Raw genomic sequence first — 72,089 nt, 5'->3', positions numbered from 1 at the left:
TCTCTTTTCTCATGGTTAAAATGAATATGGTGATAGAGAGATTAGGGTTTGGTTAGATGGGTTATACATATAGGATAGGTGCTATTAAGACGATACGGGCCTAGCCTAGTTAGATTAATTAAAACCCGAGTCACATAATTACCCGAGTCACAAATACACTACACGACCCAGCTGGTAACTCGGCCTAATATAATATCATATTAAAATACCGGGTATTACAGTCTACCCTCCTTAAAAGAAACTTCGTCCCGAAGTTTACCCTCTCTACCAACCAACGCAAACGAATTATGAAACGCATATACAAAAGTGTGTAAGGCACCCACCAAATTGAATATTAAACGCAGTATTACATTCCACCCTCCTTAAAATAAACTTCGTCCCCGAAGTTTAACCATAACAGAAACACATCATGTAACACTCCAACATAACCCACACAACGCATAACCAATATAGCCAAACTGAGAAATCACACATGAAAGTATAAAGATTTTACAATCATACCCTCCTTAAACATGGTTACGTCCCCGTAACCTTCATTATTATAACAAAAGTTCTCAAACTACTGCTAACAACTGAAAGAGGATAAAAGATTCACAACTCACGTTCAAGTTAACTAATCCCTACTAAAGACAATCAATATACAAGCTCTCTCAAGGAAGCTACAGTTACTGCTGCTACAGCACATCGCCACGGATCGGAGCAAAAGCCATGTTGAATAACTTAAGACATTTCAGTATTAATCTAAACACTCTTCATATCAATCAATACATGCAATAACATTCACAAGATCTGCTTGTCAATCTAATTTATACATTACTACTCAGGTTATAAAGATGAAGATGCTTAGGTGCTCACATATGGTTCATGTCAAATAGCATATTTTCCAAGAAATATTGGTCGAATGACGAATGACGAATGCACATTGATTGGCAAATTTTACAAGCTTATTGGTCGAGTCAGTCAAGCGAGTAAAACAATGATATTGGAAAGTTAACATACAATACTATCATACATAAAATTTCATTCTTGGTGCTAAATATATTTAAACCGCACCCAACACCATGACATAAAAGATTAAATGTATTTAACTACACCAATTTTACAAATATTCATTACATATCATGCTAATATCAACATACCATGTTAACACACAACTCACTTAAATCACCACATTACATTTCCAGTTTTGACATTCGTAACTAACCACAACCCACTAATTCACTACATGAACGAACAACATGACTAAATTAACCCACTATTTGTGACTCCGTTCTAGCTTCATTCCCAGGACTAGCAAATATCATGAAACCATACAACCGGACACTCGGCCGGAAATCTCATTCAATTTATACTCACACGACAAAATTTAACTTCATTTTCAAAACATTTACTTTCATCTTTGGACGGTGAATAACTTTCTTAACATAAATCTTATAACAGAGCCGTCCATAGAATCCATTTGACTCAAAATCAGATAAACTTAACTCAATTCCTTCAAACAATATAAGCTTAGGTGTCGACTCATATTTCGTAATTTACCGGTTCATCTTATTCATTTCAGTCCTATCTTTACTAATGAACGACTATTACCTCAACATCGGGATTTTAGTTGCACTTCTTGACTCGATTATATTCACGGCTAACACGACTACAACCTTTAATCGGAGACCTTTTAGATAGTACACATTCCCTGGTGACGTCTCGAAAAGCATACGATTCGTACCATGATGTAAAGCAAGTAACTACAAATTAACCGTGTTCAATCAAAATTTTACCTCTTTATTACAGATCTATTTATCACGGGTTGCATGGTCACACAAAAGTATAAGTACCAACTCAATCACATGTTAAATTTTAAAACGATTTATCACGTCATAAGAACTAGACAAGAGTCTAACCATATAGTCAATATAAGAAGATTATTAGTTTAGATCGGAGGCACATTATAAAATTCCTGTTAAACTCCTTACGGAACCATCGATTGTAAGTCATGAGTAATTAATTTAATAATGTAGAAGTCAAACAACTGAAATTACAATTGAGTATTAATGGTTATATGATTCACAATAACAACAAAATTACTTCCATATCACACATATGTTTAACATTTTAGCAACCATACCATTCAATTGTATCCATCAACTCAAGTATAATTCATTTTCAAAGAAAATAAAAGATATCGCATAAACAACTTAAACATGTACATATACCATCATATAACTTGTAAAACATTATCTATGACAAAAGATTAGCAAGGTGAACTAGTTCTCTGGTTTGCACGGTTTGAACAAATAGGCAACTCGCGGCTCAATTAAACGTAATTATAACGACTATCATTTAAACATACGCATAACATGTGAATCATCAAAGGGTTATCTCATTATAATTCATAGCGACGGTTCGAGAATATATTTCAAATATCGTAACTATATCGTAACTATATCAAACTATATTTCAAATATCGTGACAATTGCAACAATCACCTTAGCATTTCATGACAATACAACTATGAACATATCCAATAAGGAGCAACAACACTATTTTATTATCATATCATAAGTTTAGGTTCAACTGAAATAAATTAATGCAATGAAAGTAATAAGTATAACTATAGGCACACAGACTCACATAAAAGACATTAGAACTCAGATGACATCCTACATGTGTGAACATTTAGACATACTCATTACTACCATCCATGTGTAAACATTTGAACATAATTATTATAAATATTCATGCAAGTATATTAGAACAATCAAGTTAACATTTAACGCCACCAACTTTACCAAGATATGACAATATAGTTTTATATTTATATATATCCGACCACTATACAAATATGATGAACACACCAGAGATATTATAACATGCCAAGCATAAAATATGCAAACAACTGGACTCGTATAAAATATTTCACCCTCGATTAAGAATCAAATTAAGCTATTCAATTTCACTCATACTATCATGCCAACAATGTTATAAACTAAACTTTAATTTTATTTTATCACTAGTTAAGATACATAACCAATGAATATGTTTGCTACTATCATCATATAAGGACACTATAATTTCACATTAATAAGGCTCATGAAATAATCGAACAACTGCATGAAAACTCAACATAGCATTCACATTTTAAAAGTTATGATTCACGTTGTAACTTCCAAAAAAATCACGAATAAATAACCGTTCAACGAAAACTTGAGTTATATTACTTTTTATAACATACAGAGAGTTAATAATTCGTGAGAAAAAGAATGAGGTCCAAAGCTCAAGAATTCAATTTTTAAAGGATTTTACAACTCGTTGGTCCAAACAAGTATGTGACAAAGAATTGGTCCGAAACTTGGGTCAGTTTGCAAAACTTACCATTTAAAATAGAGACATCAAAAATTTTCGTGGCTTATCAATTTGAAAACATATGCGAATCTTCTGAACGATGGAGTTGGAATTATGCAAAAATTATTAATACAATTTAAATGAGGATTTTTACAAAATCGTTGGTCGAAACATCACTGCACAGGAACTTCCTGACCACAGCCCACTAAAATATTTATTACTCCTAATCCATATATCCTATAAGCATGAAACCAACGCCAAATGAACACTAACTCACGAGGTATCTCTCATAAAATTTTCATCCATAGGCAATAAACAGAAAAGAAATGGCAGTAAGGTCAATTAAAGAGTATAATCAAACAAAACGAGTTTCAGCACTAGGTCATTCTTTACTATGTTACAAGCTCTTATGAACATACTATGTATACTAACCCATCCCAACTTAAATCTCACACTTTGTACTTACGTAAACATCTATCCCATAGAATCCCTTCGCATCTCGATCTACTCCTTACATCTAAATCACGATTACTATGACTAGAAACAAGCAATTCAATAGTGTTTCTGATTACTATCACAATACTATACTAGCATGGCTTCGGGATCACATAACCGCATATCACTAGACATAATAACAATATCAACACGTCATTCACATCCATCCAGATAAATATCATCAATTCGCAATTATTTTCACGCTCACGATTACCACAATCCAACACTTCATTGATTATCAATCTGAACACGAAAATTTATTTCTCATCTCCACAACATCATATGATCACGTCATCATTCATACAAAATACTTACCGTGATGTTGTCCTGCAGAATGGTTAGAATATATGGGTCTCAAGGTATACATCAACTCAATTATATCCAAGGTTTTCCTTCTAACTACCCCCATTCACTCAATTTTCTCTCGGGTTACCTGGTTCAAAACTGAGAGGGCAAAAGAGCACGTATTAAGGCCGCCTTCTTAACCGTACTGTGAGCTCCTAACAGTTTATTCCCAGGGGTTCATTTTATTTAGACACATCCTACATTCATTGGGTTCATTGGTTTAGGCCTGAGGATCGTTCTCTCTGATACCACTTTGTAACACCCCGATTTATGAAGGAGCCTTTAGCAAGACATTCCCTAATAAACCGGACTGTTACCATCTCGGTTTCCCGAGGTAGTGAATAACAAATTAAACTCCAAGGCAAAATATATAATTACTTTAACTTAATTATTACAAAACCTCTTTTACATCAAATTACAAGGAACTAACATAATTGAAAGTGAAAGTCTTCTAAATGATGATCTAGCTACTAAGTCTTCTGATCCAGTGTCTCACGCCCATCAAGCTCCCAGCCTATCTCATAAACCTGTCAAGCCTGCTCCCCAATATTTGGATCGTCACAGGTGTTCACGAATACACAGGGTCAACCACGAGGTTGAGTAGGGAATACAATGAAACAACAAAATATGATATGCATGCTCCTCCGTCACCACCATCTCCATCTCAACTCATATCTCATAACCCGGAACACCCACCATACCGGTCCCAGTGACTATATATCGACCGTAGCCGATCTGCCATTTCCTTGTTGAGGACACCAGGGCAAGTCTGCAGAACCCGCGCCTGGGCCTTATCACAACATCATCTTCACCACACCACATCACCACAACATCCTCCATCTCCAATGCATATGAATGCTCAAAAGAAATTATTGCAACACAATATATATATCTTTGAACTGATCAATCATAAAATCATGCCGGTTACCAAATGTTGTGATAACATACTCAATACGATCAATTCAGTCAATCACCTTCCAGTATATGAATCATAACGTAAATCAACAGCCACGAAGCAAGTCAACGTTCACAGTTTGGTCATACGAAACACAAACAAGTCAACACAATTCAACATCAACGATAATAAGTCAAGTGTATTTTCCTACCTTTTCGCAATCCAAGCACACACAAGCAATCACTTATGATCCTTCACTTATCCATCACCAACATAACATAATTATGTATAATTACCATCTACTCAGTCAATTAATCATGCACATAACCTAGACTCATCATAACTTAATAGGAATATCAATTTAAAGAACAAACACGACTTTTCCTGATTTTCCTGCTCATGGCAGACTCGGTATAAAATGAATAACTAATTCCAGAAAATTAGAATTGATGCAAGGCCAATTGAATTGGAACCCCATGAGTCTTAGCTACAATTTATAGCTAACGTGTTTTTCTCAAATTCCAAACTTATCAAGGGTTTTCAGACTGATTTCCAAAAACTGACAGAAACCGTCGCATATAAAGTATTGATTCATAAAACGAGTTTGACAAATGATTCTTAAGTAAACCCAACGCCTAACTCATCTAAACTCTTTAAATTAAATATATGAAAAAGACCCAGTACCAAATCAATATCTAAATTATGTTTTAGAAGTAATATTTCAGCCTCTACTGATTTGCGGACTTTTTAGATAGACGTTGACAAATAATTTCTTCAGGAAAAACTACACGGTTAAATGTTACCAATTTTCACAGGCATAAACTAGGCTTGGAATAAATATGAGTCTCTTCTTTAACTTTGTGCATCCCACGGCTTTAAGACAGCTAAAACACTCAAATAACACAGACCAACGAATCTGTAAATTGCTGTAACTATTCCATTCATTTATCTCATACAATTTATAATCAAAAACCCCCAAACCAATTCTAGGGTTACGAAAATTATCCCAATACTACTATAATTATGCTAATAATTGAATAAAGAGGTAATAGGATAGTCTACTTACGAAATAGGATGAGAATAGGCTGAGAAATCGCCTCGCAATTCCTCACGCGGCTCCCTTCACACATGGCTCCCTCTTCTCTCTTTTCTCTCTTTTCTCATGGTTAAAATGAATATGGTGATAGGGAGATTAGGGTTTGGTTAGATGGGTTATACATATAGGATAGGTGCTATTAAGACGATACGGGCCTAGCCTAGTTAGATTAATTAAAACCCGAGTCACATAATTACCCGAGTCACAAATACACTACACGACCCAGCTGGTAACTCGGCCTAATATAATATCATATTAAAATACCAGGTATTACAGTGTAGATCGTTGTATCGTTGTTGTTGTGTTGTGATTGCGATCGTGGGACGGTATGTAGACGATTGTGGTTGTGACTGTGATTGTTTGTCTGTGGTTCTCGAGATGCGTTCTCGGCTGAGTGGAGTCACTTGCAGGAGTGGCTTCACGCCCTAGTTTCGCCCTTCGTGGAACCCGCCACGGAAGGGGATGTGCACATTAATGGGACAGGGTTATCGCTCGGTATGATGAGCGGGGCTTAGGTGGGAACGGCTGCGGTCCCCCATTGGCAGGGCTGGTCCAGTGGACAGTCGGTGACGGAGATGGAGTGGAGTACCTGATTGTGATTGTTTGTGTTGTGTTGTTTTGGTAGTTGTGGTTAACTTGGTTGTGTCTTATCTCAGTACTGACCTTGTGTGGTTGTCTTGTTTGTTTATGTGTCTGCCGTGATCCCCTATGGTGAGCAGTCTGTCTTAGCAGGTGTTGATGTGGTTGCTAGCTGGAGTCCGGGCAGGGATGAGTCGCCACGAGATTTAATAATTATAGCAAGTAGTCTTTGAGTTGTATCTTTTGTATCGTTAGTTGGATAAATGGCTTGTAAAGTGATTTAATAGTTCTTCTATCGACACTTGATTATTACTGTCCTCGGGCAACCGAGATGGTAACGCCTTTATATGCTAAGGAAGGCCTAGTTAAGGCTCCTCTGTATATGGGGGTGTTACAAAGTGGTATCAGAGCGACGATTTTGGAACCTGTAACAAATGAAAATAATGAACGTAGTGAGTCTAATAAAATGAACCTGGTGTATGTGTAATGGGAGCCCCGCCGATGCTAGATTTTGGGTGAGTAAGCGCCCTCATTTCAAAATCTTGGCCCCGTGACACTTAAGCCAGTCACATGGTATGGGAATGTGGAGTCCGTGTGTGTATGTGTGATATGTATGTTAACTGAGTCGGAGTTGCCTCTGGTTAACTCGTTGCTAGAGTTAATAAGTGTGATAGTGGCATTTGGGCCGTGTCAAGTAATCTTTGGTGGCATTCGTAAAGTTCTTGGCGTGATTAGTAAGCTTACACAATAGTTATAAGATACGTGATAAAAGTTACGTAGTAGAGATGCGTGAGAATGTGAAAGTGAATGTCGGGACAGGAAAAGTGAAAGTGTTGGTACTGAGCCCTCTTACTCCACACCGAGCTTCTACCCACCATAGTACTCGCCCTACCCCACAGTTCATGATCCTAGGATGTAGGTGAGTGAGTGACTTGACTGAGCGGATCTCAACTACATTGGTACTCCGGAACATGCATGAGATGGCTCATAACCAGGGTATAAGGACAGCGTTGGCACATCCCGTTTGGCGGAGGGGACCTGGAGTGGACACATGAGTTATCCACAGATACAGAGTTAACCCCAGTTTTTGGAGGCCACATGAGGAGACCGAGTTTGGCTGCCTCGCGAGACCGTGGGGAGCCAACTACGGCTGTCAGCTAGGTGGTGGAGGCTACTTAACTGGGGCTTTTCAAGGAGCAGGTACATCAGGAGCTGATACATCCGGTGCGGGTGGTGGTGAGGAGATGGAAGAGGGTTCAGATGTGTGATTCGTTGTATTGCTGGATTTGTTTTCGGTTTGATGATGGATATTTATCATTCCTTATCGTACTCTTTACTTTCGGATGATTGTAATTGGCCATAAGGCCGCTATTTATTTTCGCTTACTATGTTTGAGACCTCGTCGACACAAACTTTTAGTTGGAAATGGAGTATGTGACATTGTGCAGGTATGATCATTGACAAACTTGTGCCTAATGTCGAAAATTTACCCCCTGCCCATGAAAAATCGACCGAGTGTAACAGCATACTCGGCCGAGTAGTTCTTACTCGACCGAGTACACTAGTAAACTCGGTCGAGTACCCGGATTATGCACCCTACGTTGCTGAAAATCGTTATAGCCTTAAATGGTCAACTCTTTGGTCTTGTGGATGCTTCAATATTTTGTTGGTGTCTCCGAACCTTATTATAAGGTAACTTGTGCATGTAATCATGACATATAGGGAAGTTTAAAGTGTGACGGTAAAGGTAATATGTGGTGTCATTGTGTTCGTAGTAGTAGTAGTAGCCCCTCTTTAATCAATGAAAATGACGTTACATACTTCTTGTAGTTCATTAAGTGTGTTGTGTGTATCATTTCCTTGTCTAGCATTCATAAAGTGATTGTTTACGTATGTGTAGGGGTGTGTGTTTGATTTGCACCAGGGTATATGTTCCATAATTATTGTTCTGCTTTCGGTTGACCTTGGTTATTTGGGTGCAACGAACTTCGGGGACGAAGTTCCTTTTAAGGGGGGTAGATAACATCGCGATATAAAAGTTTATATAAACCAAAGTTCCTTTGTGCTTCATCTTCTTTTCTATGTTTCATTGTCGTTCATTTAACTTCATTAGCGAGTTGTCACGAAATTAATTCATGTAATCGGGTAGTGGTGACACCTTGTGGCCTTGTACATCTTAAGTGTCTTATTTGTGAAATGATGTGCCTTTTCTTATTTTTACGTCATCGCGGTTAGGAAGTATGGTTGAACTTCGAGGATGAATTTCCTTTCAAGGGGGGAAGACTGTAATACCCACTATGTTTAAGGACCCTTTTGACCGACCCTTTGACTACGGAAGACCCTAGGAGGGGATAGGTGAGAGGATAAGTGAAGAGAAGTGACTTATGCGGTTGGTTGCTTGATCTAGTAGAGAATACTCGGCCGAGTAGTGGGAACAATCGAACGAGTAGGGCTTACTCGGCCGAGTATAAGAGTACTTGACCAAGTATAGCCGCTGTTGACGCGTTATTATAAAACGCAAGTTCGCAAGTCTTATTTCATTTCCGACGGTTCCATTTCACTCTAACCCTAATTTATCCCTCTCTCACCTATCACCCACCTTTTTCCGACACTCTCATCTAGCCTAGACACTTACCATGGAACGGGAAAAGGTACATATGAAAAAGGCGTGTGAGGATTTCGCCGTTGTCGTCGCCGGTCCGTGTCACTAGGTAAGTTGTTGTTTTGTTGTCTTTTTCACTAGGTTCTTGGGGTTGTCTTATAATAGGATATGGTTACCGTTTGTTGGATACGTCTCGGATTTTTGCTTGGCTAATTGTGGATGTATTTTCATGGTTTGGCGATAAGGTGGGGTTTCCCTACTCAGTTCCTGTTTAATTGATTTGAGATTATGTTGTATTTTTTACGATTGTTTGTCTGCTGATCATTGTTGGAGAGTTGGTGTGGTGTTGGTGTTGTGATGATTGTGGTCGAGTTACTTGCGGGAGTGGCTTCACACCCTAGTTCGCCTCCGTGGAACCTGCCACGGGAGGGGATGTGCACATTAAGGGACATGGATATTGCCCGTTGATGAGCGAGGCTTAGGTGGGGATTGGCTGCGGTCCCCCACTAGTAGCGAGGATTACCTGTTGCGATGGGTAATCTGGTAAGGCTACAGAATTCGGTGTGTAGTCGGTTACTGTGTGAGATCGGGAGACCGGAGGTGGATGATGATCAGCTGGTTGCCTTTTTGTACTTGTCTTGCTTTGGTTATTTTGTAACTGACCCCGTGTTGTGTTTTCAAAATTGTGGTGATCCATTAGGTGATGGTGAGTAGTTGGTTTAGCAGGTATAGTTGGTCTGTTTGCTGAATCGAGTCACCAAGCTACCGGAGTAGGTGTCTTGACGCATGAGCCTAGTAGTTGTCGTAGTTATCACTTTGTATCTCGTTACGTTGTTTTGGGTTGTAAAAGCTTAATGTATTATAACATAAATGTTCTTCTATTATTTATTTGATCTACTACCTCGGGTAACCGAGATAGTAACACGTCATACACTGGGATGGCCCTTGGTAAGGCATCTTGGTGTACGGGGGTGTTACATAATGTCCTCGATCGAATGGTGCCTTTTTGATAGTGTTCGATCGAGTACCTAAGTTCACTCGATCGAGAGGTTTTTGTTAGATGTTGTCTGATCGAGTGTTTCTAATATGCTCAATCTAGTAACTAGGTGTTTAGACGCGGGATTTTAATATCTTAGGTTTAATAAAATATATCTCCTATAAATAGGAGAGACGTAATTAGGTTTAGGCATCTTTTTTTCATTCAACTTTTCCTCTACTCTTGGTACTGTTCAAAGTTACTTTTGGCTTCTCACTTTCCAGATCTAGACTTTTGTAATTCCTTCTTCCCTTTTACTCCAGTATTATTTCTCTTCCTTTTCGTCTCTATACTATGCGTTTTATTGCTTTTTCTTTCTCTTTTGCTTCACCCATTATTATGGTTAGCTAATTCTTTAATGCTAGGATTAGGGGAACCATGGTAGTAAAACGATGATGCGATAGTTGGTTTAGGAGATTTAATGTGAGAATTGTTTCATAGCAATATAACTGTAATTGTTAAATTGAATGTACGCAATTGAATCAATTAATCTGGTTAAATTCAGACCTAGATCGAGAGATTGGAATGAACAGACCTATAATGAACAACAGATAACACTAGTGAGGGAGAAAGCTAAGCTAGTAGTATTTTAGGGCGGATAGCGGACCGAAAGGACCTCTCCTTTACCCTTCTCACATTAGACCGACCGACCTACTTTTAACTGATTTGTATAGTATCATGGTGAACCGATATCCTGGCATGCTTTTCTCTACTTGATTAATCTCTTTTTTCATCCTTGCATTAATTCAGTTCTTAGCTAGAAATCAACTCAAACCCCCCGTTTCGTGACTTTAGACAGACCAAATAACGAGCAGATAATGACCACCTCCCTGTGGATATGATAGCCGACTTACCTCTGCTGCATTAGTAGAGGCAGTTGGTTTTATTTTTGATAGGGTTGCGACATCCGTGTCAAAAGCATTCTTGGCCAAGTACTACCCATCATCCAAGATCGCCATGCTTTGAAACGAGAACCACACTTTCCAACAAGAGGATGGAGAATCCTTGGGTGAGGCATGGGATCGATATCAAGAACATATCGCTAGTTGTCCTCACCATGGGATTTCACCGTGGTATGTCACCCAAACCTTCTTCCAAACCTTGTTGCTAATAACTAAAGAAATGGTAAATGCCTCCATGGGAGGGGGATTCGACCATTTGGGTGATGAAGAAGCCAGGACACTAATCAGAAAGATGGTGGACTCAGAGGCCAACTACGGATCAACGGGCAATGTGCTTAAGAGGAATGGGCGATATCCCAAGGAAACCACTTCTAATGCAAATGCCGAGACAAAATGCCAAGCTTGACCTTCTCACCAAGAAGTTTGAGAAAATGACAAGAAACCAAGTCCATCAAGATAGTGGATCCCAAGAGAAAAAGGATGGAAATAAATAGTGGAAGGGAAAGCCCACCAATGACACCATCGACAAGGATGAGTGACGCAAAGAAAGAGAAGAAAGCAAGTGAAGAATCATCAAGTGGGGAAATACAAGTGGAAAAGGAACTTGATGGTTTAGTTGAGGATCTACCCTATGAGGAAGAAGTGGGTGAAGATGCTACCGAATAAGTGCTCTTGCAGCCCACCACAAAGGTAACAAAGAAATCAAACCCTCCAAAGGCACTCTCCAATTCTCAACTTGTCACCCATATTCCTTACCCCTTAAGAGCAATAAAGAGTAGGGAAAACTTCAAGTATGCCAAGTTTTGTGACATGCTAGGGAAACTTGAAGTAACCCTACCCTTTACCGATGTGATTTTGAACATGCCAACTTACACAAAATTTTTAAAGGATATCTTGGCTAAGAAAAGAGTCTTGGGTGACCAAGAAATTGTGGCGATTGAAGAAGCATGTAGTGCTAATCTTCTTAACATAATGCCCACTAAACTTGGTGACCCGGGAAGGTTTTCAATTCCTTGTGTAGTTCGTGGTGTCCCTATATCAAGAGCTCTTTGTGACTTGGGAGCAAGTGTGAGTGTTATTCCTTTAAAAGTTGCAAAGAAAATTGGCATTCATAGTCTTGCTCCTACTACCATGACCCTCCAACAAGCGGATAGGTCCGTCAAGCGCCCTTTGGGGGTGCTAGAGCACATACCCGTCAAGATTGGAAAGTACTTAATCCCGGCCGATTTGTGTGTCCTTGATATCCCGGAGGATAGCTGTTGAGTTTATCGATCCGGTACTTAAGAGGGGGAGGGGGTGAATTAAGTACCCTTTTTAAAATTAAAGCGAAATTGGACAGTCTCGGTGACTGTTCAAACAATCAAAGTTGTGCTATATAGTTCGTTTGAGTAAATACGTGAACCAAAAAGAAAAACAACTAAAATCAAGAGCAAACGAAATAAAAGAAAGAAAGAGACACGCGATTTTTAACGTGGTTCGACCTACTCTCTAAAGGCCTACGTCCACCCTCTCTCTTATTAATATTTCCTTTATAACCAAACTTGAATACAAAGAAAAGCCCCACGATCAACCCCGATCGTGCGACTCGAGTACAACCCCCTACCCCAAAAATACTCTCTCACAAAAGAGAAAATTACAACACAAATTATCTCCTTATATGGTTCAACAATTGGAACGATGGAGACAAAATATTCATATAAGTATAAGAACTTGTGTACTCAAGAACGATCTTATAAAACACGACGTAAAAAATATTTTGCAAACTCAGAAGAGAAAAACAAAGACATGTTTAAAAACAGATTTGCAAAACACACTTTTCAAGAACATGCACCACTAATCTTTGCTGAAACTTATTTTTGACATTCAAGCTCACGTGTATGTCTGGATTGTTTTATCAACAAATGATTTGTCTACCTTATATAATTGTCAAAGGTTAACCAAATTAAATCTTTTAGTTAGGCAACTAATCTTAAACCAAATCTTTGACCATGATATTTTTAGTTGCCTTCTCAAACACAAACTCCTCAAAACATAAAGATATTTTTGAGCAAACTGAGGAAAATCCTACGAAATAATTTTCCATCAAAAACAATTATTAGGAAAACATCTTATCTTGAAATTATTTTGTCCAAAATAATAAGCCGTGATTTAATGGACCGAACAAAAGAGTAAGCACACATTTTATACTCTTACATATTTTTAGACACAATCCAAGACATGATCCAAGTACCGTCCGTCTTTTCTTCCGAGCAAATACGATCTACTTGTGGATCTGTCATACACACGTATAACACACCATTAATTTAGAGGGATATAAAAGTGAAGGACTTGTCACCATCAATAAAATAGGTACAACAAATTCCCCTTTGATGATGGCAAGTCACAAAAAAAGTTGTAAAAAAGGTTCCCCCTCAATATTGGAATACTCATGCAAACATTCAAGAAAATCCAAGACAACAATAACAGTAGAAATAGGAAACAATACTATCAGTAAAATAACTAAACCAAAGTTCATTAGAATACAGTGAGAAAGATCATCACAATCAAGGTCTAAATCCAGATAGCTACTAAGTACTAGAAGTCCTAATTTTTTTCCCCTCTTGACATCATCAAAAGGAGAGGGATGCTCAAAATAAGTCAATGGAATGACCACAGTCAAAGACACCAAGTAGCAGCTACCGGACACAGTCAAAAGGCATCATCATAATAAGCAAGGACGACTGAATAAAGTACTAATTATACACAATAGCATTAGAATTAAGCAGGCAAAAGATAGAGGGCAGGTCATGGTTGTTTAGGAAGAAGGGCTAAGGGCTAGTGAAGGAGGCCAGGAATGGAGAGAAGGGGAGCAAGGGCAGTTTTGAGTTCCGCCAGTTTCGTTGCAATTTTCCCAAGACCATAAATCACAGTGTCAGAGAGTGTCACCAACTGAGCAATAACCTCATGAGAATTCCCAGTGCTAGCACCAGCATATCCATCGTCGCACAACCCAACCAACCTGTCATCTGTAAGTTGGAGGTGCATCTGACCCAGTAACCCATTTTTCATACAATCCTTCATTGTGACACAATAACCATCTTCAGAAGACAAAATCTTTTTCTGCCACATACCATAAGGCAGCTCTCGCCTCTTTTGTTCAATACCAGATTGAACAGCAACTGCAACTTCTCTTATATGCTGAAATATGGCAGACGCCATATTTACTTGCTTACCCATCATAATATGATAGATAAGCAGCAAATCATTAATAGAGCAGGAACATCGAGACGTATTTCTAGGAGTGATGGTGCGATGAACTTAGTTAAACAGAAACTGATGGGGACCGTCTAGACCACTAGGATAGATATTGGTTTTGAGATCTGCATCTGGGTTAAAATATTGTAAGATAGTCGATGGCCCAATATTCTCTAGAGGTGGCCACCCACCCTTGTCATCCAACTCTAGTCCTTCATACGGAATAGCAAACATTTCCGCAAACTCTTCAGCCTTTAAACTAACATCTTTATTGTTAATTTTAGCAAACAACAGATCACCAGAGGTATTCACCATAACCGACTGATAAAATTGAATGATTTCAGGTATAAACACAACCGTGTGCTTAAGAAACATTTCTAACCATCCTTTTTGAGTCAAAATATCAAGAAAAAAATTAAAGGCTGCTTTTGATTGTAACCATTCTTGAGTATAGTAACGGCCTGGAAGAACCGTGTGCTCACTGAGTCGAAGACAAGTCTTTAAAGCCGTATCAGACATCCCCACAGATTTAAGAAAGGCCTGAACCCTATCCTTATCAAAAGAGGTGGCAAGAATTGCTTTCACACTAGAAGCACCACCATCGTCATCCCCGCCATCTTCATATTGACGCTTCCTCTTAACAGATCGATACTTTTCCTTTGATAAGACCTATAAAGTTTTTAAAATTTCCGCAAGAGTATCAAGCCAATCATCGGTATCCTCATCATATACCATATTTTCTTTCCCTTTACCCCTTACTTGATCTTTATTCACACCATCTTCACCATTAGCCACGGGTTCGTTAATGACGATCCCTCGACGAGCCCGTGCAGCCCGCTTTGGAACCACCCGAGATTCGGGCTCAAGCTATAGTGACTCCTCGTTCTCCGTAAATGGCGGCTCGAGAGTGGCTGTATGCATTGGTTTCAAACGGGTGGATATGGTGGTAGAAGGATTAAAAGGTTTAGTTTTTGGGGCCTTTGATTTAGGTGAAGTTTTGGTGGGTATGTTTGTTGATTCCGGCTGGGTTATAGTGGAGGGTGTGGTTTTTGGTGAGTTAGGTTTCTCGGGTATGGTGGAGGTAGGAGGCTTAGAGGGGTTTGAGGCGGCTTTGATTATCTTTTTTGCCATTATTGCCGCGGAAGAGGAGAGATTTGGGATTTTTAGGGTTTGAGTGTAATTTGGGGATTTTGATTTTGTCTAGGTTGAGGGTGTTTGACGGGTGAAGGGAGAGTTTAGATGGATTTTTGTAATTTGCATATGGGCTTGGGCTTGTTGGGTAGAATTATGATAGGTTTGTTTATCTTTTGCCAATAAGATTATGCTTATAGTTGTGTAGAACAGTAACATCATACAGTATGTCCGCCCATTACTAGTCTATATGAGAAAACCGACTAAAGTAAGTAGACTACTGTTGGATGCAATAACATTAGGACAAATTATTAACTCAAAATCGCAACGACTCCTGTCTAGTCAATCATTGAGGGATTAAAGTTAGGACAACATTGACTATGAGCTACCTTTCAAAAGACCCAATCCCAACCGAATTTTCTCAAATTGTTCTCTAGCCAAAGGTTAAGTAAAAATATCGGACAACTGATCTTCCGTTTTACAAAATTTTAAGCTTATGTTCCCTTTATCTATGTTATCACGAAGAAAATGATGACGAATGTCAATGTGTTTTGTCTTGGAATGCTGAACGGGATTTTTAGAAATATTAATTGCACTAGTGTTATCACAAAGAATAGGAACACAATTAATGATCATACCGTAATCCCGCAGCTGTTGTCTTACCCATAAGATTTGACCACAACATTGAGCAGCAGCGACATATTCACTCTCAGCAGTAGATAAAGCAACCATATTTTGTTTCTTGGAAGCCCAAGAGATAAGACGAGGTCCTACAAAGGTGGCAATACCAGATGTACTCTTTCTTTCAACTGAGCAACCTGCATAATCTGCATCTGAATACCCCGTGAGAGTGAAATTGCAATCCATAGGATACCATAAATATAATCCTGAGTTCCAATCAAATATCGAAGAATACGCTTTACAGCTGTTAAATGTGATTCTTTAGGATTTGATTGAAACCGAGCACACAAACATACACTATAAAGAATATCCGGATGACTAGCTGCGAGATATAAAAGTGAACCTATCATACCTCGATACACCTTTTCAACTACACTTTTACCTTTTTCATCTTTGTCAAGCTTAAGTGTAGAACACGCAGGTGTAGAAAATGGATTCGTTGTAGTCATACCAAATTTCTTTAGCATCTCCTTGATATATTTTCTTTGATGGATCATTATGCCATGTGTGGTTTGCTTTATCTGAAGACTCAACAAGAATCCTAGCTCTCCCATCATGCTCATCTCGAACTCCGATTGCATAAGATTGGAAAAATATGCACATAAAACATCATTAGTTGCTCCAAAAATGATATCATCTACATAAATTTGAACAACTAATAAGTCCTCTTTCACCGGTTTTAGAAATAGTGTTTTGTCAACGGAACCTCTTTGAAAACCATTTTCAATAAGGAACTTTGATAGTCTATCATACCAAGACCTAGATGCTTATTTAAGACCATAAATTGCCTTATCTAATTTATACACATGATTAGGAAAATTACTATCTAAAAAACCGGGAGGTTGTTCAACATAAACTTCCTCTTGCAAATAGCCATTAAGAAACGCGGTCTTAACATCCATTTGAAAGAGTTTGATACCCATATGAGCGGCAAAAGCAATAAGGAGATGAATGGCTGCAAGTCTTGCCACGGGTTCAAAGGTTTTATCGTAATCGATCCCTTCCTGTTGATTGTATCCTTGCACTATAAGTCTAGCCTTATTTCTCACAATCACACCTGCATCATCCAATTTGTTTCGAAATACCAATTTCGTTCCTATGACGGAACGATCTCATGGATGTGGTTCTAAATGCCACACTTTGCTTCGTTCAAATTGATTTAGCTCTTCCTGCATAGCAATAACTCAATCAGGATCCGTTAAAGCATCATTAATATTAGAAGGTTCTAATTCAGACAAAAATGAATAATGAGCACAAAATGTTTTTAATGAAGATCTGGTTTTGACTCCCTCATGAATATCAGTCAGGATGTTATCCATTGGATGTGAACTTTGATGCTTCCAACGTCGAGGAAAAAATGTTTCTGATTCTTGTGTAGATTGAACAACCTCTAATTCTGTTCGATTCTGCTCGTTATTCGTATCGGTAAACTGAATAGTACTAGATCCTGTTAGATTATGCTCAACATCTGTGTTAGTCTTTCTTAACATATCTGAGCTAATGGAAGCCTGAATTTTCTCATTAGACGTCGCAGCTGTCTGTTCAGAGCTGCCTGAACTTGGTGATTTTTCACGAGTGGACAGTTCTGTGTTCTATTCATTTTCCCCTGAATTCGTGGACTGTTCTGCACCTGTTCCTTCCAACGACGGAGGCTCCTCCTCTAGTTCAGGTGGATCATCTCTTATAAATACAATCTCAAAGTCATCATCATCCTGCAATTCAGCATTAAGCCCATTAGTTTCATCGAAAATTACATGTACACTTTCCTCAAAACACATAGTTCTCTTATTGTAAACTTTATAGACCTTGCTTTCGTTTGAATAACCAATGAAAACCGCCTCATCGCTTCTTGGATTAAATTTTCCCAAATTATTTTTGCCGTTGTTATGAACATAGCATTTTGATCCAAAGCAGCTGAAATGTGAAATGTTTGGCTTTCGCCCATATAGAAGCTCGTAAGGCGTTTTCTTATGGATAGATCTAATAGCAACACGGTTAAGAATATAACAAGCTATGTTCACAGCTTCGGCCCAAAAGTTTCTAGGTAACTCGCTACAAAGTAACATGGATCTGGTCATGTCTCCCAAAGTTTTATTCATTCTTTCAACTACACCATTTTGTTGTGGTGTCCTACGAGCAGAAAAGATATGATCAATACCATGTTCCCTGCAAAAGGATATTAATGAATCATTCTCAAATTCTCTTCCATGGTCGGTTCTGATGGAGATCAATTTGTGACCAAGTTTGTTTTGGAATTTCTTAATCAAAACGTGGAATTCTTCAAAAGTTTTACTTTTAGCATGTAAAACTAAGGTTTAAACAAACCGTGAATAATCGTCCACTAAAACACATACGTAAAGACTTCCATCTCGGCTTCTAATCCTCATCGGACCACACAAATCCATGTGAATGAATTCTAGAGGCTTGGTGGTGCTAACGAACCTTTTAGATTTAAAAGAACTTCGGACATGTTTGCATCGAGCACAAACATCACAAACTCCGTCAATTTCAAACTTCATAGAAGGTAGACCTTCCACTAAATCGAGTTTGTAAACTTTGTTTAGAGATGAAAAGCCAATATGTCCAAACCTCTTATGCCATAGATTGGGATCGTTTTGCTTCGGATAAACATTTAATGATTTCTCTAAGATTAATAACTCTCTTACCTACGCGTTTTTAGACATGGAAAGAGAGAAAGCTTCTCCTTCACGAAAAACCTAAAAATACGATTACGATCATCTTCTTCGATCAAAATTCGACTGAACCATGGCAAAAACTTGTGCACGTAATAAAAATTCAACACAGGATGATAATAGTTTAGTTGTAGATTCGGGTGTAGAGACTGGTTGTGGTTCAATTTCTCAACCTGAAGGAAATTTTGGGGATCCATTGGGGGATACATCTATGCCTAATTCCGGTATGGATACTTCGGCTACTGTTGGTCAATTGTTAAATCTTACTGGTCTCCTTGAAAAATCTGTTGTTGTTGAGGATGTCACTCATGAATTGGATGATCCATGTATTAGTCCGAAATCTCCGGCTAAAAATTTACCCACCACGGAATTAGGTATCGGAATTAATAAACCTTGGAGTTCTGTTGCTAAACCTAAACCTGGAATGAGTTTGTTTTATTGTGATGAGAGTGCCACAAATCAGAAAGTTAGTATTGATGAGGAGGATGTTTCGGATGAAATTAAATTCTAGAAGAATACTCTTATGGGTAATTTCTTGGGGTCTAAGCCTAAGCTGCAGCAGGTAGACGAGTTTGTTTTGAAGAACTGGAACAATGTCACACGCCCAATAGTGCAGTATTATAAGAAGGGGTGGTATAGTTTTAGATTCTTCTGTGAGGCGGATATGAATGAAGTTTTGAAGGGAGGGCCATGGGCAATGGGGTCTGGTAATCTTATCCTCAAGCAATGGTCACCTACTTTTTCTAAGGAAATGGATTCTGTCTCTGTTGTTCCAGTCTGGGTGTTGTTCCCTGATCTGGATCCCTTTATGTGGTCTGATAAGGTGCTCAGTAAGCTTGCAAGTGTGGTGGGGAAGCCTCTATTTGCTGATTTACCCACTACATATAAGTCCAAATTATCTTTTGCCAGGGTTTTGGTTGAGGTGGATGTGGCAGGGGATCTTCCCACAACTGTCTCCTTAACCTCTCCTTATCATGGTGAAACTTCTCAAAGGATTATATATGAATGGTTGCCATATTATTGTCATTGCTGTAGGAAGTTGGGACACACACAGGATAAATGCAAGTTCATTAAAATTAATAATAGACTTCAAGAGGTGAAAAAGAAGGTAGCTCAGAAGTATAGACCAGTTCAGACTATTGACTCTCAAAGCAAAGGTGATCAGGACTCAGGAAGCCATGTGCTAGGCCACTCTTCTCCTAAGTTAGGGGTTGGGTCCTCTACTGGAACAGTTGAAAAGAATTCAGAATGTCTGGGACTAGGTTCTACCACTGTTCCAGCTGAGTATTCAACACCTGATGAAAGTGAGGTGGGCTCAGAATGCAATGTGCTAGGTCATAATGACACTGATGCTGTTGAGGTCATTACTCTGAATGAGGTCAGGCAGGATAGGGATAATGTTCAAATTGGGATTTCAGTCAGCAACAACTACTCTGTTTTACAATCTGAAGGGGTAGTAGAGGCTATCATTACTGAGGTCCCTCAGGCTGGGGAACCTCCAGATCCAGGCAAATGATTATTTCCTCTTGGAACATTAGAGGTTTTAATGATCCAATAAAGCAGCAGGAGGTTAAAAGTTACTTAGCTAAGAATAAAGTGGAAGTGTTTGGTCTCTTAGAAACTAGGGTGAAGCTTCTCAACTCTGCTGAAATTATTAGGAAATTTCCTTTTTATTCTGTTCTGAATAACTATTCTCACCACTACAATGGTAGAATTTGGGTGTTATTGGATTCTAGGAAAATTACACTTCTTACTTCTAGACTACATGATCAGTTTATTCATCTGAAACTTTTACATCATATCTCAAATCAGATTATCTATGTCACTATGGTTTATGGAAGTAATGATGGTGCTCACAGGGAGAGGTTATGGGATGCTCTCAGAAGTGTGTCTGGTTCTGTTACTAATTGGTTAGTTCTTGGGGATTTCAACATTGTCAGGGATATGGGTGAGAGGATTGGTCCTAATCCTCCTTCAGTTACTGAGATGATGGCTTTTAATCAATGTCTGCTTGATTGTTCACTTGATGATGCCCATAGCTTTGGGTTTGAGCATACTTGGACTAATAAGAGAGACCCTACTGCTCGAATTTGGTCTAGATTGGATAGAGTTCTTCTTAATACTGAGTGGCTCACTCAATATCCCACTACTAATGTTCAGATTCTACCTTCTGGAATATCTGATCATTCACCATTGTTGGTGGAAGTTACTGGTGGATTTAAATTGAGAAGGACATTCAGTTATCTAAATTGTTGGGAGGAACATAATGATTATAGGGATACAGTCACTGAAGCTTGGAACATACCTGTCAAAGGTAATCATACTTTCAGGTTCTTCACCAAATTGAAACATGTTAGGAAGAGTCTTATTTCCTTGCACAAGAACCATTATACTGGCATTACTCAGAAGGTTATTGCTGCCAGAGAAGCTTTGGAGACTAGTCAGAGACAGTTACAAAGTTCACCATTGGATCCTCTCCTTCTTGCTCTGGAGAAGGACTTGCTGGCTTGTTACTTAACTCTTAGGAAGACTGAAAGAAGTTCTCTCCTACAAAGGGCAAAAATTCAGGATATCAAGTTCAAGGATGCTCCCACTAGCTATTTTTTCTCCAGAATAGCTGCTAGGAAGCATCAAACTCTCATTGGTAAAATTCAGGATATGAATGGTACTATAAGGGAAGGGATATATGAGACCCACAATGCTTTTGTGGAATACTATACTTGGCTTTTGGGACAGAGAAAGAATACCACTGGATTAGACACTGTTATGCTAGATGGTCCTATTGTTCCTGAATCAGCTTGGGGTTCTCTTTGTAAAGATATTGATGATCAAGAGATTAAAGCTGCTTTATTCTCTATGGATTCTAATAAGAGTCCAGGCCAAGATGGATTCTCAGCTCAATTTTTTAAAACTTCATGGAATACTATTCAGCAGGATTTCTGTGAAGCAGTTAGAGATTTCTTCAGGAAAGGCACTATGCCCAAGCAAGCTAATACTACCTTGCTTGCTCTCATTCCTAAAAAACAGGTGGTGTCCACTGTTATGGATTATAGACCCATTGCATGTTGTACAGTTTACTACAAGACTATTAGTAAGATCATTTGTGCTAGACTGAAAACTGTGTTACCTGAGATTGTGGGGAAAGAGCAAGGGGCCTTTGTTAAAGGCAGAAGTATCTTTGAGAACATCATGCTTACTCAATCTTTGGTTAAAGGATATGGGCAGCAAGGTATTTCCCCCAGGTGTTTGATTAAAGTGGATATAAAGAAGGCGTTTGATTCTCTGCAATGGACGTTTATTGCTCAGATGCTGCAAGTTTATAAGTTTCCCCCTCAATTCCAGAAATGGATACTGGACTGTGTAACTACTGCATGGTTTAGCATCAAAGTGAATGGGGTTAGTGAGGGTTTTTTCAAAGGGGAGAGTGGGTTGAGGCAGGGAGATCCCCTTTCTCCCTTCCTCTTTGTGATGAGTATGGAGATCCTCTCAAGATTATTAAGGAAAATTCATAAAGAACACCAGGTCTCTTATCATCCAAAATGTGGAAAATTGGGTTTGAACCATCTCATATTCGCTGATGATCTTATGCTCTTTACTAGGGGTGATGTACCTTCTTTCAAGCCGTGACAAGATGTTTGAACTTGTTTGCAACGTTATCTGGTTTACGAGCCAACCCGATAAGACCAACATTTATATGGGAGGAGTTAAAGAGGATGTCAAGCAATCTATTCTTAGAGATACTAATTTTGTGGAGGGAGAGTTTCCTTTTAGATATCTTGGGGTGCCTTTGAATGAAGGGAAACTTAATAAGAGTATGTTTGCTGATTTACTTAGTAAAGTGCAGAAGTGCTTACACTCTTGGGCAAAACAGAGGATCTCCTATGCTGGGAAAATAAGTTTGATTAACTCAGTCATTTTTGGACTTGAACAATTCTGGTGTTCCACTTTGCTGATTCCCAAGGGTGTAATCAAACTCATCACCAAATTTTGCAGGCATTTCTTATGGGGTTCTGAAGAGGGCAAAAGGAAGTTGATTATGAAGAGTTGGGGCTCTTGTTGTACACCACATTCTGAAGGGGGTTTCAATATTAAGGAGATCTTGTCTTGGAACAAATGTATCTTGTGTAAATGGATTTGGATTGTTGATACTCATTCTGACAGCTTATGGGCAAACTGGAATCACACATACAACATAAAGTTTGGTGATTTCTGGACTATGTCCGTCAAGCCCTGTCACTCAGAAAGTTGGAGAAGTCTGCTGAAAGTCAGGAATGATTTGGTTGCTAAAATAGGGAGTATTGCTGAGGCAAGGGATTTCTTATCCACTTGTATTTCAGGGGGAAAAATGCAGCTGCATAAGGTTTATGATCTTTTGCGAGAGCCAAACAGTAAAGTCAGTTGGGTGAGGGCAGTATGGAATAAAGCTGTTGTTCCTAAGCATAGTTTCATAGCTGTCCTTGCTATGTAAGGTAAGTTGGCTACTATTGATCAGTTAACTATCAGGGGTATGTATTTGGTGAATAGGTGTGTGCTTTGTAAGGCTGCAAGTGAGGATCATCAGCACTTATTTTTTCAATGTCACTATTCTAGTCATATCTGGAAGCACTTGCTGGACTGGATGGGTCTGCGTGGTAGGTCTATGCGTTTCAAATCTGAATTGCACTGGATTGCGCACAGGCGGCATAGGCGCCATTGGAAATTTCTTTGGGTTACTACTTGTCTGAATGCTTTGGTTTATAGCATCTGGGAAGAAAGGAACTCCAGGATTTTCAACAATGTGGAACATGCTGTGGAACATGCTGTGGAACATGTCATTCGTCGAGTCCAATTTCTAGTTAGTGTTAAATTATTACATGTGACTCCTTCTTCTCATGAAGAGGAAGTGTTGTATGGTTTAAACAGCTGCTAATTGCTTTCTAGTGGTTCTACTTTGTAACATTGGCCTTCTTATTCCCTTTATGGATGAATAAAATTGGCTTGCTTTTCTTGCAAAAAAAAATAACTCTCTTACCTTAAAAAAATGGGGATTTTAGAGGGAAGTTGCTCTGGCTTCTCTCTAGGGTTTTGAATTCCATTTCAAATGGCAAGGAAAGCAACATCCAAAAAATCTCAAAAAAAAATACTAAAAATTCTCTAAATAAATCTAAAGCACGAATTCGTCTTTCTTTTAGTAATTTGCGTGATCTTTAGTTGGGTTTTTTGCCGAAAATGGATTCCACTGCTTCATCTTCGAGTACTGGTATTCCAGATTCGGCTCAAGCTAAGACTAATAGAGAGGTTAGTGAGCTTGTTGGTATCCCTGAGGTTGATTTGGGGAATCTCGTAGAAGAAACACAGGAAAGTGACCACCTTGTTCAAGATGCTAGTGAAGTTGATGAAGAAGAGGAAACTGATGAGGGTTGGACAGAGGTCAACTGGCCTGGTAAGAAAAAATCCTCTCATGTCTCTACTAATGCTACCCTTCAATTTACGGTGGAACATGTGCAATCTGAGATTGAATATTGGAGTACTGCTGTGATTTGCTATGTTCTAGGGGCTAATCCACCATGGGAACTAGTGTCTGGGCATATAAAGAGGATTTGGGGGGTGTATAAGTATGACAAAATCTCCTTCTTACCCAATGGTGTCTTTATTGTGCGCTTTCCTACCATGGAAGGCAAGAACTTGGTTCTCCAGCAAGGTTACCCTATGTATGATAATAAGCCTATTGTAGTTAAGCCTTGGACTGAAGATGCTTCCTTAACCAAGTCCAAAGTCAAAGAGGTTCCTATTTGGATTCGCCTCTATGGTTTGGGATTAAAATTTTGGGGGGAAAAATGTTTAGTTAAGCTTGCTGCTTTACTTGGGAAGTATGTCAAGGCTGATACTGCCACTTTGGATAAGACTTGTTTAGGCTATGTAAGGTTGATGGTGGAAGTGCAGGTTGGTCAGGATTTTCCTGATAAACTGTATTTTAACGATGAACATGGACATCAGAATTGTGTATTGGTTGAGTATGAATAGAAGCCTCTTATTTGTACGATGTGTAAGGGGATTGGACATCATTAGAGTTTCTGTAGGAAACCTGCTATCTTATCTGCTCCTAAGGTGACTTAGGTTTAGAGGGCTAAGAATGTGCCTAAACCTAACAATCCTCAAGCTGAGCCTACTAACACCTGTGTGTCCCCTCCCAAAGTGACTAGTCCTCATTTGGCCACTCCAGTGGATAGACATGAGACAATGGTAGGGGGGACTAGAGAAAATATGTCTTATGCTGTTGCTCTTACCTCACATACTAAATCTACAGTGGCTGCATCAACTAGGGGCAAAGATATTCCATCTGAGGAACAAGAGAAAGGGGGGACTGTAGAGATCTCACTCATATCTGAACATGGATAATCTAGGCTGTTGGAATGTAAGAGGTATGAATACTATTAATAAGCAAGGTGATATAAAATGGTTCTTGCATCAGAATAAAATAGGTCTTTATGGGTTAGTTGAAACAAAAATTAAAATAGCTAATTTTGATTCAGTTTAGAATAATATTGGTCAAAGGTGGTATGGTATCAATAATAATGTGCATCATCCTGGGGGAAGGATTTGGATTATTTGGTTACCTCAATTTTTTCAAGTCCAACTTCTATTCTCTTCTCATCAACAAATAATTGTTTCTGTTACTCAGATTTGTTCTAAGGATACTTTTTGGTTCACTGTGGTATATGGTTCAAATTATGATACTGATAGGTGATACTGTCGTTTCGTACCAAAAATAAAATACCTAAGTACTACTAACAGAAGTCAGCGGTAAGTAGGGTCGATCTCCACAGGGAGGCGGTGTACTATCTATTTGTCTATTCTATTTGTCTGATGTCACAAATGGGGGTTTTGGTTATTTTGATTATACTACTGAGGCTACGGCAAGAGAAAAGGGATAAGGGAAATTAACAATAAGAGAAAGGAAGTATGCTAAGAGTCGGTCCACCGTGGCAGCTACACTATCGGAAATACTATGGTGATTTGACTATTGATAAGAAGAGCTATGGTCGTCACCTTTCGGTCCTTAAACCGCCCTAGAGCGTAAATAGCTTAACTTTCGCCCTCACTACGATACCCTATTGTAATTAAGCAAGCCTTCCCTTCCAATCTTTCGATCCAGGTCGGGGTTAACTAGATTTATGGTCTCCTGCATGCATACATTCAACCTGATAACAATTAAATTGCCCAAAACAATTCTTATCGCAAGACTAATCTGATTAAGTCAATTAAAACATCGCTACCACGGCTTCCTTAATCCTAGCATACTACGGGGAATTAGCTACTCATAATAAAATAAGCAATGACAATAATTAAAGAAGAAATAAGCATTAAAAGAGAATAAGGGAAGGAATTACTGAATTAAGTGATCCGGAAAATGAGCAAGAAGAAAAGTAACAGTGTATAAAGAAGGGGAGAAGAGTAACGTGCAGTCCCTCCGCATCCTCCTAAAACTGGCGTGCAAGCCTTATTTATAGCAAAAACATAACATAATAAAACCTAATTAACGAAACACGCCAAGCCCGTCAAAGATTGTTGCTCGATCGAGCATTTAAGGCTCTCGATCGAGTGATATTCCTTAGCATTCCTCTCGATCGAGAACAATTCCTCTCGATCGAGGACTTCTTTCCCTTTAATCACTCGATCGAGAAGAAGTAGCTCTCGATCGAGCAAATGGGCTCTCGATCGAATAGAAATAGTTCTCGATCGAGCACTTCTCTGCGCGTAATTCCTGCTTCGCGCACTGAACTTCAAACGGCTGCCATTCCTTCGTTACTTGGACAAATAGGGCGTGGTTGGTGGCGTTGGAAAGCTAAGAGAATAAGCTTTCACCTGCAACTGGAATCACCTTAATAACTGTTGTAGAACTCGAGATATGGCTCTTACAAGCAGGAACTAGCAAATTGAAGCACTCTCTTGGCTCGCCTAACTTCTTTACTCCAATGCGCATCTCAAAATGGTACTTCCAAAGCTCCGACTCAACTCATCTCCTAAATGCATGCGTAGGGACATGTTTTAAGCTTGATTCCGCATCTCTAAGCTCATTCTTGCAATTAATACAAGAACTTCCAAAGTATGCCATTCGGGGCATATTCGTAGCAAATAACTACTAAAATAGCATAAAGATGCGTGCAAGAATAGACTAAAAAGACTATATAAAATGCACGTATCAAATCTCCCCAAACCAAACCTTTACTCGTCCTCGAGTAAACTCAAAACTATACGCTAATGGAACGGAAGAATAACTCAAAGCTAGCTTAACTTGTCTACTTGAACCAATTTAATGCAACAAAGATTAACAGTTTAAGCTAAGCAGTCAATACGCAAACGAATTATGAGTCATTCGTAAATATAGCCAACCTATCGACCTTGCAAGACCAACAAAATCGGACTCTCTCGTGGTCACTCTTCTCTCATGAAGCAAAGGGTGAATGTTTATATGTAAAAGAGAGAAGAAAGGACAGTCACTCACCTAACTGCGACCTACATAGCATGCATGCAACAAAAATGAAAGACAATTCAAGTACTAATGCACATACTCCAACCAATAATGTCCGTCACAGCCGAGGGCTTACAAATAATTTGGGAACAGTGAGGTTCAGGTGAGAAAGGGCAAAACATGTTATGGAAATGTGGAGGTAAAAGCGTCAAGCTAGTTCCTAACAGGACCATAGTAAACCATCCGAATCTCAACTGACTGAATAATAAACACAAGTGCCCTTCATTTGGCACAAAACTCACCATCCAAATACACTATGTCCTCAAAAATATATGAATAAAATGGAGGAGGGAGACCGTCACAAGATAAAGATAAACATATACAGTCTCGAAATACAACCAGTTCAAAAATTTGATAATTTTGCTTCTCTGGTTTTCACGTGAATCACCATGTCTTTTTTCATTTTTTTTTTCTTTTCTTTTTTTCAATTCTTTTTTTTCTTTCTTTCCTCCTTCCTTTATTTTCCAACAACTCCATACAAAAGAGATACGGCCAAACTGCGGACGAAAACTCATACCACAAAAGAACATACTAACTAGCTTGACTAGGCAGGCTTAGTTTGGGATGTAGCTAATGGGTCAAAAGGCAAATTTGGCTAATGTGGAGCTAAATGGGTGAAAAAATATAATGAGAGGGAAATTTGCAAGGCCCTCCCTGCATGTGACACCAACCACGAACCCGAATATGTGCATTTTGACGAGAAATTGAATGTCATAAATGTGCAAAAGAGACGAACATGCTATGCAAGGAGTACTACTCAAAATTCCTAATGAACTGGTCATGAATGTCACCAGTTATGGGCTCTAAATCTCAGAATTTTTAAGTAGTTTGCCAATTTATAGGTCAAGTCTAAACAGTCAGCTTATATTTGAACAGAAATTCGTAGATTATGCGTATGACAAAGTTAAAAACTATCAACGGAAGTGCAAGGCTCAAGTAAATTGACAAGTTATAGTGCATTATCATCATGGAAATCTACCGTTCCGACTCAACCTACATGCTAAAATAAACGTGAAATTTTGAATTTTATTGATTTTTCAATTTTTATGAGATTTTGAATTTAACGAAAATAAACAACAATGCAAACATAAAATTAAACGTGATAACTGAAATGCAGTAAAAACAATATGCAGACACAGATATGGATGCATAACCTCCCCAAACCAAACCGTACAATGCCCCCATTGTACCAAAACATGGAAAGGAAATGCAAACTAAAGGAGGAAAAAAGTAAATGCGGAAAAACTCACAAAATGCGCGAATAAAGGGACCTCCCCAAACCGACCATGAACATGGGAGGTTGCTAAAGGCCCGGAAAACCGTCTCAGTAAGCTAATCCAAGTCAAAAACACTCGATGGCAGTTGAAAAGTAGTCGATCGAGTGAAATGGGCATTCAAAACTGCTCGATCGAATGGTGTTGTGGTCGATCGAGCAGTTCTCCTTTTGCAGGTAGTCGATCAAGTAAATATTTCACTCGATCGAGTGAATTCCTCAGCAAAAGTGCTCGATCGAGTAGAAAAACTACTCGATCAAGTACTTCTCAGCGTGTTACCTGCAAAACGCAATAAAAACAGCCCGTAAACTAACTAGACAAGCAAACTGATAAAGTCTATGGTATAAAAACCATTTATTACAACTGAAATTAAATAAAAAGCAAAATAAAATCTCCGGGTTGCCTCCCGGGTAGCGCTAGCTTCAGTCAGGTCCCAGCTCGAACTCCTTTTTCTTCGAGCCTCTATAATCAGCTACAATCAAAACAGCTCAAAGCGCGCAGCATTAGATCGTACATCTGCGCATGTGCTACACAAAACAGTAAGTAGCACCAGAGTGGATTACAGAAATAGGAAATAAAAGTGTTAAACTTTTTAAGCCGAACAAATTTCCTATGAGAGCTCCTAAATTTATCCACGAAACATAGGAACTCGGAAGCAATTAATGATAATCTAAGGCTCCATTTCAGATTAACAATTTTACGATGATAGGGATGGTGAAAAATCATTAAATTGTACGACCTACTTGGAAGGGGCAAAGCATTAGAATGCAAAGCGTAAGTCAAACGAGGCAATTTACTATTTAAACAGACAATAATTGAATTATCGTTCACCACCTCAGGTTGATCGCTCTCAATAACGGAATCGTAGATAAAAGAATTTATTACCTCATCCGCGCTAGGAGTAATTACCGACTCAGCCTCTTTGTCACCCTCCTCAGTAGATTTCATCCCGTAAATCGCAGCCTCAAGTGCATCTAACTCGGCTTTGAATAAGGGAGACTCACCATAACCGTTATCATCATCTAAATCGTCATCTAAATCAAACCCATATGACGAATCAAAGCTCCCAATGGCCAATTCAGTCAATCGAGCAGAATAATCACTCGATCGACCAGTTTCCTCCTGAATTCCACTCGATCGAGTGGAAATATCACTCGATCGAGCACTTTCTCCTGGCAAATCACTCGATCGACCAATATTAGTCACTCGATCGAGTGATTCCTCCAGTACAGCACTGAAATCCTCGTGTGGGGTGGTGAAATGTGATAGAAACTCGTCGTCTGAGTCATAAAAGTCATCCTCAGCATTGGGCAACACAGTTTCTTCATGGGAAAAACCGCTCTCGGCAAGGTATACCTCTTCTCGTTGCCCATTATCCGACTCACCGCTAATCGAGCTATTTGTGACTCCAGCTCAAGGATTCGAGCGTCCATATGTCTGTCACTCTCTTGCACTTGGGATACAAGCGTCCCCATTAAATATGTCAGCTCCGCGATCTATTCTATCTGTATCTCACCGCTAATCGAGCAATTACGGACTCGAGCTTATCAACTCGCGAGACATATTCTTGCGCTTGGAATGCAAGTGTCTCCATCAAGGATTTCACTCCGCAATCTCTTCTTCTTGTATATCGGGAAGATCTTGTTGCGGTGGCCATTGATAGGGTGGATGTGGCGGCACAACTACAGCCGCTGACTAGCTCGACTACGCTGTTGGAACGCGTAAACTTCGTCATTCTCTCGCCAAACAAAAAAATCGCATTATGCCCAAAGCGACCACATCTCCCGCAGTAAATCACCTGCTGTGCCATATAATGGGACATGGGTGACAGGTCAAAGGTACTAAAGCCTTCCCTTTGACGATCTTTCACCTAGAACTGTCTAGGTAGAACCTGTAAGGCCTATCAAAACAGCACTCAAGGAAAAAGATTAAACGACCTCAAGGGAAAAATCCCCTGAGGCTAGAAACAGATAAAATTAAACAAATAAATAAATAGATTGCCTCCCCGGCAACGGCGCCAAAATTTGATACTGTCGTTTCGTACCAAAAATAAAATACCTAAGTACTACTAACAGAAGTCAGCGGTAAGTAGGGTCGATCTCCACAGGGAGGCGGTGTACTATCTATTTGTCTATTCTATCTATCTGATGTCACAAATGGGGGTTTTGGTTGTTTTGATTATACTACTGAGGCTACGGCAAGAGAAAAGGGATAAGGGAAATTAACAATAAGAGAAAGGAAGTATGCTAAGAGTCGGTCCACCGTGGCAGCTACACTATCGGAAATACTATGGTGATTTGACTAATGATAAGAAGAGCTATGGTCGTCACCTTTCGGTCCTTAGACCGCCCTAGAGCGTAAATAGCTTAACTTTCGCCCTCACTACGATACCCTATTGTAATTAAGCAAGCCTTCCCTTCCAATCTTTCGATCCAGGTCGGGGTTGACTAGATTTATGGTCTCCTGCATGCATACATTCAACCTGATAACAATTAAATTGCCCAAAACAATTCTTATCGCAAGACTAATCTGATTAAGTCAATTAAAACATCTCTACCACGGCTTCCCTAATCCTAGCATACTACGGGGAATTAGCTACTCATAATAAAATAAGCAATGACAATAATTAAAGAAGAAATAAGTATTAAAAGAGAATAAGGGAAGGAATTACTGAATTAAGTGATCCGGAAAATGAGCAAGAAGAAAAGTAACAGTGTATAAAGAAGGGGAGAAGAGTAACGTGCAGTCCCTCCGCATCCTCCTAAAACTGGCGTGCAAGCCTTATTTATAGGAAAAACATAACATAATAAAACCTAATTAACGAAACAGGCCAAGCCCGTCAAAGATTGTTGCTCGATCGAGCATTTAAGGCTCTCGATCGAGTGATATTCCTTAGCATTCCTCTCGATTGAGAACAATTCCTCTCGATCGAGGACTTCTTTCCCTTTAATCACTCGATCGAGAAGAAGTAGCTCTCGATCGAGCAAATGGGCTCTCGATCGAATAGAAATAGTTCTCGATCGAGCACTTCTCTGCGCGTAATTCCTGCTTCGCGCACTGAACTACAAACGGCTGCCATTCCTTCGTTACTTGGACAAATAGGGCGTGGTTGGTGGCGTTGGAAAGCTAAGAGGATAAGCTTTTACCTCCAACTGGAATCACCTTAATAAATGTTGTAGAACTCTAGATATGGCTCTTACAAGCAGGAACTAGCAAATTGAAGCACTCTCTTGGCTCGCCTAACTTCCTTACTCCAATGCGCATCTCAAAATGGTACTTCCCAAGCTCCGACTCAACTCATCTCCTAAATGCATGCGTAGGGACATGTTTTAGGCTTGATTCCGCATCTCTAAGCTCATTCCTGCAATTAATACAAGAACTTCCAAAGTATGCAATTCGGGGCATATTCGTAGCAAATAACTACTAAAATAGCATAAAGATGCGTGCAAGAATAGACTAAAAAGACTATATAAAATGCACGTATCAATAGGATTCAGTTGTGGCAAGAGTTAAAGGATATCAAGGATAACTGTGATGAGGCCTGGTGTGTTGGAGGTGACTTCAACAGTCTTTTACATTTTAATGAAAGACTGGGAAGCCCGGTTCTCTGGAGTGAATTAGAGGATTTCAGGGAGTGTGTTGATTATTGTGAATTATGGGATATTCAGGCTAAGGGTTCTTTTTATACCTAGAATAATAAACAGGCTCTTAATACTATAGTCTTTTCCAGGATTGACAGATTCCTTATCAATCATGAGTGGTTGAGAAAATATCTTGATGGTTATGTCTTTTTCATGAATGAAGGATTATTTGATCATAATCCATGCATTTGCTATAGAAGACCTAATACTGTATTGAGGAAGCCTTCTTTCAGATACTTCAACATTTGGGGACAAGCAAGTGATTTTCTTAATATTGTTCAAACTGAATGGAGCAAAGAGTATGGGGGTGTCAAAATGTTTCAAGTTGTTAACAAGCTGAAAAATATCAAGAAGCCTCTCAGGATGTTAAATAAGGCTAAGTTTTCTGACATTGAGAATGCTGCTGAACTGGCTAGATATCTCCTGGACTCCATTCAAACTCAGTGATGCCTGTCGTTGTGAGCACCAAAAATAATATTTATAAGTCCAAACTACTACTATAGCTAGTGGCAGTCAGGGTCGAACCACAGGGAGGCGATGCAATTAATAGTTGTCTGATTTTAGTCTTTAAAGTAACAAGTGAGTGGGGGTTTGCTTTGATTTAGTCTATAGCTAAAGGCAATAAAAGAGAGTAAACTAAATAAACGAACGAAAACAAATATTAAAAGGGTGCTAAGATGGTTGGTTCACTATAGTTTCGGCGGCAGTATACTAGGTAGGTCTAAAAACAAACACGTGAGATGGGAAAATAAGAAGTCCTCTCGGTCCATTCTTACAGGTAGCATCTTTCGATCTCACTACAGGTCCCTAATATCACTAATACTAACTTTCGTCTTGAAAAGTGACTAAAAGGCTAAATTAACTCATCTCTCGATCTTATTAATTTAATCATCTTAATTAGGTAGGCTATCTCCCTTCCCTATCTTTCGATCTTTATTGGGTCGGTCAAATTCTAGGCATTCAACTAGTCGCGTGCACTCGATTCGTCAAACATAGCAATTAAATTAATTAAAACGAAGGTAGAACTCACGTGGCCAGTCGATCGACCATGGCGCGATTCCAGGTCTACTATTCTAATGCCGCCTACTTCTACATATTCCCTACATCCTAGCACAGGGTATTTAGCTACTCATGACTATGACGAAAACAACAGTAAGATTAAGGAATAAAACTACTGAATTCATGATTGAAAGAATTGTACAAACAAATAACATAAGACGATAATTTCGGCTTCGGGAAACTAATCTAGCAATTCTATACTATGAACGAAAATAAAGCAGCGAATATTCAATAATAGAACAGAGAAATACCGATTGGAAGTAGGAATAAAGATCAAAACCGAATGCAAAGATTACTTTGTTGACGGAAAACAACTAAACTAATGAATTAACCCTAATGAATTTGATGATTAAAGACTTGATTAAACTGGATTAAAGCTTGATCATTATCATGAAAACCTAGGTTACGTTATATAGAATATCGCGTAACACTAATTCCTAAACCTAATATACAATGGCCTTTGGAAATCTTGTTCTATTAATTCACGTCAGAATTAACGGTTTGGTCGATCGACCATATCAGCCGGTCGATCGACTGAACTATGCTTTGAAACAGAGCTCACAGAATCGTCGTTGGTCGATCGACCATGAAGACCATCGATCGATCGCTATAATCTGTAGTCCGCTTCTAAATTCTTCGTAAAGTTGTCTTTCAGGCCTCGAAATGCGTACCAAGCTCGTTCCCTGAGTAAATACTTCATGACAAATGCAATGCAACATACTCGGGGACGGATTTAGCTCAATATCTACTCATTTCCGCATAAATCTGCAATATTACATAAAAATATGAAAGTAGACGAAATGGGGCAAATAGTAGCTTTAAACTACATAATTGAGCTCTGAAATGCGTGTAAAGTAGGGTGTAAAACATCATATAAAAGACACGCATCAAACTTCCTCAAACATCATATAAAAGACACACAAAAAGCAATATAAGAAAAAGTTTAACGAAAGCAAATAAAGTGTTTTATAAAGCATTCGATCAACTTATAGTTGATCAAGAACGGCCACGGAATGGCCCACTTGCTCGGCTTCTGGCTACAAGAAGTAGCCTCTACAGTGCACATCTTCTCAGCTGCACGCTTCTCAACTCTAACATCCGCAGAACTCAACGGATCAACAGCTTCAACATTTTTCCCAAGCAATGACCTCATCCGGCTCATCAGAATCCAGATTGGACTCCGTCACTTTGACTGGCTCCTCATCAGGCTCCTCATCAGTTAACACATCCTAGGCCGCCTCTTTGAACGATTGGCTCCTTCACAGCCGGAGCAACATGCGGCTCTTCCTTCCCCTAACCACCTCCTGCAACATCAAAAACAGAAGAATCTTCCTCCAATTTGCTCCCAATCTGGGGCGGAGGTGTTATAGCAGAAACAGGCATAGAGACAGGCATATCAGATAGCATAAAATAAGATTTCTTTTCAGAAACCGTATTACAAGTGACGGGCCACATAGGGTCTTTCTTCTTAGCTGTCTGGGCAAAGACAATGGAGTGCTTCCCCACTTTGAAGGTCAGAGTCCCTGGACCAACATCTATAACTGCACCAGCAGTGTGCAGAAATGGTCTACCCAATATAATAGGAATGTGGGTATTCTCGGGCATATCTAGTACAACGAAGTCGACAGGGAAGAAGAACTTTCCTATTTGCACAGGAATGTCCTCTAAGACTCCTATTGGCTGGACCGCAGATCGATCAGCCATTTGTACTGTCATGTTGGTAACTGCAAACCTAGTCAATTTCAACTTCATAGCAAGACTCAAGGGCATTACACTATTACTGGCTCCTAGGTCACACAAGGCCTTCTCAATAGAAAAAGTGCCAATACTACATGGGACTGAAAAGCTACATGGGTCTTCTAGCTTTTGAGGTGCAGTGTGGGTCAAATAAGAACATGACTCCTCAGTTAGTGCCACAGATTGCACAGTTTTAAGTGACTTCTTTTTAGATAAGTGTTGCTTCATAAATTTCATGTAAGCAGGCACTTGATTAACTAACTCAATAAAAGGAACTTGTACGTTTAAGCTACGAATAACATTTTCAAATTTGTTAAACGATACCTGTTCCTTTGTCGGCACCAATCTCTCCGGATAGGGGGCTGAAAGAAGCAACTTAGCCCTCTCCTCTAAATCTCTCACGCCGGCGTCAGTGGATTTAGGCTGAAAATCCACTACCTTCTCCTTGTTGAATCTCGAACCCTCTTCAGACCGTCTCAAAAATGAACCATTAATCGTCATCGGGTCATATTTCGGAACCGAAACTGACCCATCAACATTTGGGTCTTGCCTCAATACTTTCGGAGTAGTCGTACCCCGAAACAAGTGGTCCCTCAAGTTATTTGGCCTTGGAGGATGAAAAGACTCACCATCAGCAGCGTTGTCAATCGATCGACCATGCATATCAGTCGATCGACTGACTTCTACAGGAACATAAGCTGTTTCACTTCGCGGACTGGTCGATCGACTAGGTATGTCAGTCGATCGACTGACATAACTACTGATTGTCTTTTTCTTGCCACTATCCGTCACTGCCTTCTTCTTACTTGGTTCCACCTCATCTTTTTCAGTAGCTTCCTCGACCATAGCGGGCCCATCAAGGGTAGACCCACTCCTCAAAGTAATAGCATTAAGGGTCTCCTTTTGATCCGTATGCGACGGTAAATGTCCCGAAGCTCGAGTTGCACTCTTGCTAGCCAATTGAGCAATTTCGCTCTCTAACATCTTCATCCCGGCCTCTCTAGCTTGAGAAGACTTTGCGTGAGTTGTCTGAAACATGTCCTTCTCCTCCATATCTCTTGCAGACGAAAGGACCGTCTGAAAAAGCATTCACATGATAGATCCCTCCTTTTGAAGCTCCTCCCAACTCGTACTTATCAAATCTCGCCGTGAGAGCCTCTAATGCAGCTACAGAAGGAGACTCAGCACTTCTCCTTTGATTTCCCCTGGAATTTCCATACTCAGCTTTGTGGGTGGCCAGATCATTAATAAATTTCCACCCCTTGGTCTCTCCAACATTCTCCTGGAATCTACCATTTGTTGCCGCATCCAGGATAGCCCTCTGATCGTCATAAAGCCCATTATAAAACTGATTGCATAGGCTCCATTTCTCGAACCCATGATGTGGAATAGTTCGCACCAGCTTCTTGAAACGGACCCACGCCTCATGAAAATTCTCATCAGGACCCTGTTTAAAGCTCGTGATCTGAGCTCTAATGGCATTTGTCTTCGAGGCAGAGAACTATTTCTTGTAAAATGCTAAGGCCAGCGACTTCCAATCAGTGATCCCGTTAGCAGCTCGATCCAGGTCTCTGTACCACTCCCTTGCAGCATCACAAAGAGAGAATATGAACATGGTCTCCTTCACCTTGTCCTGGGTCACACCGATAATCGATGAAAATCTCCATGTGTTTGGCCGCATCTTCATTTGCAGCTCCCCCGAATTGGTTTCTCTCAACCAAGTTGATATAGGATGGCTTCGGCTCGAATTTTCCATCCGTCCCAGGTAATGCGAATCCCTTATAGAGATTCTCAGCTGTCGGCTCAGAGTGACTGGCTATACTTGCTTCTTCAGCCATGTCTGGAGATGTGACGGTCTCAGCTGAGGAAGTGGAAATAGGTGACGAAGGTGGATCCTCCTCAAAGAGCTCTTTCTCGTAGTAACTAGACAGAGTACTCAGCTCTTCCTATGTCGGCAATACCCTAGATGATCGTCTCAACTCACGCAAAGTCTTCTCAATCTCTAGATTGAACGGTAGTAATTCACCACCCTGTGACCTGCGCATAAGAAGAAACTACAAGTAGAATATGAGAATAGTTTAAGGAAAAGATGTCCCTTAAACTAATAGAAAGACTAAAACTAAAACAACTAAACATTTTAAACAATTGCCTCCCCGACAACGGCGCCAAAATTTGATGCCTGTCGTTGTGAGCACCAAAAATAATATTTATATGTCAAAACTACTACTATAGCTAGTGGCAGTCAGGATCGAACCACAGGGAGGCGATGCAATTAATAGTTATCTGATTTTAGTCTTTAAAGTAACAAGTGAGTGGGGGTTTGCTTTGATTTGGTCTATAGCTAAAGGCAATAAAAGACAGTAAACTAAATAAACGGACGAAAACAAATATTAAAAGGGTGCTAAGATGGTTGGTTCACTATAGTTTTGGCGGCAGTATACTAGGTAGGTCTAAAAACAAACACGTGAGACGGGAAAATAAGAAGTCCTCTCGGTCCATTGTTACAGGTATCATCTTTCGATCTCACTACAGGTCCCTAATATCACTAATACTAACTTTTGTCCTGAAAAGTGACTAAAAGGCTAAATTAACTCATCTCTCGATCTTATTAATTTAGTCGTCTTAATTAGGTAGGCTATCTCCCTTCCCTATCTTTCGATCTTTATTGGGTCGGTCAAATCCTAGGCATTCAACTCGTCGCGTGTACTCGATTCGTCAAACATAGCAATTAAATTAATTAAAACGAAGGTAGAACTCACGTGGCCAGTCGATCGACCAGGGAACCCAGTCGATCGACCATGGCGCGATTCCAGGTCTACTATTCTAATGCCGCCTACTTCTACAGATTCCTTACATTCTAGCACAGGGTATTTAGCTACTCATGACTATGACGAAAACAACAATAAGATTAAGGAATAAAACTACTGAATTCATGATTGAAATAATTGTACAAACAAATAACATAAGACGATAATTTCGGCTTCGGGAAACTAATCTAGCAATTCTATACTATGAACGAAAATAAAGTAGCGAATATTCAATAATAGAACAGGGAAATACCGATTGGAAGTAGGAATAAAGATCAAAACCGAATGCAAAGATTACTTTGTTGACGGAAAACAACTAAACTAATGAATTAACCCTAATGAATTGGATGATTAATAACTTGATTAAACTGGATTAAAGCTTGATCATTATCCTGAAAACCTAGGTTACGTTATATAGAATATCGCGTAACACTAATTCCTAAACCTAATATACAATGGGCTTTGGAAATCTCGTTCTATTAATTCACGTCAGAATTAACGGTTTGGTCGATCGACCATATCAGCCGGTCGATCGACTGAACTATGCTGAACAGTAGCACCTGTAAGTCGTGTGTTGGTCGATCGACTGTGAAGACCACTCGATCGACTCTTATAACTGGTAGTCCACTTCTAAATTCTTTGTAAAGTTGTCTTTCAGGCCTCGAAATGCGCACCAAGCTCGTTCCTTGAGTAAATACTTCATGACATATGCAGTGCAAGATACTCGGGGACAGATTTAGCTCAATATCTACTCATTTCCGCATAAATACTGCAATATTACATAAAAATACGAAGGTAGACAAAATGGGGCAAATAGTAGCTTTAAACTACATAATTGAGCTCTGAAATGCGTGTAAAATAGGGTGTAAAATATCATATAAAAGACACGTATCACTCAGCTTCATCTAAAGCCTGATGATCTTACCCTTAGAGAAGCTGAACAGAAAGCTACTGCCAACTATTCAACCCTCCATAAAGCTCAATTGAGTTTTTTAAGACAAAAGGCTAAAGTTGACTGCCTTAAAGAAGGAGTTGAGAACACTGGTTTTTTCCATAGGCATATCAAAGCTCGTCATATTCACAATAAAATTTTGACTATCCAGGACATTCATGGGGTGGTCAAAGAGGATCATGTCCAAATTGAAGAGGCTTTCCTTGAATTCTATACTAATCTACTTGGGTCTAGTAAATTCACCTCTCCAATCCATGTTCCTAGTCCATGTTCCTACTGTTAGGACTGGGAATTTGATCACTGAACAACATGCTTCTATCTTTATGAAACCTGTTACTCATAAAGAAATCAAGCAATGCTTATTTTCTATTCCTTCTAACAAGGCTCCTGGACCTGATGGCTTTTCTAGCCAGTTCTTTAAAGATTCTTGGTCTGTCATTGGTACAGAGGTATGTGATGCTATCATGGATTTTTTTCACTCTGGTTCTCTGTTGAAGCAGTTGAATGCTACCCTGATCACGGTTATTCCTAAAGTTACCCATCCTACCAGTGTGCTTGAGTTTAGGCCTATTGCATGTTGTAATACTATCTACAAATGTATAGCTAAACTGTTGTGCAATAGGTTAAGTGAGGTGCTTCCTGATATAGTGAGTCCTAATCAAGGAGGTTTCATTAAAGGGAGAAATATTGTGGAAAATGTGTTAATTTGTCAGGACATTGTGAGACAGTAGAAGAGAAAGTCTGCCTTCCCTAGATGTCTTATTAAAATTGACCTTAGGAAAGCTTATGACAACATTGAGTGGACTTTTTTTGAAGGAAATGCTTATTGCCCTAAAATTCCCTCCTTCTTTTATTGATAAAATCATGACCCGTGTCACTTCCACTGCTTACTCGCACTCTCTCCATGGCAATTCTTTTGGATTTTTTAAAGGCAGAAGAGGCCTTAGACAGGGAGATCCTCTTTCCCCTTTGTTGTTTACAGTGTGTATGGAGTACATGTCTAGGATCCTTAGTGTTGTAAGTAATCAAGATGATTTTACTTTCCATCCTCTTTGTGGCCCCCTGAAACTCAATCACTTGCTTTTTGTTGATGATCTGTTGATGTTCTCTAAGGGTAATGCTTCTTCTATAATGTGGTAATTAAAAGCTTTCTCCTCTTTCTCTAAAGCAAGTGGTCTGTGTTTGAACAAGGAGAAATGAGATATTTATTTTAATGGGGTGAAAGGGTCTCTTATGAATGATATAATGCAAGTTTATGGATTCAGAAAAGGTGATCTTCCATTTAAATATTTGGGGGTCCCTATCTCATCTAAGAAACTTAGTAAGAATGATGGCATCCTACTTACTGACAGAATTACTGCAAGAATCAGATCTTGGGGGGCTAAGCATCTTTCCTATGCTGGAAGGTTGGCTCTTGTCAATTCTGTTTTAACCTCCCTGCATTCATATTGGTCTAGCATGTTTCTCATTCCCAATGGCATTCTAAACAAAATTGAAGCCTTATGTAGAAATTATTTGTGGAGTGGCAAAGATTCTTATATGAGGGCTCCTAATGTCAGTTGGGATCACTGTTGTACTCCTAAAGAGGAAGGTGGACTGGCAATCAAAGCTTTAAAAATCTGGAACAAGGCTATGGTGGGCAAATACATATGGTGTCTTGCAAATAAAAAGGATTATTTATGGGTTCGTTGGGTAAATCATGTTTATTTGAAAGGAATCCATTGGTCCAGTTATAGTCCTCCTCTTGATTGTAGCTGGACATGGAAGAAGATTGCTCATACAATGGTTACTTTCAAGCAAGCCTACCATAATGATCAATGGCTGGATACTGATAAAGCATACAGTGTTTCTGATGGTTACCACTGGTTAAGACAGAAGAGAACTAAAGTGTCATGGAGACATGTTTGCTGGAATTCTTTGAATGTCCCAAAATGGTCCTTCATATTTTGGGCAGCCCAGTTGTAGAGACTTCTTACTCGTGGTAGGATGGTTCATATGGGTTTTGGACAGGAAACAGTGTGCTTCTTATGCAACTCTGATGATGAGAGTCATATGCATCTGTTCTCCTCTTGTCAGTTTAGTACCAGGTGTGTGACTCTTCTGCAACATAAGTTGGGAGTGTCTTTTTCCCCTTCTATGTTAGTGCAATGGAGTTCCAGTGACAGGTCAAGAAGTATGCTGCAAAGGAAGATTATTTGTTCGTGTCATGTTGGTCTTACTTATGTTATATGGACTGCAAGAAACAAGGCTAGGGTCGAAAGTTTTGTATCTCATCCTCGTTTTATTGTTAGGAAAATTATGGACGATGTAATTGCTAGATTCTGGGCTAGAAATACTAGTGTCATACCTAGTAGAGATAGATCATGGATTTTGAGCATTAAAGGCTAGCATTAGCTTGTACATGTTAGAAATACTCTGGATGATGTAATTATTTTTTGATCTAATATACTTACCTTTACCAAAAAAAAAAAAAAAAAAACTCTCTTACCTTGAAGAACAATTTCAGTAGTACTTTCTTTGATTACATAACAAAGGTTTGCATGAAACTCCACTTTATTTCCTTTGTCACATAATTGAGAAATACTAAGGAAATTGTGTTTGAGACCCTCTACAAGCAGCACATCATCAATGGAATGTGAAAGAGACTTACCGACTTTGCCAATACCAATTACTTCATCTTTTTTATTGTCTCCAAATGTCACATTTCCACCATCGTAGGCCGATAATGAGAGGAATTGGTTTCTATTACCTGTCATGTGTCGTGAACTTCCGCTATCAAAATACCAATGGCTGCCTCCTCTCATATGGCCCTCCAAAAGAGAATTAGTTAGATGATTTGGGAACCCAAACAAGTTTGGGTCCCTTCTTATGACGAACGGTATCTAAAATATCTTTTCTAATCCAAATTTTCTTAACAACTCTTATGTTTCGATCCAAATGACCTAAGCGTTTTTTACAAGCATTAAATACGTGGCTTGTGTGTCCACAAAATTTGCAAAGAGTATATTCAGGTACACCCACGTACTTATGCTTGCGAAAATCTCTCTCAATGGGTTTAGGTCTTTTAATCTCAACAGCACTGGCGTCAGTCTGAATTGAACAGACGAGAGGAGTGTTTACTTTCTGTTCAGGGATCCAGACAGTACAATATTGAGAATCGCGTTGTCTGAAATCAGAACGCGAGTCGTAGCCTAATCCAAGTTTATTATTGTTCTTAGATTAATTGACTAGAAAATCATGGACGGTAGTACTACCTTCCCATTTAGCAACTACATTTCTCGCATTACTTAAATCAATTTCAAGATTGTTGACTACTACGAGAAACTTTTTGTTCTTAGCAAGGAGAGAATTATAGTCATTATTAAGTCTATCAAAATTAGAACAAATTTCAGAATAAGAGGGTGAACTAGTAACATGCATTCTTTTAATCTCATTTAGTTCATTTGTTAAAGCGTGAATTTTGTTAACAAGAGACTCATTTTCAGCAGTGAGTTCAGATTGAACAGTCTGGTCGACTGTTTCTTTCTGTATGTTCTTCAGATTTCGTCTTAACTCTATATTCTACTCCGCAATACTTTCAATTTCAGATTGCATAGACTTAAGACGCTTGTTTTGTTCATAACTAGTATCCAAAGTCTCATCAAGCAATCTTACAATTTTTTCTTTAGACAAAGACCTAATCTTAATTTTGAGATTTGAGAGATTTACCTCATCTTCGGATTCGCTATCCGATGTATCAGAGTGAGCCATGAGACACCTAAGAGAGTTGTCATCCCTTTTTCGTTGAGATCTAGGCTTGTAGGTAGACCGTAGGCAGAACTTCTCATCTTTCTCATTTTCAGAAGGTTCCTCGTCCTCTAAATTTGACTCACCCCATACAGCAGCTATCATTGCACGTTTGCACTCCTACTTAGACTTTTTACGTTTATCCTTAGTTTTTTCTTTTTCCCATTTGGGGCAATTTCGGATCTGATGATCCCGTTCACCGCATTTGAAACATCCCATTCTAGATAAAGAACGTGATGAGGAAGACGAAGAAACATATTTCTTTGGTTTATAACTTTCGAACTTTCCTTGATTTTGCTTTCTAATTATTTTGGCAATTCTTTTAGATAGCAAGGCAACTTTCTCCTCAAGATCACTTTCATTATCTCTTTAGATGGCATTCAAGGCTAGACCCTTAGCTTTGGGTTTCTCTTCGGCGTCATTATCAAGAGTTATTTCGTGTGCCATAAGAGATCCCATTAAAGCTTCATAGGTGAGAGTGGTTAAATCCTTACACTCTTCAATAGCCGTGACCTTTTGTCGCCATTTCTTGGTAAGACTTCTTAAAGTTTTACGGACAATGTCCTCAGTTTCAAATTTTCTACCAAGATTTGAAAGTTCGTTAGTTATATTTAAAAAGCGTGAAGACATACTTTTTATTGGTTCATCCTCGTGCATTTTAAAAGATTCGTATTGTTGCATTAAGAGATCAATACGTTGTTTCTTTACTTGCAAGGTCCCCTCATAGGCTAGTTATAAACTATCCCAAATTTGTTTGGACGTTTTACATCCTGCAATTCAACTGGTTTCTGATTCACCAATTCTAGATTGCAGGAGTGATATAGCCCTAGCATTCTTCTCCGCCTTTTTGTAATAATCGGATGTGTAGTCCTTGGGCACTTTTACACTAGACGCACTATTGGTATCGGTGGTAGTGATAGCCAGGGGACCATTTTCGATGATTACCCAACATTCATAATATGTTCCTTCTATGAAATGCATCATACGATTATTCCACCAGCCATAGTCCGTGCCATCGAAGACAGAACATTTGACAGATTTGGAATTCTTTAAAAAAAGAAAGAGTAAAACGATAAACTTAAAAGGATCAAACTCTTTGCGGTAAGGCAATCAAGAGCACGAGGCTCTGATACCAATTTTTGAGTTTATCGATCCGGTACTTAAGAGGGGTAGGGAGTGAATTAATTACCCTTTTTAAAATTAAAGCGAAATTAAAGCGAAAGGTCGTTCACGAATTTCCTTCTGAAACAATACACAGGCCAATTGAACAGTCTTAGTGACTGTTCAAACAATCAGAGTTGTGTTGTATAGTTAATTTGAGTAAATACGTGAACCAAAAAGAAAAACAACTAAAATCAAGAGCAAACAAAATAAAAGAAAGCAAGAGACACACGATTTTTAACGTGGTTCGACATACTCTCTAAAGGTCTACGTCCACCCTCCCTCTTATTAATATTTCCTTTATAACCAAACTCGATTACCAAGAAAACCCCCACGATCAACCCCGATCGTGCGACTCGAGTACAACCTCGTACCCCAAAAACACTCTCTCACAAAGGAGAAAATTACAACACAAATTGTCTCCTTATATGGTTCAACAATTGGAACGACGGAGACAAAATATTCTTATGAGTATAAAAACTTATGTACACAAGAATGATCTTATAAAACACGGCTTAAAAAATATTTTGCAAACTCAGAAGAGAAAAACAAGGACACGTTTAAAAACAGATTTGCAAAAAAACGCTTTTCAAGAACATGCACCACTAATCTTTGCTGAAACTTATTTTTGACTCTCAAGCTCACGTGTATGTCTGGGTTATTTTTATCAACAAATGATTTGTCTACCTTATATAATTGGCAAAGGTTAACCAAATTAAATCTTTTAGTTAGGCAACTAATCTTAAACCAAATCTTTGACCATGATATTTTTAGTTGACTTCTCAAACACAAACTCCACAAAACATAAAGATATTTTTGAGCAGACTGAGGAAGATCCTATGAAATAATTTTCCATCAAAAACAATTATTAGGAAAACATCTTATCTTGAAATTATTTTGTCCAAAATAATAAGCCGTGATTTAATGGACCGAACAAAAGAGTAAGCACACATTATATACTCTTACATATTTCTAGACACAATCCAAGACATGATCCAAGTACCGCCCGTCTTTTCTTCCGAGAAAATACGATCTACTTGTGGATCTGTCATACACACGTCTAGCACACACCATTAATTTAGAGGGATATATAAAAGTGAAGGACTTGTCATCATCAATAAAATAGGTGCAACAATAGCCATACCCCCATTATCCTAGGTAGGCCATTCTTGGCTACCGGAGGAGTGCCAATTGATGTGAGAAATGGGTGGCTAACCTTCCGGATTGAGGGTGACAAAGTCGAATTTAATCTTCCAAATTCGATGAAAGGCCACAATGTTGAAAGAGCATGTACTATTGAAGTGATTGATGAAGTAGTGGAATCGGTGGCTCGGGAAGAGTCGGAAACGGAAGGAACATTCCAAATCTCCCTACATGATAAGGAAAGAAAGGAAGATCATGTGGTCGATGATGAACTCATGAAGAAGGTGGAGGGACTACTCCCTCCAGAGGTACAACTCAAGCCTTTACCTACCTCACTCAAGTATGCCTTTCTTGGTGAGGGGGAGTCTTTTTCCGTGATAATCAATGCCAACCTTAGTGAGACTCAAGAACAAAAACTTTTGAAAGTCTTTAAAGCTCACAAAAGCTCACTAGGGTATAACATTGATGATATCAAGGGATTAAGTCCAAACTTGTGTATGCATCGGCTCATTTTAGAGGAAGGAAGTCAACCTAAGGTTGAAGGTCTAAGGATAATAAACCTCAAAATGGCCGAAGTTGTGAAAATGAGGTTTTAAAATTGCTAGAAGCGGGGATTATTTACCAAATCACGAATAGTAAGTGGGTGAGTCCCGTTCATGTAGTGCTGAAGAAAGGTGTGGTCACTATGGTGGAACAAGAGGATGGACTCACATGCCTACTCATATGAAATTGGTGCAAATTGCCGACCACCTATCTCGGTTAACAGTTGAAGATCATGGAATTTAAGATGAAAGTGGGCCAATTAAATACTGGTTAAGAGAAGATAGTCTTATGGGAGTAAGCACCACAACCCCATGGTTCGCGGACCTTGCTAGTTACTTGGTAAACGGGTTTTTACCGGATGAGATTGACTCAAGAGAAAAGAGGAAATTGAGGCATGATGCCAAGAGATATTTTTGGAATGATCCCCACTTATTCTATAAGTGTGGGGATGGGATGTTCCGGAGATGTGTGTCTAGAAAAAAGGGCATGGAAATCATTGATCGAGTACACAATTCGGCCTATGGGGGAAACTTGGTCACCTCAATAACCATTGCCAAGATCCTGCAAGGTGGATTCTATTGGCCCTCCATGTTCAAAGACATCCACTACTTGGTTAAATCATGTGATGCGTAAATAGAATGAGATGCCCTTTAACAACATCCTTGAAATCGAGCTATTTAATTGTTCGGGTATAGGCTTCATACGACCATTTCCCAACTCATGCAGCAATGAATACATTTTGGTCGTTGTGGACTATGTTTCGAAGTGGATAGAGGCGGACGCATCACCAACAAATGACTCCAAGGTTGTGATGAATATGTTCAAAGGCACAATATTTCCCCGATTCAGAACTCCACAAGTTGTGATAAGTGATAGTGGCTCCCATTTCCGGTAAAGCACATTCAAGTCATTGTTGGAAAATCATGGAGTGACACATAAGGCCGCCCTTGCCTACCACCCACAAACAAGTGGGCAAGTGGAAGTGTCTATCCGGCAAATGAAGGCAATTCTCGAAAAGGTGAGAAACAAGAATCGAAAAGATTGGTCACAAAAATTGTCGGATGTCTTATGGGCTTTCCGAACGGTATACAAAACACCATTGGGAACCACGCCCTACAATCTTGTGTATGGCAAAGCTTGTAATTTGCCCGTTAAAATGGAGCATAAGGCTTGGCGGGCTCTTAAAGAAATGAAGTTTGATTTTGATGCTGCCGGAGAGGTTAGATTCCTTCAAATGAATGAACTAGAAGAATTGAGATTGGAAGCTTATGAAAGCTCCAAATTTTACAAAGATCAAACGAAGAAATGGCACAACGCCAAAATTGTGAAAAAAGATATCGGTGTAAGAGACCTTGTTCTCTTTTTCAATTCCAAAGTAAAGGTATTCCCGTGAAAGGTTAGATCAAGGTGGTCAGGACCTTTCAAAGTGATGGGCATATCTCCTTATGGTGTCTTTGAACTTTGGAGTGAGGAAGGAGGAACCTTCAAAGTCAACGGGAAACGAGTCAAGCGTTACTACGAAGGAGATGACAAGGGTCCTATTAAAGTGCTCTACCCCGGGGAACCCCTTCCCGAGGAAGACACAAGTTAAAAAGTTTTTGAATAGTAAATAAGTTTGGTGGAGTGCCTCAAGAACCACTACTTGTAAATAACATGCATTTAGGTAGATAATGGAGATTTTGGATTATTCATACTTTGTGCAAATTGGTTGGCGTGAGGAAATGAGGCGGTGTCACCATGAGAAACACATGTTTAATCTTCACCTGACCAATTCCCCGATATGAAGCTCGGTTTGAAAGTGGAAAACACGACCCAATGGTCAAGTGAAGAAGTTGCTTTTCTAAAGGAATGAAAAGATGTGATTTTGAGTGCTAGAGAGCTCTATAACGGCAAACCGGTAGCCGGTTCCCTGTGCCCGCTAAAAAGCCCCTTTTTACTTTGAAGAAATTTTAACTTGGATTTCATAGAAGAGTGCTCCCTACCGATGGACCGGCAGCCGGTGCCCCCTCCGGGAGCGAGCGTTATTTATTTTGGAAGAAAAATGACAAAGTGAAGTGAAGGGGGTGTTAGTTTTAGACCCCTAATTAGACTCCTCTAATTATATATATACTAAACTACTCTAATTTAGTATTTGGTTATCAAGAGGGTTGAGTTATAATGCATGCATAAATTTAGAGATGGAGATCAAGAAATACAACCTATTTCTTCAATTATGACAAATATGAACATCTTCATCTTTAACCCAATTCCTCAAGTTTAAAATCTTCAAAACATCAATGGAGATATCCTCCTATGGTTTTCATCCAAGACTATCCCCAAATTTCTAGTATGTATTGGCTAGATAATTACTAGAAAAAACCTTGTATATTATTATCAATATTACTATTTTAACTATTATTGATGTTGAATATATTTTGTTAGATTAACTTTGATATCTGATGATTAACATTTTGATCATTTTTTAAAGAAGAAAATGATGAAATTTTCCTCCTTTTCTTCTTGTAGGTCACGGCCCATATGGAGATTTTAGAGAGAATTTTGGTCTCGTAATTTTCCTAACTTACAAAATGATTTAGATAGAGGTAATTATAGATGTTGAAATGTAAATAATTCAACAAACACCATCACATGGTTAGGCCACAAAAGTTAAAAATAAATGACCATAAACTCATGCATGTCGACACACTATGTAGTGTTTTGGATCTTATTTCAACTTTTGACATTTGTCCCACAAATGCTTATAAATGCTATATTTAATTATCTTATATAATTAAATAATAATTTTATCATTTAAAACTTAAATGACACAAATTAGTGAATAATATATACTTAACTTTTAAGTTATATTTGACCATTTTATCAATATAAAGTGCGTCTTATAGGACCCAATTAGCTAATTTTACAACTTCTTGCATAATTAATTAGCTAATAATCTCTACCTCACAATATATATACCAAAACCTCATTAATTTAGTAAATTAACATTTAATTACTAAAAATCGTCTTTCTTAATCATATTAATATAAGACGTAACATTAGTCAATTATCATATAATTGAATAATAAATACCTTTGACTTGAGTTCCTAACTCACTATCAAATATTAATCTCACTTGACAAATTTTTAAGTCAATTATTCATGGAAATAATTAAAATGTATCATATACAATTAATTAGTATTTCCATTGGGGCTTCATCCTATAGGTGTGACCGAAAGGGATCAGCTGAACACCGCCGTCACACGACAGTAACGTCAAACCCTAGCTGGCTGACCGTTACCGATATACGTTGATCAGCTGACTAGTATAAAAAATAATATCCCTAGTATATTCCTTTAAATGAGATTTAATTAAAGTCAACGCATTATTGTGGAGGACACTACTCCAACAATTTCCCACTTGTCCGAGACAAGTTGTGCGATGACGGTAACACTATTTTGGAGGACTCCTACTCCAACAAATTCCTACTTGTACAATACAAGTGTGTGCTACCGATTCTCTTGTCTGTTTAATCTCCCACTCAATGCAAGGTGTCTTTCAGGTCATACTTATACTTGATCATATCTTGAGTGGTTTCCTCAATCGGGAGAGTAACCGTCTGACCGTAAAATCTACCATCGATCACTTCCGAGCGTGGCCAGGCATTTCCAGTCGCTACTCCTCGAGAGGCCCTGAGATATTTAAACCGTGACGAGGTCGGACAATTCCTATTGACCTACTTTCTTTGTTCAATCACAGATCACCATGACCCAGAAGATGCCCATCAGCCTCCTTTTACAGTGCGACCTAGGATAAAAAACAAAGCAAATCGAAAACTGTACTGACTCAGACAAATAGTCGCCAGTCAAAAGAATCGACTCATAGGAATATTATATAAGTTCTTGCCACGACATGGCTACAAAATAAAAGGACTCTATAAATGATCACTGCCTGACAGAGTGTCTCCACAGTCTGCCTATGTAATCGACTAGTCATTTCCATGACCCTATGGCTGTCGAACCCGCCATCAATCGACTTACAATCTTGTCACTCCGAGACGTCACCTCATTAAGTAACTAGAGACAAAAATAAAATGTTAATCACATTCACTTAAATAGGGTTCAATGTTGTCTCAAAAACCTATTCGGATAAAAAAAGTATTTAAATAAAATTCAGTTGAAACTGAAATACTGAGTTTTGAACAACTCAGACAACAAATGCGATTATCATATATATAACAATTGATATACCTATCAAAGTATTACACATCTTATAATATACAACAACTCATATATACACTTCGATTCCATTGAGATGACATGACTATCATGTTAAGCCTATAAAAAAAAGGCCTTGGTTAAGAATCAGCAATATCTGCATTTTTCCTAACCAAATAAATTGCTATTTTTCTTCGTTCTACGTAATCTTATATTACATAAAACTCTCTGAGTACATGACCAAAAAAAGACTCCCACTATCATCAAAATATCTTGGGACAAGAGATACGGCTGCAGGAACTATTCATAGTCCCTCCATTACTGTCTAATCCATGGTACTTCCTTTTGCATCATCTAATGTTACAACGTACTCAATTCCGTTATAAAATCCGCTATGACTGATTGCCTAGAACACTTCCAGCAGGTAAACTTCTCAAAACACATAGCCATATCGGGATTCAGAATAATCCCACTATGTATTAAAAATGGCATTCGCGTAACCCCTTACATGAATCATCGAATTACTTCAAAACACTTGATAAGGCTAAAGTCGTATCATCTTAATCAAAATAAATCCTATAATACTACTCATAAATAGCTAGCGGTAAGTAAGGTATCGTATCCACAGAGAGGCGATTTAATTAATCAAGTTTGTTTATATTTAGATCATCTTAAAGTAACCAATTTATGGGGGTTTTGATTGTTTGTTTGCGAAAAACTAATACCAAATGAAATAAAGATGAATAACAATAACAATAAAGATGTCTAGGGTTTAGGTTCACTTGGTAGTTATTCAGGGAAGAGACTTAACTTATTGATAGAGCTAATTATGTTGTTTAAGGTTATATGATCGGTCGATTCAATATTCCTTTAGATCTAATTTAACATGCAATCGCTATCATTAAATTATCTCTATTCAGTTATCGCAGCCTATATTGATTCTAACCAAGTCGATGAAAGTCTCAATTCGCTATACTAGTCGATTAACCCTGGCCAGTAATTAACTAACTAGATGAAGAACAATAAACTGAACAACAACGAATAAGCAATTTTAACTATCAATTCATTAATTAATCCGTTTCTAACAACCTAGATCCTCATTCACCCTAGCTAAGAGAATTAGCTGCTCATATTAAAGGAAAAAACAAAAACAATAATTGATGACGATAAAATTAAAGACAATAAATAAGAACAAAGAATTAATAGCATGATGTAAATTAATAATTAATGAGGAAAGATTAAGTATCTTAACGAATAATGAAGCACAAAATTTTGATCCAAAAGTAAGAACAATAATCTAAACTAAAAGTATTTTGAGAGTTTTCTAGGGTAGCAATACGAAACTCAGTAAAATAAAGTGTAAATCGTTGATCGACTACACAATTCGGCCTATTGGGGAAACTTGGTCACCTCAAGAACCATTGCCAAGATCCTCCAAGGTGGATTCTATTGGCCCTCCATGTTCAAAGACATCCACTACTTGGTTAAATCATATGATGCGTGTCAACGGACAGGTAATATCGGTAAAAGGAATGAGATGCCCTTTAACAACATCCTTGAAATCGAGCTATTTGATTGTTGGGGTATAGACTTCATGCGACCATTTTCCAACTCATGCGACAATGAATACATTTTGGTCACCGTGGACTATTTTTCGAACTGGATAGAGGCGGTTGCATCACCAACAAATGACTCCAAGGTTGTGATGAATATGTTCAAAGGCACAATCTTTCCCCAGTTCGGAACTCCATGAGTTGTGATAAGTGATGGTGGCTCCCATTTCCGGAAAAGCACATTCAAGTCATTGGTGGAAAATCATGGAGTGAGACATAAGACCGCCCTTGCCTACCACCCACAAACAAGTGGTCATTTGGAAGTGTCTAACCGGCAAATCAAGGCAATTCTCGAAAAGGTGACAAACAAAAATCGGAAAGATTGGTCACAAAAATTGTCGGATGTCTAATGGGATTTCCGAACGGTATACAAAATACCATTGGGAACAACGCCCTACACTCTTGTGTATGGAAAAGCTTGTCATTTGCCCATTGAATTGGAGCACAAGGCTTGGTGGGCTCTTAAAGAAATGAAGTTTGATTTTTATGCCGCCGGAGAGGTTAGATTCCTTCAAATGAATGAACTAAAATAATTGAGATTGGAAGCTTATGAAAGCTCCAAAATTTACAAAGATCAAACGAAGAAATGGCACTACACCAAAACAGTGAAGAAAGATATCGGTGTAGGAGACCTTGTTCTCCTTTTCAATTCCAAAGTGAAGGTATTCCCGGGAAAGCTTAGATCAAGGTGGTCAAGACCTTTCAAAGTGATGGGCATATCTCCTTATGGTGTCGTTGAACTTTGGAGTGAGGAAGGAGGAACCTTCAAAGTCAACGGGAAACGAGTCAAGCGTTACTACGAAGGAGATGACAAGGGTCCTATTAAAGTGCTCTACCTCGGGGAACCTCTTCTCGAGGAAAACACAAGTTAATAGTTTTTGAATAATGAATAATTTTGTTGGAGTTCCTCAAGAACCACTACTTTTAAATAACATGCATTTAGGTAGATAATGGAGATTTTGGATTATTCATACTTTGTGCGAATTGGTTGGCGTGAGGTAATGAGGCGGTGTCACCATGAGGAACACATGTTTAATCTTCACTTCACCAATTCCCCGATATGAAGCTCGGTTTGAAAGTGGAAAACACGACCCAATGGTCAAGTGAAGAAGTTGCTTTTCTAAAGGAATAAAAAGATGTGATTTTGAGTGCAAGGGAGCTTTATACTGGCAAACCGGTAGCCGGTTCCCTGTGCCGGTAAAAAGCCCATTTTTACTTTGAAAAAATTTTAACTTGGATTTCATAGAAGAGTACTCCCTGCCGATGGACCGGCAGCCGGTGCCCCCACCGGTAGCGAGCGTTATTTATTTTTGAAGGAAAATGACAAGGTGAAGTGAAAGGGGTGTTTGTTTTAGACCCATAATTAGACTCCACTAATTATATACTAAACTACTCTAATTTAGTATTTGGTGATCTAAAATACATGCATGCATAAAATTAGAGAAGGAGATAAGGAAATACAACCTATTTCTTCAGTTATGGCAAATATGAAGATCTTCATCTTTAACCCAATTCCTCAAGTTTAAAATCTTCAAGACATCATTGGAGATGTCCTCCTATGGTTTGCACCCAAGACTATCCCCAAATTTCTAGTATGTATTACTAAGATAATTACTAGAAAAAACCTTGTATATTATAATCAATATTACTACTTTAATTATTATTGATGTAGAATATATTTTGTGAGATTAACTTTGATATTTGATGATCAACATTTTGATCAATTTTTAAAGAAGAAAATGATGAAATTTTCCTCCTTTTTCTTCTTGTAGGTCACGGCCCATATGGAGATTTTAGTGAGAATTTTGGTCTCGTAATTTTTCTAACTTACAGAACGATTTAGTTCGAGGTAATTATAGATGTTGTTATGTATATAATTCAACAAACACCATCACATGGTTAGGCCACAAAAGTTAAAAATAAATGACCATAAACACATGCATGTCGACACACCTATGTAGTGTTTTGGATCTTATTTCAACTTTTGACATTTGTCCCGCAGATGCTTATAAGTCCTATATTTAATTATCTTATATAATTAAATTATAATTTTATCATTTAAAACTTAAATGACACAAATTAGTGAATAATATATACTTAACTTTTAAGTTATATTTAACCATTTTATCAATATAAAGTGCGTCTTATAGGACCCAATTAGCTAATTTTACAACTTGTTGTATAATTAATTAGCTAATAACCTCTACCTTACAATATATATACCAAAACCTCATTAGTTTAGTAAATTAATATTTAATTACTAAAAATTGTCTTGTTTAATCATATTAATATAAGACGTAACATTAGTCAATTATCATATAATTGAATAATAAATACCTTTGACCTGAGTTCCTAACTCACTATCAAATATTAATCTCACTTGACAAATTTTTTAATCAATTATTCAAGGAAATAATTAAAATGTATCATATACAATTAATTAGTATTTTCATTGGGGCTTCATCCTATAGGTGTGACCAAAAGGGATAGGCTGAACACCACCGTCACCGATATACGTTGATCAGCTGACTAGTATAAAAAATAATATCCCTAGTATATTCCTATATATGAGATTTAATTAAAGTCAACGCACTATTGTGGAGGACACTACTCCAGCAATCTCCCACTGTCCGAGACAAGTTATGCGATGACGGTAATACACTATTGCGGAGGACTCCTACTCCAACAAATTCCTACTTGTACCATAAAAGTGTGTGCCACCGATTCACTTGTCCGTTTAATCTCCCACTCAATGCAGGTGTCTTTAAGGGCATACTTGCACTTGATCATATCTTGAGTGGTTTCCTCGATCGGGAGAGTAACAGTCTGACCGGAAAATCTACCATAGATCACTTCCGAGTGTGGCCAGGCATTTCAAGTCGCTACTCATTAGGTGCCCTGAGATATTTAAACCCTGACGAGGGTGGACAATTCCTGTTGACCTACTTTCTTTGTTCAATCACAGATCACCATGACCCAGAAGATGCCCATCGGCCTCCTTTTACAGCCCGACCTAGGATAAAAAACAAAGCCAATCGAAAACTGTACTGACTCAGACAAATAGTCGCCAGTCAAAAGAATTTACTCATAGGAATATGATAGAAGTTCTTGCCACGACATGGCTACCAAATAAAAGGACTCTATAAATGATCACTGCCCGACATAGTGTCTCCACAGTCTGCCTATGTAATCGACTAGTCATTTCCATGACCCTATGGCTGTCGAACTCCCCATCAATCGACTTACAATCTAGTTAGGCCGAGACGTCACCTCATTAAGTAACTAGTGCCAAAAATCCAATGTTAATCACGTTCACTTAAATAGGATTCAACGTTGTCTCAACAACCTATTCGGATAAAAAAAGTATTTAAATAAAATTTAGTTGAAACTGAATTACTGAGTTTTGAACAACTCAGACGACAAATGCGATTATCATATATGTAACAATTGATACACCTATCAATGTATTACACATCTTATAATATACAACAACTCAGATATACACCTCAATTCCATTGAGATGACATGACTATCATGTTAAGCCTATAAAAAAAGGCCTTGGTTAAGAATCAGCAATATCTGCATTTTTCCCTACCAAATAAATTGCTATTTTCCTTCGTTCTACGTAATCTTATATTACATAAAACTCTCCGAGTACATGACCACAAATAGACTCCCACTATCATCACAGTATCTTGGGACAAGATATACGGCTGCGGGAACTATTCCTAGTCCCTCCATTACTGCCTAATCTATGCTACTTCCTTTTGCATCATCTAATGTTGCAACGTACTCAATTCCGTTATAAAATCCGCTATGACTGATTGCCAGGAACACTTCCAGCAGGTAAACTCCTCAAAATACATAGCCATATCAGGATTCAGAATAATCCCACTATATATTAAAAATGGCATTCGCGTAACCCCTTTCACGAATCACCGAATTACTTCAAAACACTTGATAAGGCTAAAGTCATATCATCTTAACCAAAATAAATCCTATAATGCTACTCATAAATAGCTAGCGGTATGTAAAGTATCGTATCCACAAGGAGGCGAGGTATTTAATCTTGTTTGTTTATATTTAGATCATCTTAAAGTAACCAATTTATGGGGGTTTTGATTGTTTGTTTGCTAAAAACTAATAGCAACTGAAATAAAGATGAATAACAATAATATTAAAGAAGTATTGGGTTTAGGTTCACTAGGTAGTTATTCAGGGCTGAGACTTAACTTATTGATAGAGCTAATTATGTTGTTTAAGGTTATATGATCGATCGATTCAATATTCATTTAGATCTAATTTAACATGCAATTGCTATCATTAAATTATCTCAATTCAGTTATCGCAGCCTATATTGATTCTAATTAAGTCGGTGAAAGTCTCAATTCGCTATACTAGTCAATTAACCCTGGCCAGCAATTAATTAACTCGATGAAGAACAATAAACTGAACAACAAGGAATAAGCAATTTTAACTATCAATTCATTAATTAATCCCCCTTCTAACAACCTAGATCTCCATCCACACTAGATAAGAGAATCAGCTACTCATATTAAAGGGAAAAACAGCAACAATAAATGAAGAAGACATAATTGAAGACAATAAATAAGAACAAAGAATTAAGAGCATGAAGTAAATTAATAATTAATGAGGAAAGATTAAGTACCTTAACGAATAATGAAGAACGGAATTTTGATCCAAAAGTAAGAACAATAATCTAAAATAAAAGTATTTTGAGAGTTTTCTAGGGTAGCAATACGAAACTCAGTAAAGTAAAGCGTAAATAAGGCGTAAATAAACTAGGGTACGGTTTTGGGTATTTATAATAAAACATAACCGATTTAAGGAAAATTGCGGAAAATATAGAATCATATGGTTCCTCGATCGAGCCCCAATGTACTCGATCGAGTCACCAAGTTACTCGATCGAGCCCGGCCATAGTTGATTGAGGCATCACTTGTTCCTGCTCTTTTCTTGGTGTTTTCTTCCTAACTTCTCTTGCTTCATTCTTATGGATTCCCTGCCATGCTCTGTGTATTCCTCCATGCCTACTCCACGATGCCCATTTCATTCCTTTGCTCCTCAAATGCATCATTTCTGCATTAAACATCAAATAACGGAAGTATCGACATTCTAACATAAAAGGCATGTAAATGATATAAACTAGCACGAAAACCGTATCAAAAGCAATTAAGGAGAGGCATAAATATGTATATACTTATGACTCATCAAACTCCCCCAAACCATCTCTTTGCTTGTCCCCAAGCAAAGCATCACACATTACATAAGGCAATCATACAAATGGTAAACAAATAACTCAGGGCTAATATTGATGCACATACAAATCCCAAGCTATCCATATATGTAACAAAGTAATGACCAAAGTGTACCAATAAAACAAATTCAAAGGCACGGGTAATAGATAACGTAGCTCAAGTCTCAAGTCACCGTACTATAGACAAATGCCAAATACCTTTCGATCTTGCAAGACAAATTATTCGGATTCTCGCGGATTTCAGTCATGCACTCATAAGTATGTAAGGGTGAGTTATTTGTGAAGATAGAAAGAAGTAGAAACACTCACTCAACTTATGAAACATGCATGCAATCTAATATGATAGAGATTTCCCCATCTAATATGCATCCAATATGTAGACAAAAGTACATGTATCAAGGACAATAAGGATGGCAAATGGGTTAAAGGGATGGAAATGGTTTGTGCCAAAGCACGTTATGGATATGTGGAGCTAAGACGGTAGTCGCAGCGTTAAACCAAAACCAAATCTATGAAAATAAATACAAATGAACCCAACTTAGAGAAATAAGCTTAACTTTACAACACATGAGAGCAAATGAAGTACTCTCCAAATATGCATTAGACTCTAACGACCATCCTTTTGATCCTTGACAAAACAAAATGAAGCAATCAATTTCTCTTTTCATTTTATTTTCAATTCTTTTTTTCTATTTTTTTTCTTTCTTTTTCTTTCTTTTTCTTTTTCTTTTGCTTCATATTTTTTCTTTTTTTAACACAATTGCTAAATAATAATTTGCTATACCCACATGACAATAATAGGTCCCAACCCAACCTTAATAACAAAGTAGACATGATAAACAAGCAACTGCGACTGTTCCGATAGGGTAGGCAAATTCTTGGATTGTAGCTTATAAATGTAAGATATAGAACAGCTACAAGGGTTCAAATGGGCTAACAAAAAGGATAATGTATGGCTTATTTGAACGGTAAGAACCGCCTATCCACATGTACTTAGTCAAATGAAAGCAATAAAAGTATCAAGAAATCAGTGTCACACTTATGCAGTTTGATATTACATATTCCATAAGGAGAAACCACACTCAAGCCTAATTGACAATGAGACCAGTTTATTGATATTCCTGGCCTAGAAAGCTCAATAGACCTCAGAATGTAAGTAGTTTACCAACATGATTGAGTCAAATCTAATTAGCATAAGGCATGTCAATACGGTGAAGACTTGAATTATGAGCTTTGTATTCAAGGATAACGGGTCAAAAAAATGTACATGGACAACTATATGGGATTCAAATGCAAAAACAATGCAATTTAACATCATTGTTATTAAATTCACCAAGACTCGACCTAACATAAAATAAAAACACGTTTTTGTATTTTGAAGTTTTTTAATTTTTATTGATTTTTGATATAAAAGCACACAACATAAATAAAGACTCCTCCCCCAAACCTAAATGTCACAATGTCCTCATTGTGACGCCTACAACATAGCAATTAGACAAAAAATTTCAGCAACCTAAAGGACACAACTAATAAAAGGAATGGGAAATAACTAGATAATACAATAAAAGAAGGTACAGGGGAAGATAATACCAGGTAAGAGCATATGATTCCCCCAAACCAGATGCAAAAATAAGGGAGAAAGATCAGCTGCGCAATTCCTATCCATCTGGCCACGTTTGTGACCCAACGAGCAAGGTTACTCGATCGAGCCTGCCAGCACTCGATCGAGGAACCATCTGGCGAGCAAATTTTATGCATTTAGAACAAATGCGCACACAAATCACAATCAATACAACTTAAAGCTCGTAACCGTAAATCAAAAAGTAGGGCATGTGCTACACACAAGCACAAGTAGCACCAATAAATAGTCCAAGCAAAGAATAAAAGCAATGAAAAATGTTCTGGCTCATCAAACTCAAAATCTAATGTAAAATATGAGCAAGTGTGTGCATTTCTCTTCAAGTCATCATCATGAGGAATGATATAAGGCATTTCATCCGTCATAGGAGCTTCATCAAAAACTTTAATTGGCTCCTCTCTGAATATCTCTGCTTCCAAATCATCCAACTCGGCTTCTAAGTTAACACTCTCGTCATAGCTGTAAACCACTCAGGAGGAGGCTCATCTCCATAAATCAACTTCTAAATTTCATCCAGCTCCTTGCTCCATGGATATGACGCAACAGCAGGGGCGTCAGGTGGATTCTTGTCAAAACATAAAGCAAGGAAATTGTCAAAAGTAGGATAAAGGGCATCAATCATATGACAAGAAGCTTTTAAATCAGGAGGACACGATGCTTTGTCAAGACCAAAAGTGATAGTATCATCCCCAATATTGAACGTAAGACTCCCATGCCTAACATCTATAATCGCCCCTGCTGTATGCAAGAATGGTCGTCCTAGAATAATAGGAACAAGAGAGTCTTGTACTATATCTATCACTACAAAGTCAACTGGAATGAAAATTTTTCCTATTCTAGCTGGCACATCATCTAAGATACCCATGGGGTGCCAAATAGACCTGTCAGCCAATTGAATAGTCATGTTAGTACATTTAAGCTTAGTCATGTTTAATTGATTGCAAACTTTATACGGTATGACACTGACGCTTGCTCCTAAATCACATAAAGCATTGTCAATAGATAAAGGGCCTATAGTACAAGGAATAGAGAAACTCCCTAGATCCTTATGCTTAGGTGGAGAATTGTCTTGTAATGCAGCGTAGCTTTCATGAGTGAACGCGACAGTCTCCACTTCATCAAAAGATCGCTTCTTTGACAAAATTTCTCTCAAAAACATAGCATAAGTCGGCACTTGAGTTACCAATTTAGTAAATGGCACTGTCACTTGATGATTCTTTACTACCTCAATGAACCTCCCAAATTGTTGTTCAAGCTTAGATTTCTTCAATCTTTGAGGAAAAGTAGTTGAATTTTTATCAGCCCGACTTCTTTAGCTGTAGAAGTACGTTTGGAAGCATCTTCGTCAGTTACTTGGTTCTTCGATTGAGCCTTGTGCTACTCGATCGAGGATGTTCTGTAATCCCGTCTTTTTTGCTTTTCTCGCCTTTCTTCAAATCCCGTATTTCAGTTTCGTTCATTTCTTTTTCATCGTTACTTTGCTCCAAATTGCTGAATCCCTTACGATGCATATAGGGAACTTCATCATCATTAACGGGCATGTCCGGACATTGATAAGTAGTACTGCTCCTCAAAAAAATTGCATTAACTTGTTCATGTGTTTGTTTACCTTGAGGAGGAAGACCGGACTGCTTTGAAGGATTTTGAGACGCCATTTGAGCAACTTAAGTATCCAACATCTTATTATGAGCCATGAGTTCGTAAATTTGAGCCGTTTGGTTTTGTTGAATCATGAAAGTTTGTTGCAATAGAGCCTTCAATTCCGACATCTCATTACTTGGAGCTTGAGGAGGAGGTTGTACTTTGTGGATGGTTACCGCGATTTGGAGGAATTATATAAGCACCTTGTTGCGAAGCCTGAACATAACTATTCTGACTCCTTTCAGGGAAGAAATTAGAATACGGAGTACCTTGCTTGATAGATTGGAAGGCATGAACTTGTTCAGAGTAGTACTCATACACTTGGCTGCAGCGTGACCATCTATCCCACATCTCTTCCAGGACACTTCTTGTTTAACCATATGAACTGTTTCTTTCTTACCCGAAGACTAAGATGTCTTTAATTCGGCTATTTGAGCCATTAAGGCCTCCAGCTGTGCTGCAATGACATTGTCTGAACCACTTCCTATCTTACTTCCTCTTGGGTTACCATACTCAGCTGTGTGAGTAGCTATCTATTCAATCAACTTGCAAGCATTACCATCATTAGTATTATCCTGGAATCTCCCATTAGCAGCTCAATCAAGCAAGGCTCTATGATCATCATACAACCCATTATAAAACTAGTTACAAAGGAACCAAATTTCGAAGCCATGGTGGATGACAGACTGAACTAGTCGTTTGAAACGAACCTAAGCTTCATTAAAGTCTTTGGTGGGACCTTACTTAAAACTTGTAATCTGACTTCAATGACCATTAGTTTTCTGTGGTGGAAAATACCTCTTCTAGAATACAAGAGCTAATGAAGTCCAGTTAGTAATTGCGTCGGTCTCCATATCCAAGTCACGAAGCCACTCAGTTGCATCATCTCTCAAAGAGAAAGTAAATAAAGTCTGTTTCACTTGATCTTAAGTCACCCAAGATGTCAAAGGAATTGAACAGCAATATGTAACAAACTTCTCCATATTCTTTGTGGGGTACTCTCCAGCTTTTGCTCCAAACATATTTCTTTCCACTAAGCTTATATAGGAGGGATTAATCTCAAAAGTCCCTTTATTATTGGTAAGTACCTTGAAGCTTTTAGGAATAGAAGCAATCGTGGGTTCGGAGTGACTTGCTAATGTCGACATCTCTAATGTTGTAGAAACCACAGGTGCAGAAATACGTGTGTCCTCTTCTAAGGATGAATCTTCTGCAAAAGTATACCCCTCGTAGTCAAGTGTACTCATGTCTTCCACCTAACTTACTTCTCTTTGAAATTTTCGTCTGTACCGAAAAGTCTTTTCGGGCTCGGGATCCAAAGGTGTAATCTCTAACCTGTTAGACCCGGGCATACATGAAAACAAAAAGAAAAGATGAAACTGTCTCAAGGAACTGATGCTCCCTGAGACAAAAGACAAAAATAAACAAAAACAAACAAGAAAAATGTTGTCTCCTCGGCAACGACGCCAAATTTGATAAGGCAAAAATCGTATCACCTTAATCAAAATAAACCCTATAATACTACTAATAAATAACTAGAGGTAAGTAAGGCATCGTATCCACAGGGAGGCGAGGTAATTAATCTAGTTTGTATATATTTAGATCGTCTTAAAGTAAACAATTTATGGGGGTTTTGATTATTTGTTTGTTAAAAACTAATAGCAAGTGAAATAAAGATGAATAACAATAATATTAAAGAAGTCTACGGTTTAGGTTCATTAGGTAGTTATTAAGGGGTGAGACTTAACTTATTGATAGAGCTAATTATGTTGTTTAAGGTTATATGAACGGTTGAATTAATATTCCTTTAGATCTAATTTAACATGCAATCGCTATCATTAAATTATCTCTATTCAGTTATCGCAACCTATATTGATTCTAACCTAGTCGGTGAAACTCTCAATTGGCTATACTAGTCAAGTAACCCTGGCCAGTAATTAACTAGCTAGATGAAGAACAATAAACTGAACAACAACAAATAGGCAATTTTAACTATCAATTCATAAATTAATCCCCCTTCTAAGAACCTAGATCCCCATTCACCCTAGATAAGAGAATTAGATACTCATATTAAAGGGAAGAACAACAACAATAATTGATGAAGACATAAAAAAAGACAATAAATAAGAACAAAGAAATAATAGCATGAACTAAATTAATAATTAATGAGGAAAGATTAACTACCTTAACGAATAATGAAGAACGAAATTTTGATCCAAAAGTAAGAACAATAATCTAAACTAAAAGTATTTTGAGATTTTTCTGCTGTAGCAATACGAAACTCAGTAAAATAAAGCGTAAATAAGGTGTAAATAAAATAGGGTACGATTTTGGGTATTTATTATAAAACATAACCGGCTTAAGAAAAATTGCAGAAAATATAGAATCATAAGGTTCCTCGATCGAGCCCCAATTTACTCGATCGAGTCACCAAGTTCCTCAATCGAGCCCGACCATAGTTGATCGAGGCATCACTTGTTTCTGCTCTTTTCTTCGTGTTTTATTCTTAACTTCTCTTCCTTCATTCTAATGGATTCCCGTGCCATGTTCCGTGTATCCCTCCATGCCTACTCTGCGATGCCCATTCCATTCCTTTTCTCCTCAAATGCATCATTCCTGCATTAAACATCAAATAGTGGATGTATCGACATTCTAACATAAAAGGCATGTAAATGATATAAACTAGCACGAAAACCGTATCAAATGCAATTAAGGGGAGGTATAAATATGTATATAATTATAACTCATCAACACTTAAATCATATCCTTAGTCCTTCTCAAGTACTTAAGGAGCTATATAGTAACATCATTTAAATTCGATTGATAACTACTCGTTATACTCTAAGTATACTAAATCCGGAACAATAAACACATCATAGCGTATATAATTGATCCATCAACGAAAGCTATTGGAATCAATTATAACTTGTTCAACTCGTTTGAACAACTCAAGAATCTTAAAATAAGACTTCTTTCTTAACGCAAATATCCTTTTGGATTTTTCTTTATAAATCCGGATATTCATGATGTATTTCTCATCTCATAAGTCATTAATCATTCCTAATCATTAATATATTATTCACATATAAGACTAATGAAACCACCTTACTCCCACTAAACAAACACTATTCATCGACACTTCGGGGATTCCAACTTTTTTTATGCCTTTTTAAGAATACCTCTTAAGTTTGCACATATTTACATAGAATTGTTAGGGCATTCAAAAACCCTTAGGTAGTGTCATGTAAACTTCCTTCTCCACAATCCCATTCAAGAAGACAGTTTTAATTTTTATCTGTTAAAACAATTACAAAGATATTCTAAATGGATCAAAGCATTATAAGTGGTGCAAAAGCCCTTTACCACCAATCAAGCTTTGAAAACATATTTATGTCTCTCCAAGCCGATTTTGTTCTTTAATGATCTATTTACACTAAAGAGGTCCAACTTCTTTAAGTAACGTATCAGGTCCTCTACCGGATTATCGAGCGTCGATTCCATTCTGAATTGCATGACTCCAAGCCATTGCATAAAGTTGTGATTAGAAACAGTCCCTATAAGTTACAAGTCTGTCACTTTCTAAAAGTAACTCGAATTCATCACCAGTCACTGGTAAAAAGCTAAACTTGACCTCCTAGGTCCCAAAGAAACAATTACTATATCAGACATAAAGGAAACTTCATGCATAATTATTTAGCTAATAACCTCTACCTACAATATATATACCAAAACCTCATTAATTTAGTAAATTAACATTTAAATAATAAAAATCGTCTTGTTTAATCATATTAATATTAAACGTAACATTTATTAGTCAATTATCATATAATTGAATAATAAAATACCTCTGGCCTGAGTTCCTAACACACTATCAAATATTAATCTCACTGGACAAATTTTTTAGTCAATTATTCAAAGAAACAATTAAAATGTATCATATACAATTAATTAGTATTTCCATTGGGGCTTCATCCTATAGGTGTGACCGAAAGGTATCAGCTGAACACCGCTGTCACACGATAGTAACGTCAAACCCTAGCTGGCTGACCGTTAGCGATATACGTTGATCAGCTGACTAGTATAAAAAATAATATCCCTAGTATATTCCTTTAAATGAGATTTAGTTAAAGTCAACGCACTATTCTGGAGGACACTATCCAACAGGAGGGTATGTGCCGGTAGGCCCGCAACCGGCTCACCGGTAGGAGCACCCCCATTGAAGAAAACTTGAAAAAAATTGTAGGAAGGGGAATCCTCTACCGGTAGGCCGGCAGCCGGCTCGCCGGTAAAGGAACCCATTTTCTACTTACCACGAATAAATTGGACGAAGGAGGACTCTCTACCGGTAAACGGCTCACCGGCAGGGAACACCTGTTCTGAGGAAAAACAAAGGGAAATTAAGAAAGGGTGATTCCATACCGGTGAACCGGCTACCGGTACCCCAACCGGTTGCGAGATATTGTTACTTTGAAAAGAATTAAATTTTTGGAAAACCTGTGAAGGATTCCCTACCGGTAGACCGGTTACCGGTCCCCCAACCGGTAAAACTCCTAGATCTCAAATTAAAACACCCGACAACCCCCCTTTTCTTTCATTATTTTTTTTCAACTTTCAAACTCATTTCTCCTTCTTCCCTCAAACAAACCCACAAACCTCCTTCCTACCTTACAAATTACTCAACAATGGCCGCCAAAAGAACAAGAGGTGATCTAGCACAAGCTCAAGCCGAACTTGTGGCTCAAATGGCATCCGACACCAACCCAGATCCCGATTTTCCCGATGTTGAGTTTGTCACACAAACTCAAAAAGGTAAGTTCGTTCAATTCAAAAATCGCCCCCTAACCCCGACTAGGTGGATTTGTCGCCCTTCTATGCGTAGTATAAGATTAGATAAAGAAACCGAGTCCTTATTTGAGGGTGTTGGAATGAAGGGCATGTATGGTATGGTGGAACGGACTTATCCCCGTCTCAATTGGGAATTTTTGAGTAGATAGACGGACTATAGATAGATATCTTGCCTCTCTGTGGTGATCGACCCTACTAATCACTAGCTTCTATTAGTATATTTAGGTTTTATTTTTGGTACAGAAATGACCGTATCAAATTTTGGCGCCGTTGCCGGGGAGACAATAGCCTTATCTGTCCTGCTTATTTCATTTATCTATATCCGTCTCAGGGAATTTTTTTTCCTTGAGACAGTTCTCACTTATTTCTTTCAGTGTTGTGTATGCCCTGGTCTAACAAGTCAGAATTAGTTCCTGCTGATCTTAAGCCGGAGAGTTCTTTTCGGCATAGACTCAGACTGCAAAGAAAGATTCAAAAGGAAGACTTGAGTACTTTTGAACCCGAGCTACAACATTTTATTTTTGCAGAAGACCAGTCTTGTGAAGAAGACAACTCTATTTCTGCTATCAAGCCAGTAAACATGCCTAACATAGCGAGTCACTCAGAGCCCACAGCTACCTCGATTCCCAAAGGTTTCAAGCTTGCGACAGAGGATTGTAATACTTTCGACATTAGACTGTCCTACATCAATTTGGTCGAAAGGAACCTGTTTCGGGGTGTGCCGGGTGAAGATCCGCGTAAACATATGGAGGTATTTACTGACTACTGTTCTACCATTCCCGCCACTAAGGGAGTGACCCAGGATAAAATAAAGGAAGTCTTGTTTCCTTTTTCACTGACCGACGGAGCCAGGGAGTGGCTCACTGATCTTGATCGTACTGCAGCCGGTATCACTAACTAGGAGACTCTTGCTCTTGCCTCTTATAAAACGTACTTTCCTCCACAACGTACCAATCAGCTGAGAGGAATGATTACAAGTTTCACATAGGCACCTGATGAAAATTTTTATGAGGCTTGGTGTCGTTTCAAGAAGTTGGTGAGGTCTCTTCCTCACCATGGTTTTGATCAGTGAATTTTATGCAACCAGTTTTACAATGGGTTGTATGATGACCATCGTGCTATACTTGATGCCTTATCTAATGAGCGACTTTAAAAGAATAATGATGATGATAAGGGATGGGGCATTACTGAGGAGATGGCGACCCATTGTGCTGAGTATGGGAACCCGAGGGATGACATTCGGACAGTGCATTCGGTTGATAATGTTGTTGTGGCTCAGTTGGAAGCCATGAATGCCCGTTTTGACAAGTTAGAATTGCAAGCTACTAGTGATCAACAAACGGTTAACTTGTTGACTAGACAAGAAGCCGTTACTTGTGACAGATGTGGGAGTAATGACGGTCAAACTGTTGTTGACTGTCTGACAGAGAAGGAGCAAGTCCTTGCCTTTCAGCAATATAGGCAAGGAGGAGGTTCCTATTACAATAATTAAAGTGTAGTTCATCCCAATTTGAGGTGGACCAGTCAGAATGTTCTCAATCCTACTCCTCCGCAGCACTAGCAAGCCTATGTCCCTCCTCAAATGGCTCAACAAGGCTTTTAAAAGCCTCCATCCTTTCCTCCGCCGCATCAAGGAGCTTTCGCTAGTGAAGTTAGTGAGTTAGATGAGTTGAAGTCGATGATCCAATCATTGACTAAGCAAATGCAGATGAGTGACCAACAAAAAGAGGCATCAACAAAGTCACTCGAGACCCAAGTTGCCAAACTCGCCGCTAGCCAGTCCACGAGAAACCCGGGTCATTTACCGTCTTAATGTGAGAAGAATCCACATGAGACGATAAATTTGATTAACTTACGCAGTGGTCGTTCTTATGAAGGACCAAATTGTCAACTGTTGAGGACATATCGGACCCGAGGAATGCTGATGCTGATGATGAACAGGCGTCAATTGCTGAAAAAATGCTCAATCTGAAGAATATACTCGATCGACTGATTTCTAGAGGTCGATCGAGTAGAAATGCTGGTGATAATACTCGATCGAGTGGTTCTGAGGGTCGATCGAGTAAAGTGGATAATCAAGGATTCGATCGAGTGGCTGAAAGTACTCGATCGATTGAAAAGTCTGGTAAAAGTGTTCGATCTAGTGATATTTTATCTCGATCGAACAAAGCTGTTATTGAAGAACTTGATCGAGAGGTTGAGAACGCTCGATCGAGTGAAAAACTTTCTGAAAGACCTCGATCGAGTAAAAATGAATTTGAACCCGCTGAGACATTGGAAGAAAGGGATAAAGGGCTCGAAATTCCTATCACCGTGCCCTTTCCAAGGCGATTGCAGAACAACATGGCTAATCAACAGTTCAGGAAGTTTGCTGAGCTCCTGAAAAGTCTACATGTTAATGTTCCCTTCGCCGAATTGCTTACTCAGGGACCCTCTTATATGAAATTCATGAAAGAAATATTATCGCGTAAAAGGCATATAAATGACCATGAAACGGTAGTTTTGACTGAAGTAGGGACTGCCTTACTTCAGAATACTTTTCCATCCAAAAAAACTGACCCGGGTAGCTTTTCGATTCCTTGTCATATAGGGACCCATTTGATTTATAACGCGTTATGCGATCTAGGTGCTAGCGTGAGCGTCTTACCTTTGTCTCTCGCTAAGAGACTTGGTTTGACCAAATTTAACTATACTAATATGACCGTTCAGATGGCCGACCGTAGTATATCACAGCCATTAGGAGCTATAGAGGACATACCTGTCAAGATCGGGAGATTCTTTATTCCCGTAGATTTTGTGGTACTTGACATACCCGAGGATACTCACACCCCTATCATTTTAGGGAGACCATTTTTATTCACTGCTCGCGCAGTGATTGACGTCGGGGGAAAGACACTTACATTTCAGATAGGAGATGAGGAGCTGATATTTCATCAGTCTAAATCTCGTAGGGCACCCATGTAAGCTCAACCTTCCAATGCTCTATCCTCTATTGATTCAGATACAGACACTCCGGCTGAGAATATTGAAGATTGTGCTGCAATTGTAATCCCTCCGCCTCAGACTGAGAGCGAAAAGGAGGACCATTCTTCTGTTTTCCTTGCTGCAGGTACAGATAGAGTGGATGCTGGAGTTGACAACGTTCGAAGTGCGGTTAAAATCAATCAAAGTGATGGAGATGCCGATGTCGATGGGAATATCAAGAGGAAGAAGAAAGTTCGGGCGTATGTGGATGCCAACTACTCTCCTTCCATCAGTTCAAATTCAAACTCGTGGCAATCGAAGAGGACGGTCCGAGATGCTGAAGGGACCTCCTCCAGACAGAAGCCCTTCTGTGGGCTGTTGAAGTGTTTTGGACAGTAAGAGGGGAATGCCCCGTTGTAATAACTTGTAATTTTGAATTGCCGTTAAGACTTTTTAATTGTTTTTTTTAGACTGTTAGAAATTAGATTAATTAGTTTAGCGAAAACCGACTATAGACTGCTTAATTCTGTGATTTGGTATTGTCGGGAAATGTTTTTGCGTGTTTTTATACAGGTTTGGGGAAATTATATCGCAATGGGATGTGTTCCACGAGAAAACAACTCGATCGAGTACTTTTTGTACTCAATTGAGAGGAATGCCCAGGAAAAGTGTTCGATCGAGTGGTTTCAGACACTCGATCGAATTGTCAAAAATGAAGAATACTCGATCGAGAGGAATTTTGTTCGACCTAGCAGATTGAATCCCAGAGTCCTCGATCGAGTGATTTTAAATCACTCGATCAAGTGAAATTGCCTACTACACGCAAGGAGTTAATCCTTTTAACTTCTATTTCTCATTCTATTTTTCATTCTTCATTTGTTCTTCCTTGTTTATGCGATATTGCCTGCGCTTTTCCCCCAATTTCTCCGATTATCTTCCCCTAATACCAAATCAATCACCCACATTATTTTCCTTGTGCATATATCGACATAAACCCTCACTTTCCCCCTTAAAATTTGTCTTTGTTGCGTTTAATTTGGGCGATTAGGGTTTTTCAGATTTTTTGATCGAAATCAGTCTTTTGCTGCAATTCTTGTCGATTTCTTTGCTTATTATTGTGGGTTAATCATCAAGTAAGTATTTCCATTCATTCCTTTGTTGTTTAATTCCTTATTTTTGATATTATTGATGGATTAGGGTTTGAGTTTTCAAAACTCCGTTTGATATTAGGGATTTCGTGTTTTAATTGTTAATAAATTGAATTTCCCCCATTACTTGCTTGATTAGGATGGATAGTAGCACTCTCCCTTCGACTAGTTCGACTGCTGCCCCATCCACCACTGAGACGGTGGTCCCTGCTGTTACCACCGTCACTCCCCCTGTTAGTTTTGTCACCCCTACTATTAGCTCTGCTGGTACTACTGTCGCCCCATCTGTTTCTGTTGTTGCTAGCTCTACTTCCGCCACTGTCAGCTCTATCTCCGCTAGTACAGCCGCCGCTTCTACTTCTGGTACCGTGTCTACTCCGGTGACGAACCCTGATGCGTCGTCACCAGTGGTCACACCCGCCTACCGGGCTGCTCTAGTACCTCGCCCCGCTACTGGATGACTTCTTCTCGAGGTACTAGAGGACAGGGTCACGGACTAGGCACACCCACTGCTGGCCGAGTTACTTTCCGGGCCGATGAGTTTCTTGACCCGCATCCCGATTACCCCGAGGTACGTTTTGTTAACGCTATGCATCGTACTCGTTTTTATCATTTAGAGAGCTGTGATTTTGCTTCAACAAAGTTTCTATGTCGAAAGTCGCTTGAAAGGTTAGGTATTTACGATCCTGTAGTTGAGATTTTAAACGGGACGGGGATGGCTGGACTGATTACCATGAGTGCCACGACATACAAGAAGCTGACCCTCGAGTTTTTCAGCTCCTTCACTTTTTCTGCTGGCGCGTACGCCACTGACCAGGGTAGTTCTTTTATTTCCTTTTGGTTGTTTAACCGGACTACGACCTGGACCCTAGGTGAGTTTGGCAGTAGGTCAGGTTTGTCTTCTACCGGTGACTCGGACCCTCCTAGGAAGGTCCTACGCATCTTGTGGCAGACTTTTGCACATACCCATTTTGAGTAGCACAGACTCGCTCATGTCGACCTTCCCCCGGCCCGTTACTTTTTGCGTCTTATTGGTGGGACCATCTTTGGTCGTAAAGAACCCAACAATGTTAACAACATTGAGCTGTCTATTCTCGAGGGCTATCTGCATATTGATAGCGAGGGCCCCTTTGTCCTGAACATTGCTTATTTGACTGCTCAGTATTTTCACACTGTGGGGCAGAAGACGTCGGGCACCATTGTTTGCGGTGGCATAGCCACCTTTCTCGCCCGTTCTATCTTCCCCGACTTTTCTCGTGACTTAGAACACCTAGACACTGATAGGTACCTCGACATTCCTTCCATGTTGTCTATGTTTTGGCTAGCTTCTGACAAGCGGACTTGGAAGATTTGTGGTTCCTTGTCCGAGACCTTACCTTGCACCACCCTACCCCGTCTTGTCCCTTTGCCTACTGTTAGGGGTAGGATACCTCCACCTTTTCCCTTTTACCACCTTCCACTTGCTCCACCTACCACTACTTCCGATGTTAAGAAGCGGAAGAGACCTGAGACCGGAGAGGGATCCACACCGTCTACGGGTGGCCAGTCTTCCACGGCCATTCCTACCGCGATCCCTACTCCTACTCCTACTCCTACTCCTGACACTACACAGCCGGTCTACCCGGCTAATTTTTTTCCTCCTCCACCTTTTGAGGCGTCCGCGGTCCTGGACCAGGGGCGCCGTGATGGTTTGCTTCTTGAGCTTCTTACCACGCAGGCTCGTATGGAGCGGGACATTCCCCTTGCTTTCTTCCCTTTATACGAGCATCACATGAGGAGATGATGTCCTATTCCTGAGGGCGGGCCGCACCCGTCTTTCAACCGGTACCCGGCAGAGGGGTACCCACAGCCAGCCAGCGAGGCAGACAACACTGAGGAGGAGGAGAGAGTACGAGATGAGGAGGGGAGGAGGAGGGAGCAGGAGCGTGATCCCGACTACACGGTGGTATAGGAGGAGGAGGAGCACGACGAGTAGCTACTGGTCTACTCACTTCCCCAGTTTTCTGGCTGGTTTGGGGAAGTTCGTCATTTTATATGTACACTTTTTCTCTTTTGTTTATTTTCGTCTCCTTTTTATTTATTGTTTTTCATGCATTTATTGGTTGTTTTTACCCCGTTCCTGTATATATCTGCTGGTGTATGCTGGAAGACAACGAGGGCGTAGTCCGTTGTGGTTTGGGGAGGGTAATGCATCCTTTGAGTCTGCATCTTGCTTTGTTTTTGCATTCACGTTTACTTTTTTGTTTGCATTTGTCCCTTTTGTTTCAATAAATTCATGAAAAATCCAAAAAAAAAAATAGAAAATTTCAAAAAAAAAAAAATCAAAAAAATATTCACATTTTATTTTGCATATAAGTTGAGTCGGAATGGTAGCTTTCCGTGATGAAATTGCACTTTAACTTGTCATTTTACTTGAGCCTTGCATCTAATTGATAGTTAATAGCTTGGTCTTGCGCATATCTACGAGTTAATGTCAAAAATATAGATGACTGTGTAGACTTGACCTGATAAATTGGCAACCTACTTTAAAATTTCTGAGTTTTAGAGCCATATAACTGGTGACATTCATGACCAGTTCGTTAGAAATTTAGAGTAGTACTCCTTGCATAACATGTTCATCACTTTTGCACATTTATGAAATTTGATTTCTTGTCAATTGCATACATTCGGGTTCGTGGTCGGTGTCACATGCAGGCTGGTTCTTGTAAATTTCCCTCTCTTTCATTTTCACCCATTTAGCTCCACTTTACCCAAATATAGCCTTTTGACCCATTAACTACACCCAAAATTTAGCATGCCTTGTCAAGCGAGTTCAGTGTGGCTTTTTGCGGTATATTCATTGTTGTTGCGAGTTTGGCCTGTTTTTATTTGTTTGGAGTTGGTGGAAATGAGAACGAATGAGAAAAAGGAAAAAAGAGACGTGAAAAAGAAAGAAAAAGAAAAAGAAACGAGTGAAAAAAAAAGAAAAAAAAGATGAAGAAGTTGAACTACACGTGAATCAGGAGAAGGAAAAAGAAAGAAAAAAATGAGAAAAAAGGAGTTAGATTTTGAAAAAATGAGACCGTATTAAAAAAGGGAAGTTTGTGACGGTCTCACTACTCTGCTTTATTCACATCTTTTTGAG

The 72,089-nt window shown here is 38.8% G+C and overlaps 2 protein-coding genes and 3 non-coding genes across 5 annotated transcripts; 3 read left to right on the top strand and 2 right to left on the bottom strand.

The window, feature by feature from the left end:
- Positions 1-11,344: 11,344 nt before the first annotated feature.
- On the bottom strand, positions 11,345-11,451 carry LOC141603548 (small nucleolar RNA R71). The gene has a single exon (XR_012525416.1). It is a non-coding gene; the product is annotated as a small nucleolar RNA R71 (small nucleolar RNA).
- Positions 11,452-12,099: 648 nt separating this feature from the next.
- On the top strand, positions 12,100-12,552 carry LOC141601442 (uncharacterized). The gene has a single exon (XM_074421728.1). It carries the CDS (start codon positions 12,100-12,102, stop codon positions 12,550-12,552), a length of 453 nt encoding a protein of 150 aa, XP_074277829.1.
- A 10,107-nt stretch (positions 12,553-22,659) lies between these two features.
- Positions 22,660-23,937, top strand: LOC141601441 (uncharacterized). The gene is made up of 2 exons (XM_074421727.1): positions 22,660-23,492; positions 23,553-23,937. Exons 1-2 carry the CDS (start codon positions 22,660-22,662, stop codon positions 23,935-23,937), a joined length of 1,218 nt encoding a protein of 405 aa, XP_074277828.1.
- A 12,687-nt stretch (positions 23,938-36,624) lies between these two features.
- On the top strand, positions 36,625-36,731 carry LOC141603892 (small nucleolar RNA R71). The gene has a single exon (XR_012525730.1). It is a non-coding gene; the product is annotated as a small nucleolar RNA R71 (small nucleolar RNA).
- Positions 36,732-65,809: 29,078 nt separating this feature from the next.
- LOC141603957 (small nucleolar RNA R71) lies at positions 65,810-65,915 on the bottom strand. The gene has a single exon (XR_012525790.1). It is a non-coding gene; the product is annotated as a small nucleolar RNA R71 (small nucleolar RNA).
- Positions 65,916-72,089: the final 6,174 nt, after the last annotated feature.

The sequence above is a fragment of the Silene latifolia genome, chromosome 9 (assembly GCF_048544455.1).
Source record: "Silene latifolia isolate original U9 population chromosome 9, ASM4854445v1, whole genome shotgun sequence".
NCBI classification, from domain to species: domain Eukaryota; kingdom Viridiplantae; phylum Streptophyta; class Magnoliopsida; order Caryophyllales; family Caryophyllaceae; genus Silene; species Silene latifolia.
The sequence above is the reverse complement of the archived record's forward strand: the minus strand, read 5'-3'. Positions and strand labels throughout refer to the sequence as shown.

Excerpts from the sequence above, each read along its gene's own strand:
- LOC141601442 (XM_074421728.1), top strand. The coding sequence starts at position 12,100 with ATGCTAGGGAAACTTGAAGTAACCCTACCCTTTACCGATGTGATTTTG.
- LOC141601441 (XM_074421727.1), top strand. The coding sequence starts at position 22,660 with ATGTTTGAACTTGTTTGCAACGTTATCTGGTTTACGAGCCAACCCGAT. Across the intron at positions 23,493-23,552 it reads TTCATAGCTGTCCTTGCTAT|GTGTGTGCTTTGTAAGGCTG; the intron begins GTAAGGTAAGTT and ends TTTGGTGAATAG.